This window comes from Mercenaria mercenaria, chromosome 5 (genome assembly GCF_021730395.1).
Source record: "Mercenaria mercenaria strain notata chromosome 5, MADL_Memer_1, whole genome shotgun sequence".
Taxonomy (NCBI): Eukaryota; Metazoa; Mollusca; class Bivalvia; order Venerida; family Veneridae; genus Mercenaria; species Mercenaria mercenaria.
The window spans coordinates 91,191,637-91,263,725 of NC_069365.1; the positions used below are offsets into that span (position 1 = coordinate 91,191,637).

General features: G+C 34.4%; 2 protein-coding genes across 2 annotated transcripts; both read right to left on the minus strand.

Annotated features, from left to right (window-relative positions):
- Positions 1-1,845: 1,845 nt before the first annotated feature.
- LOC128546068 (heat shock 70 kDa protein 12B-like) lies at positions 1,846-6,443 on the minus strand. The gene is made up of 3 exons (XM_053544280.1): positions 6,294-6,443; positions 4,794-5,096; positions 1,846-3,371 (listed from the first exon to the last, which is right to left on the minus strand). The coding sequence occupies exons 1-3, from the start codon at positions 6,294-6,296 to the stop codon at positions 2,643-2,645; spliced, it is 1,035 nt and encodes a 344-aa protein (XP_053400255.1). The 5' UTR covers positions 6,297-6,443; the 3' UTR covers positions 1,846-2,642.
- A 4,158-nt stretch (positions 6,444-10,601) lies between these two features.
- Positions 10,602-28,491, minus strand: LOC123557921 (heat shock 70 kDa protein 12A-like). Its single transcript, XM_053544281.1, has 8 exons — positions 28,294-28,491; positions 27,571-27,678; positions 21,962-22,054; positions 21,411-21,629; positions 20,833-20,993; positions 18,163-18,752; positions 17,519-17,581; positions 10,602-12,204 (listed from the first exon to the last, which is right to left on the minus strand). The coding sequence occupies exons 1-8, from the start codon at positions 28,399-28,401 to the stop codon at positions 11,801-11,803; spliced, it is 1,746 nt and encodes a 581-aa protein (XP_053400256.1). The 5' UTR covers positions 28,402-28,491; the 3' UTR covers positions 10,602-11,800.
- Between the last annotated feature and the right edge of the window lie 43,598 nt (positions 28,492-72,089).

Below are 72,089 nucleotides of genomic sequence, written 5' to 3' on the forward strand. Positions count from 1 at the left end.
AACATTCTGCTTAAGTCGATGCTAATGTGATGCATATTTTGTTACCTCCTTTGACCAGACTTCAAGTAGACTGTCTCTGCTATTGCTTTTGCTTTATTGCATTTTATGCTTCAAAATGATGTTCTTATAGATTTTATTACTAATGTTGTTATATTTTCTGGTCTTTCGGGATCATTGATTTCAACTCATTTAGATTTGAAGATTGAATACTGTTTAAGCCGGTGATAGGGGCAGTGAGCAGTGTTGCATTTTCCATTAACTCAATCAAACCGAGTCTGCATTTTTCACTGTTTGCCTTGTTCTCAGTGCTTCCGGTGGATCTACTTTTCAGATTTTTTTTATGAAACTCTTGACTCCTAATTGTCAGGTACAAAAAGTACATTGGATTGCGCTCTAGTGTACCACTGAAGGTTGCATGTACACCGCCGAACGAACACATCTGCGGATGTCTCTAAAAATGTGCAAATGTTGAGTTCAGCTCAATTCGAAGCTGTTGTGCTTGGAAGGCAGTATGCAATTCCACAACCATAAATAAACAAACTCAATCCATCCCAGGCTGCAACATTGACATTTTTCTCGTGTGTGGTGACCTGTGTAGTTTCCGCTTTTTGGATATCATAGAAAATAGAAGAACCATGTACTTCCTGAAATTTCCTCTGATTCGCGTATAAATTCCATATAAACAAGAGTGGAAAAGAAAAGATTATATTTTATAAACAAAGACTTTTTACTATCATAGGGCAGAAAATTAAAAACTTGACAGCATTGCTGCGGTTGTTGTTCTCAGTGGTAGAAGTATTGTCTTTTTTTTTCTTTTTTATGTTTTACTTGTCTATATATTATTGTATAAATGTTACAGATTAAATACGTCCAGACATAAAATGCTGTAGGGCTCCATTTTGAACATTAGGTATTTTTGAACGTGGATATTCCTATTAGATATTTTTCCTTGATTTCTTTGCATAGTTCAATATTTTATTTACTTTCTAAAAATATGTTTCATCTAGAACAAATATAATTTAAATTTTAATAAAATATTTGAGTGTAGTTTTGCCAAAGTATAAGTGAATTTAAAAGAATGTTGAAATAAAAACACAGCTTAATTCCTACTTCAATGTATAGTAAATCAATTGAATTTCATCAGTAATGTTTCTGAGAGTTGTACTAATTTACAGGTTACAAGCGTTTTAATACATTTGGAACTCGCTTACTTTTTAATTAATATACCATTTCCATTTGGCGTGCTTGTTTAACATTTAAAATGTAAGGAAGCCTAGAACTCTTCTGTGCATAAACATTCAGTATGCAGAATAGCTGTCTCGTGCACAAGATATAATTTTCTCATGTGCAGGAAATGATAAAATGATAGACCAGTCATAAATTACGCAAACACACTTTCAACGAAACAGCAGCTCATTTACTTTTGTTATTGATGCATAAGATAAAAGCCATGCGCATAAGTTCGTTTGTGCTAAGCTAAAGACAATTATGCATATTCATTATGCGAATATGCATGTTTATACACTTAAATTTATCATCAAATGACGACGCTATAAATATGTATATGTAGAGATGCAATCTTGGCAAACACAGTCATTTTATGTATCTGCATATATATGTTGTTTTGTATTGTAATTACATTTGTTGCATTACATTTTACGGTATAAAATAAAATTTTAAATACATTTTTTCAAAGGAATTTTATTGTTTGCACTTTTTTTTTTTTAGAACTGAGCATTTAAGACAATAACTTTGACTGTACTGAGGGGAATTTAGTGTAACTTGATCCAATGATAGATAGCAATGAGGCGCAGTGAATCGCCCAAGAACCACAACGCTGATCTGAATATTTTTTAAATTTTCTCTTTTGATGTTCTTGATTTTTAACATCCAGTGTATATATGGCAGTAAAACTGAATACAATTCGTCTATTATCTGTCGTGTCCTATAGGCATGCCTCAGTAATTTTCGTGGATCAGCAAATTACGACACGATGCCTTCACACAGTCAGAATGTGAAGGAATAGAACTTGCAGAGCGCAGTTACTTTAAATAAATTCTAACCAACAGCAACGCTTATTTGTAAATATCGACAATATTGACTTGAGCTCACGTATAAACAGTGATGATATAAACAAAATTACATATTATGTATGGATAATATGTCTACCATATCTGCATAATAATATATTTAAGAATATTAAATATTTATCTGTGTCTGAACCTGTTTCTAACAGTAGAAAGCTTTAGCCCAAGCAATCCAATGTTGCTACAGTTTTATTTCCCGTTTTTTTTTTTTTTTGTTTTGTTTTTGTTTTTTGGTTTTTTTTTTTGGTTTTTTTAGTCTTCTGCCTCAACTACAATTTCAGTCCCTCCAATGCCATCAAAACTTTGACTTTTCGTCCTACGTTCTCATCTGGCTCTTCAAACCTTATTTTCAAATTTCCAATGTAAGTACATTCTTCTTCAACTACTAATACGGATTCACTTTTTCGGATATAAAAAAGTCAAAATCTACTCATATCTATTTTTTGTAAACCGTTGAGTAACATTTTTTTCACCTGAAATTCCCCTACCTTTACTTTTTGACGCTTTTATACATATGTTTTGAACATGTCTTTACATTTTATTCCAGAATCCGTGTTAATTTTTTTCAACTGCATGCAGCCATGCTTTGAAAGGAGTCGTAGTTTTATCTCCATTTGTGTATTTCAAAGTTCGTACAGTTATGCATTCAGGGTTATGACCAAATATCAACGCACCTCTCAGTACAGTTGATGATACATTTGAAGGTATAAGTACCTGTTCTTCTGGAAACGCCTCTTTGACAGCATGCTGCAACAGTGGCGACTCACAAAACCCACCAACCATCAGAATAGCCTTTATATCTTTTGTTTCATTATAGTTCAATATTTTTTTCACGTACATTACGGTTTTCTTTGTGGGATCTCCAAACAAATAAAATAATACAATCTTAGATATGTTGATATTGTCTCGTTTTATTTCCACTAATTCTGCATATCTGGTTGATGCAATTACATCAATGAAACAGAGTTTTCTTTCTTTCTCACACAATTCGACAGTCGATGCTGGGAGATGCATAAGTACCCGTCTTGCAGAATTTCTTATTTCTCTCTTCTTCACTTCAAACTCTCGCTGCATACACAACCAGTCTTCTATCTCATGCACTTTGAATTGTTCGAAAACATCTTTACCAGCAAGCTCCTTCAAGAAATCTTCAAATGCTTTATTAACCATTATTCCACCCCATCCGACAACGTTAGAAGCTACCACCTCCCGTAGAGTGTTCTGATCTTGTACACCATGGACTGGTTCAAGGGCTATTGTCAGTTGCTCCTTTTTCGTGCCTGCCTGCCAATAAGAATGTATTTGAATGTATCATTACAGGTTGAATATATATGTATATGTCTAATATTCACCAATAAAACTTTTTTTAAAATTACGGTGTATATTTCACTAATAAACAGCGATAATATAACTCAAAATCCTTGCACTAGATTTAAATCAATTCCAATTCATGTAATAATTTTTGGTTAAGATAAAAACAACGCTTGATTACACCCGGTATTTGCGTGCCTGCAGTGGTCCATGCCTAATAAAGTTCTCTCAAGCACAATACACAATCCCAAATCAATCTTCTGTTATCATAATAGTAACCATATCATATTTGAATTGTAATTTCAAGTGTATGCCACATGTGTAAATAATCAAAATAGTTTTACTTTCTTGTAAACATATTTGAGACTCTTAAAAAGAGTTCTTTCAAGTCTGTAAATGCTATTTGAACAACAGGAACACTTCTACCTTACATTATGTACATTCCATTCCTAAATTATTTGATTTTTTCAAAAACCTATCTCATCAACAGCCTTCCAGTAAACATTAGAATAAATATGATTGGAAATGTTAAATATCACACATTTCGAATTTTATTAGGTCAGTAGTTATTAATAGCACGAGCTTTCTTCTAGCCAGTTGCTAAATATATTGTCATGAAGACTGGATGACCGTGGCTTTTACAAATATTTGGAATAAAATCCAAACAATTTTCTTTAAATGGATCGAAAACGAAATGCTAAACGTACGGGACGAGCGGTCTAACTGACATAAATATACGCATCCTATCAAAAGGTGGCACAAAATTTTATAACAGTTTATTTAATGATTAACAATCTTGTTCTTCTGTTGACTAAAGTCTATAAGAGGAAAACGATAGACCTTTGAAGCCGCCTCTTTCAATGTTGTAATAATTTATTTATTGATTAACAATCTTGTTTGTACTTCTGTTGATTAAAGTATATAAGAGGAAAATGATAAACTTTGAAGCCGCCTCTTTCATAAACTGCTTTGCGGGGTCAGACCAGCTTGCTGGTACTGTTATAACCCAGTGAATTTCTTCAGGTCTCAACTGTCCAGTGACTCGTTGTTCCACAATAAGCATCATATCATTGACCAAATATTCGATGGACATAGAAAATACGTCAATAGCGGGAAATGGTTTCCCCATTTCGTCTACTAGTGTCATCTCCCTGTTTAATCCCTGTGAAAAAATCTTAATATAGCAATTTTCGAGACCCGATTCTTATAGTACACATTAATGTATAATACATATAAATGAACCAGCACAGCGCTTAATCAGATGTACATTGCATTTTCTTTCTTCTGTACACTGAGTATGTAAATTCATTTAATAACTGAATCCAGCGAAATTTAGGACGTAGTAGCACACTTACAGACTTTAACGATTATTGACTCAAAGGAAAATGATATTACCCTTCCTAACTGTTTAAAGAGAGACATTTTGAAATGTCTGAAGAAATAGTAATGCATGTGGTCATTGTTGTCTGCAAGTTCTCTGTATCTACTTTCTGCATCGTAGCCAAATGCGTCAAAAGTACCATCTGGTTTCAATAATAAACAGGTTGGGGTCTTTTCGGTTGTGAGCGTTCCTGAATTCCACATTTTTACTGTTGCTTTCGTATGGTCTCTTTCATAATCATGTTTGAAAGAGAAAGCCCAACTAGAAAATGTCGTTCCAAAGACTATTGCTCCAACTAGCAACCGCGGTGCAGATGCCTTCAAATTAAAACAACCTTATATGACTTTCAAAAATAAGCCCAGAAATAAGATATCTTATATTTTTAGGTATGATTGGTATTTGTTTTTTCATGAAATGAACTACTGGCTATAATTATAGTTAACGACTTGAACTCCTTAACGTCTTACGTTTTTCATAATAATTACTGATGTTTTGTTACATAATTTAACGTAAAACAGGAATCTTTTTGTAATTTCCAATGAAACTGCCACATTTTATTAAAGTTATATTATTTGATAATTTGCAGGTTGATTGCACAATCATTCTTCAAATTTCATTTGTAGTTTGTGTTAAGGTGTCCCACAATCTTGAGTTTGCGAGTCAGTACACGAGCGAAGTAAAAGAACAGTGATAAACTACTAAAATAATTTCGTTTTTTCTATTATTATTTTAGTGGTATGCACTCTTTATTTGTTTATATATGTATCACAAGTAATAGTCTGTGACACGTTCAAAAGAATAATAAAGTAAAGCTCATGCCCTGCTATTTCTATGTCTATCAGTTGATACCTGGAATACGTTAATAAATTAAGATAAAAGTCATTCAACAGTTTACTGAACGTGTAATGGTATTCAATAAAAGTGTTATAGTATTTTAAATTCAATGACACATTGTCAGTAATGAAACCAGTTGAGTTATGTAATAACCAGGAGCAATATAGTTTTATCGATTTTGATAAAATAGATACAATTAGTTGCCTTAATTAACTCAAACAAATATAGTCATGTAACAAAAACACATTTCTAAAGTCGAGCCTTATATGCCGATTAACAAGAAGATTAAACTATTGAGAAGTTAAAAGCATACCAAAATACCTTTCGCAAGGACCCTATACATGCAAACTGCAACACAATTGTATTATTTATACACAACTTTTAATTATTAAAAACAACTAGCGTTTATGTTATCAAACCCACCATATTACTAATATATTCCACTTGCTTGGATTCCTTCAGTGATCTAGTATTGGGACAATATAACTTACCGTTGATCGTCTAATTTATCGATATGCAAATGAGGTTCTTTCCATTTAACAATGAAACCGAAAGTTGGAATTTAATTTAACTTTCTTCTTTTTCAGTCTCGTCTACTCAAATTATTGATATACTATGCAATCAAAATTGAACGCAATTAATACGGCATATTTTCACGCATACAAAGCATATTTACTTACCATTTTGAATAGTTTTCTTTACTACAAAATCCTTGAACACCTTTAAGCAGGAAGTGATAAAGAAAAAGAGAAAACTTCACTGTTGTGAATGGGTTACACCAAAAGAAGCCCCCATGTTAACATTTTAAAGGAACTTGATATACGTTAATTGAACAACACCGACTGGAGGGGGAAATATTCAAGGAAATGTTAAAAAACAAAACATCCCACTGAGTTTGATGTTTCACTTGTATTAGCATTATACTCGCAAATACTTATACTCGCTAGTGATTACCGGTATCAAGTAATTGTAGGAGGCGTTTTATAGTTTTTATGTCTCTCAAATACTCATTTTGAAACTTATATTATCAAAATATCAGTCGAATTTAAAATTACTTTAACTGAACGGAAAGTGTAATAGGGTATCTTTGCTGACATTCTATTTGAAATTAACCTGTACATTATTATTATGTTTACTTCGCCCGCCATATGATTCCGGGGGTTCATACTAATACTTCTGTGTTGTCTATGCCAGGTAGCACTTAGCGTTGTCCTACCTATCTACCAGTTTATCATAAGGGTATTCCGATCCAGTAGACTGTATCGACTAGTTGTCAAATGTCCGTTGCTCTGCCTCTAATACCCAGGTCACAAGAACGTTACGAGCTCCGTACGAGTAGATTTTAAGTCGAATTTTGGCAAACTCGTACGGCGTCCGTACGGACATTCTTGACTCGTGCGAGTTTCGTACGGATTTTCTGAACTCGAAGAGGATTCGGGAACTCGTTGAAAATGTTTCACCGAGCTCCCGAGTTCTTTACGAGTTCGTAGAGATTTTCGAAATCGGGGGCAGCTCGCAAGAGCCCCGTTTGGGAACTGCAACGGCCCCAGTAGAGCTCGTATGGGCATCGCACTGTCCGTGTGGATTTGGAAAACTGCTAGGCTTGCCGATGCTTGCACGACTATCACAAGGGTCTCGCACGGTCAACGTACGATGTCCGTGCAATGTTAAGGACACAGTGTGAAGAACGTGCGATGTCCGCAAGGGGCTGGTTGGGCATTACGGTCGCCGTACGGGCTCCGCACGACTTCCTTGGTAATTCAAGGTGATATAAAAACAGGAATGTGCAGACACCGTACGAGTGCCGTGCGAGCGCCGTACCGATCCACGAGGTACGGCCGGGCTCCTGTCGAGCTCCGCACCACTTGTCTGCGATGTCTGTGCGCATATCTTACGATTGCATCCTCTAAAGATCGTACGGGGTCCGTAGGTACTGTGACCAGACACTACGATTGTAAAGAGACCGTAAGGATTCTAAAATTGGTGGACTCGTACGAATTTTTAAAACCGTACGGACATCTTACGGTTTTGTGACCGAGGCCTTAGACCGCGTTATATTGACATGTGAAACCTGGGACAAACAGACATCATAGTAGTGGACACGATAATAATAAAAGATTTCTCTAATGATTGTGAGAAGTATCGTGAGAAGTATCTCTTTCCGTTTAAAACTTGATAAAGATTGATGAATTAACTATAATGTCGGACACGAAATATTTTCTGGGCGGAATCAACGCTATTGAAGTTAAAGATTCACGTGTTCAAGTGGGGATTGCAGACATCCTACTGAAGTTGGTGATTTGAAAATTTAAAAAAATCCTTTAGGGAAAAGACTTTGTATCTTGTTTGGAAATCCCATGCTAGTATCCTTTTCACTCGTATGTTTCCACTTAATTGTTAGCAATTTCTGTATTTCAGTGATTTTAGTTGTTAACAATAACTAGTTCGAACGGGTTAGAAGGTCCAGGCAAAAGATTTTACTAGAAAAAAAGTGGCTGACCTGAACAATGTTTCGGCTGAGTTCAAAATTAATTTATGAATTAACACAAAACGTATACTTTTCAATATTTAATTGGCAATATGTGATCTTTTGTAAATTAATTGTTCATTCCGGTCATACTAGAATTGAATGCATATACACACAAACGTTTTTAAACAGGAAGACGTGATTTTTATTTCATGAATAAAATAGAAAAAAGTGGAAACTTCACAGGTCGCCCAACACGACAAAAACGAAAATGTTGCAGGCTCGGTTTGATTGAGCCTGTTCATGGACGCTAGTGGAAATGCATGCTACAGTCCACGCCCTCTAGCCCCGGGTTGAGCAGAACTCAACATTTACACATGTTAAAAGTACAAAAAAGCAATTTAGAGACATCCGCAGATGTATTCAAACGGCGGTGAACATGGAACCTTCAATGATACACGTGTTGAGGCGTGTAATTCCACGAAGAGCGGCGTTTGGTCCCCAGATAAAGTAAAGGGTTTGCCCTAAACGAGAAAACAATGGGCAGAACTAAACAAACTGGAATTTAGAAAGGGGATCTGAGGTTATGGAGCCTGCGTATCACAGGAACTGTCAAAAGACAAAATTAAAAAACAGACACCATATCCAAGGGGTGATTATACAATACCCAAGGCTATGAAAGCGGGAGTATTGGAACCACCCAGGCCGAAATTGTAATGTTGCGAAACTAAACGTACCAATAACACGACATAAAAGTCGTGCTGAACGATCTGAGAAGATCAAAATATAACAGCCCTGATTGAATGTACGGGGAGACATTTTACGGCCGCCGCCACAACGCTGCTGTGATAATAAAATAGAAAAAAAGTGGAAACTTCACAGGTCACCCAACACGACAAAAACGAAAATGTTGCAGGCTCGGTTTGATTGAGCCTGTTCATGGACGGTAGTGGAAATGCATGCTACCGTCCACGCCCTCTGGCCCCGGGTTGAGCAGAACTCAACATTTACACATGTTAAATCCTTTTTCCATAGTTCACATAGTAGAATCTGCACATTTTCTTGTCCGCTGCTATGATGGCTGATTTCTGCCATTTCGTTATTTCGTTCTGTCGCATCGACAAAACGACATACGTTATTATGGCTTCTCGCTGAATATCGCCATGCTGAACGCCTCCCGCCGGAGTCGCCCCGCAAAATGTCGCTCTGCTAAACGTAATTATAGCGCCAGGCCGAACGTCGCACCGACAAAGTCGCCCCGCCAAAAGTTACTCCGCCAAACGTTGGCCCGCCGAACGTCGCACCGCTAAATATCACCCCGCTAAAAGTAGTTCGGCGCCCCGCCGAATGTTGCAGCGCCAAACGTCGTCCCACAGACTGTCGACCCGCCAAATGTCGCCCCGCAAAACGTCGCCATGCAAAACGCCCCTGCCCCCTGAAAATCGTCGCCCGCCTTACTAAAGGGCATAATTTGCATGATACTACCTGCATCGCTGGGAAAATGAAAAAAAAATCTCTACAAGTGTTAAATTTACTGCTCAGATATGATCTGACGACCCTAGCCTGACCCCCTCATCCAAGTGTGACATTGACCTTTCAAATAGATATCTGGTGTTTTCTTGCGACAATCCATCTCAGTGAGGCAAACTTTAAAATCCCGCTACAGAGTGAACTAATGGATCCACATCACGATAAAGAGTTGATGAAAATTTTTGAAGCAGTACAGATTCATGTATTTAGACAATAAAAAATGCTCTTTGATCAGAGCTCTCCATAGATGAAGTAATACCAGAATAACTAAAAGAGCATAAAATGCAATCTATAGTTTTGATTTTTGAAATTGTTGAGCTCTACTATGTTATAATAGATGTCAAATGTATTCAGTTGTTTAAAACCCAACATTTGTCTACAGTATTCGCAATGGTTTATATATGTCGACTCAAGTTTATTCTAGTGAAGTTGGTTCGATTAAGTCTGTTCATGAAAAGTAATGAAATGTACACAACAACCCTCATGGCACTTAGCACCGACTTCAGTGAAGTTCTATTAAATTCCAGTTGAACGCACCCCACGATCCTAATTTCAAAGGACCAGAAGAGATGACAATACTGCGTCCAAGTATGGGGAGACGCTTTGCAGGCGCCACATGGCACTTTAAGACTGTTGTTAATACTTGCCCTATACCTTAGTTAAATGTTTTATCCTTTCGTATTCTTCACTAATATTTCAAGTCAAATGAACGATTCTGAGTTCGTCTTAACTCTGTGGCGGCGAAGTGGTTACATTCAACACTTCCAACTGATCGTCTTTGGTTTTATTATCAAAGGATCTACACTCTAACAGCCTTTAAGAGTGGCAGTCGTATAAATTTGGTCATACCTGGACTCAGTGATTTTATTATTTGTAGTATTTTGTAGACATCAAGTCATTTCAAAGTTTCTGTGTAAATAATCTATACTTAGGTAGGTATTAGAGGCATGTTTCGTTATCTCTCTTTTAAACAGAATCAAAACAATCCCGCTATTACTTTGTATGTTTATTTTCTAGGCTTTGAAAGGGTTTTCGTACGAATACTATTTCGATCGTTTACTCGACATTTTTTACCCTACAGAAATGTATGTATTTCTGCGTAAATATTCATTTTTATTTTTTAAATTACTACAGAATTTATACTTATCTACTTTTGAAATGATTTAAGACAGACAAAGTTCAGTCATTAGTTTCATTCTGTAAAAATGTTTCGTTATAGCAATGGTCTTGCCTATTGAACAAGTATCAAGAAAATAAAAAATATATACTACAATGATGATCATGCCTGTACAAATCAATTTAATGAATCGGCTTGTTGTGCAGCTTATTTTTTCAAATATATATGCGCCATTCAAGTGATTAACATTTAAACAAAATATTGAATGTTTTGGCATTAAATATAAATGCTTTTCCGAAACCACACCTGCAAATAGTAAGTCATGTGCGTATAATGTATATACATATAAACGAAAACAAAGAAAACAAATGACCATCTTATTTACATTTTGGTGAAATGTGAAATTAAAGCAAAAATGAATTACGTGTCAGGAAAAAAATGTTAGAAGTATAAATAATGTACAATGTATGTTATCGTGTTATGTAGGATAACAATATATAATTATAAAATATAGCAAATCAACAGTTACTCCCTAATACTGAACAAATTTTATAAATACAGTATGATCTTATTCATATTTATTGTTTTTATTTTTTGTTGTTGTTTTGTTGTTTGTTGTTTTTAGTTTTTTGTACGAGGCGTTCAGAATGAGGTATAAGCGTTATTTTTTCAATTAATCATGAGACAGTACAACACTCCATCAATAACAACAATACAAGTTGTAACAGCAACAGACGGACTAACATTGTACATTAGTTACTTATTTGAAACACCAGGGTCAAATATCTTAACAATCTGTTGTCTTCATTTACCGCATATTCCATAACATCATTGACATGAAAATAAAATACTGCTCTTACTTATCAATAAGTGATTAATAAAACAGCGTTTCTAATAGAGAAAAATACATAGTTATCGCTCAGACATATTTTTTCACTTTAAGTGGCTTTTCTGTTCTGCAGTATATGCCATTTAGTATATGAATGTCTTTGTTCATGGTTGTTGGGAAAATAATACACTCTGGATACAGAGGTTCCAGTCGAGGTACGATAAATGTGCACAAATAAATTTGTTTACGTAAGAAAATCAAACTTTGCAATCACTTTATTCTGCGTCCCGTGTTCTTTAGCTTCCACCTCTAACTCAATACCACCAAAAGACATTGTAACATCAATTTGTTGTCTTCCATCTTTCTTTGGAACAAGACTTAGTTCTCCGATTCTCTCAAATTCCGGCCAAAATGTGTAACTGGTATCTGGCAATTTGTCTGCCGGTGTCTGATAAATTTCAACAGAAGCAGTATCATCATTTGATGTCATAAAAGAATGTCGAATCTTCGTTTCACCCTGAATCACCGTTTGTCCTTTTCTGACGAACTCGTGAAAAACATCCTCAGCTCTTTCGAAACCGAAGCCATTCATACGTTTCATATATGCCGGATGTTTTCTCGGGTCAAATGGAACCGCTGAAGAAATACCTGAAAAAGTAATAATAAATACCTTATAATGTGATAGACTAAAACTAAAAAAGATATTTTTTTAATTATAACAATTCATATGAGGCGACTATGACAAACCATGAATTGAATGTATTGTAAAAATAGATTGGTAGTAACACATGTTTAAGCCAAAACATATATTTTATCAGGTCACTAAGAATGCTAATTATGTTTAACAGACATAAATGTAATCTTTTCATATACGAGCCTTGAACAATCACACAAGTACAATAAAAAAAGTATCAAGTGTACATAGCTATTTCTTTTATTTGTTTTAAAAGTCCTTCAAAAATCCATTTGTTAAGATTCACATCATTACCTTGGAAGTTTGATTTTGATATGACAAATAAACGAAGAAAATTATTTTAAAGACTCCTTCATAAGTAAACTTTCAAACTTTGAAATACTCAAATTATGACTATGCCAGCAGATGATGCCGGTGTATCATAGTGTTTTTGTGACTTTAATCTGTTAAATTTAAGAAAAACGTCCTGCTATTGACTTAACACGTTTTGTGGAAATTTGTGGCGTCATTAATTTTGTCATTAGTTATGCAATTAAAGTCAGGTAACTATTCAGAATATTGGGAATTCCCAGAATAATGAATATGGTACCACTTTCTTAGTTTTGATTAAACTGTGACGTAGCTCCCTTCTTGCACTAAGCCCTTCAAATAGTTATAACATCTGTCTGCGTATCGGAATTAAGTCTCAACATAAAGTCTCTTTAATCAAAGGCCTGAAGGGCCTGAGTCGGCTAATGATTGATGTACTGACAGTATAGTCTACCAGTTTCAGTTTGTTTTTAGTTTTTTTCTTAAAATTTCATAACACATCTCGATATTTACCCAAAATATTATATCCAGATACGATTACACTTTTCTCCAGTTTCAACAATATATTTTACAAATTGTGATGATATGAAGACATTTAGCAGCAATTGGCAGTATCTTACATTGAAGTTTACGGTTAAATTACCTCTTATTTAAATCTTTTCATAAAAAGTTGTTTCGTTTCGTGAAAGCAGCCAAACATAGACGATCTACTTTCGGTTTCAAAAACTACAAGAAAATACAATTTAATGTTTCGCCGATTTGTTTATTTCTCGAAAAATAAGAATTAAAATCATTTTTAATATCTGTAGTAACTAAACAAACCAGTAAGAGCTTCTTCTTCCGATAATTTATCCGTGTACTGACTGCAAAATTCAACCCACGCAAAGTTTATAGAAATCATACGATGCGTGTATACGTTCAATGTGGGAGAATTAAGGCTGTTCGGCTATGTTACCTAACGCATCCAGACGATTCAGATTTTGTTTTTAAAAAAGCATTGTGTGCATTTCTGTAATTTTATATACGTTTTTATACGCTTTTAAATTATTAGACATGCGTATTTGCATTATTTCTACACGTAATTTACGCTAATACGCATCTTATCTGGAGCCCTGTGGAACTATTTTTTGTCTTTCGCTGGATGTTACGCAAGCTTTGTAAGCCTGCGCAATTCATAAAATGCACATTTATGCTTAATGAGTTACATTCGAGTATTGCACAATTACAAGTCATAAATATGACAGATTAAATCGTATATTGGTCATAGCAAAGGGAATTGACACAACTTACTTCATTCATGCAGTGAACTGTTTGAAGTTTGAGAAATCAAATGGAACTACATCCCTTCACTGTGTTATTTGGTCCATTTAAAGAATCGCTGAACAGCAAGGACTCGTCAAAACGCTTTCAGCGTTTAGCCGACTCAATAATAATACGGAATCAGATCTGCGGCAAGAGATAGCTGCATTCCCAAATCGGACATGAATGTTGTTCGATAAAAAGGCAAAAGTTTTACAAACTTCTTCAGCAGTCCACATGGTACAATGTTTAACAATGCTGGTAGTGAAAAAAAAGTTGAAACTTATTGAAATTACATGAACAAATGTAGCATTCTCCCTTGCAAAAATATCTTTCAGTGAAAGCAGTTGTTCGCCATTTATTAGAGCATATGACAAAGTAGTAGATTCCGTATACAGAAATCGTATGTATTGACTGATGACGCCTTGTTATTATTAAATTCAAATTTATCTAGAATTTCGCCGAAGTACTTCACATGTCAAACAAGGTGCTTGCAAGAGTTTTTATAAACTTAGTCACACGATTTTACCTGAGCTTTTATAGCAGTAAGATATGATACTGATGTAATTTATATATACAGTACGATGGCCAAAAAGCCTCTCGATGTTTTTCAAAAAAGTATTTTGTGACGTTCATGGTAAATAGTTTTACTCCAAACTAGGTATACTTAGCTAATTTGCATAAAATGGACCAGTGCCACAAACAACGAATAAAAAATTGAGACCACTAAAACTGAATAAAATGATATAATTAATTGTTATCAATGAAATAACAATTTTATTTGATCTACATTGTTCGCAGACATAAAGTAAACACTTAATTGAAGGAAGAATAATAATGTAACATACTTTACACACGTTACTTTGCAATTTCAACAACCTTGTTTTATTGCATCAATTACTTAGGGAAAAATTAATATTAATTATTTTGTACTATAAAATACAATGTGTTTATTTACTTGTTATACAGTGAGATTTTTTCCTCCGTACCACACTTTAAAATACGTTACCACTACCTTTGTTTTTTTTAAGATATATAAGATGAAAATGAAACCATAATTATCAGATACTGATTTATTTAAACTGTTAGGTGTACATTTTAAGATATATTTCTTCTTTTACTTCAGAAATTGCCTAAAATTTATATTACACTATCCCTGTAACTATTATTTTAGATGAAATTTCAATAAAACAAAAGCAATCTGTGCATTCGTATGATCATAAAGCCGATATGTGCAGTCATTCCTGTGAGTTAAAATCAAGTTTTGTAAAAGATATTTTTTTGAATTTTAGAAATAGTATTGTTGTAAGGAAATATAAAAAAAACAAGCAAGTTAGCTAAGTAGGAGGAATCATAGGGTCATGAGTCAGATATTTGCATGAGTCCTTTGTTCTCCATGACGATTAATAAAGACATCATATTCAGTTTTAGTGGTATCTTGTTTCCTGAAACGTTGGTTGTGACAGTGGTTCATTTTATGCAAATTAGCTAAACACCTATTTTGAAGTAACAAATACCATCAAAGTTACAAAATACCATTTAAGAAAACGCTGACAGACTTTAAGATCAGGCCAGAACTGTTTGGTACGTTCAAATTGATTTAAAACTTTTCTTAATTTTCTAATAAATTTTTGTCATTTTGTAACATTCTCATTTATAATTATAAATTAGGTTATTTTAAAAAATAAATATTATTACTAAAAGGCCAATGTCTCCGCTCCATTTTAATACCATTTTTATTGATTTATCATAAAAACTGACCAAGATATGACTTATTATCTTCTACATGTTTGTCCTTCTCAGACGGTTGAACGGTTGCCATGGAAATAGTGAAATCAGATATAGTTCAACACGGTTTTATCATTTTTATTTTGTGCATAGTTTTGTCTTTGATGTTCTAATCTCAGATAAGGTATGGAGAATAATATTATACTGATACCTATGACCTATACATTTTTACGTATTATACTAGCAAAACTTTGCACCAAATAATAAATTTAATTGTGATACAATGTCAGAATAATTTGGATGTTTGATATATTGATAATGTTACAAATAAGCACAGATAGTGTTTGACTCCCTTTTCATGCTATCATTGCTATAATTATTGTTGAATTGATGTTAATAATAGGATTTGGGTCATTTGTGGCTTATTTGGGTTCATTATTTCGATAGCTGGATCCCAGCATCACACATTATGTCATATACAATAGTTAAAGGGAACCAGATATTTGATAGAGCAAGTACTCCTTGTAAAATGCTATTTATAAATTTGGACCAATCAGAACACGTTCTATAAATAGCACCAATCAAAGCTCACGTCTGCTAAAGTATAAATAGGTAGATGGATGACAGAGAGTTCATTATGTATCCAGCGATTTAAGAAAACACATCAAGGATTTAACTAATAATTTATCCCAGTACCTTGATAAGGAAGTTATTGCAACTACCCTGATACGGCGGATAAAATATTAAAAAGAAGACGTTTGAAGTTCATAGACTAAAGAAGAGTTGCAGAATTGCAAGAAGGTTTCGAGCTACATGTATAGAGTCAGCGCATAGAAGTTTTACCTTAACGGTATTTGAATGCTATTGACGATAGCAACTATAGGCTGAGCATCGGAAAGCTGAGACAGAGACCCAGAGTTTGATAATCTACTGAGATAGTAGGAGTGTTCCAGCTTATAGACGGTTCAGCAGTATTGGCGAAATACAGCCAAGGTATCGGGGGATATACCTATATGGTACTTGAATGCTACATATGATAGCATATAGGCGCTCAGCCATCCAGGAGTCAGGGCAATCCTATAGAGTTGCAACTTCAATTAAGAGGACAGATGCCGAGCATCTGTTCGATAGGACTCGTATGTTGTTGATTTAAAGACATCGTCTGACGGGAACTTCAACAAAAAGACCAGTCAAGCATAGAGTCTCCAGCCTATAGTAGTTTGAGCTAATAATTATTAATAGAAGATTGTTAGTTTGAAACATTTAGTGATTTGCCTGATCCCTGAAATTATTTAGCTCCTAACAGAAATCATTTACGAATCATTGGTTCACGAATCATTTAGGCAAGTTAGCCAGAGGAAAATTCTATATATGAGATATTTGGTATCACCAATTATACGTTTTAACAAAGTACATTCTACATCGTTTGTCAGCTAGTCTAAGACATAGTGACCTTAGCGATTGGACCCAATTCATTGTTCAAGATACTAAAGGCGTAGGCACTTTCCTGAGTCATATATTAACTCGTATCCTAACATACAAGTATTGTTGTTACAAGTTATGATAGGCCTTTACTAAATTTTAAGCACATATCTAATCGTTACAATACAAACCTTAAAGCGCGTCTGAAACTATGTTTGAACATATCGAATACTTATTTGTTTAATGTACCTTGTTTACGAATAAAAAGCACTCCGTCTGATACATCTTTCCTCTCCAGTGTCTATTCGTGGATGGCACGGTTTACAAGACAAGTTTGATATGACTTTGGATTCCATGGATTCTAACAAGTCAAACTTGCTCTTGAGACCATGTTTTTACAGACTACATTTTCATTACCCATTTGGGTGTTCTTTTGTACTTTATATCTACTCAAATGAGGTCAAGCAAACATAGAGATGTGAATATTTATTTATATTTAGTCATACTTACCATACGAAAATGGTATTTTTCTCGAATGAATTATTTCTTTCTTGAAACCATATATAACTGCCCCTATAATAAAAATAAAAGAAGTTTGGATAGTCTAAAATCATTTATCTAAATCAAAATAATTGCAACATCCTGTGATGTACTTTAACATCAGTCTGATACGAAATTTTGTTAAAAGCAGCAATCTGTCGCATTGTTAAATAATAGTCGATAATTCATTTTAATTGGAGTGTTAAAGGTATCTTTTTATTTTCAGTAATATGTCGCACACTAATCAACGTCAGTGAAACAACGGTAATTCAAATTCATAACAAAGTGAATATAATGTATATGTGTAAGCTGTTCACTTAAAAGCAAAGCGGTTATATTAATATTTTCAATTGTGACCTCCCCTGTACTGTAAACTATAAAACAGAATCGTTTTTATATCGGACACGTAGCCCATAAGCGCCTTCACGAACCAAGTGTTGCCATTCTTTACAATCAAAAATATAACAGTAATTTCATCAATTCATTCATAGAAACTAAACTATATACGATACAAGTTTGTAAAATAACTTTCGGCAAGTTTGAACACTTTCGCAGTTGTTTGACATGTTATTCTAACCTGACTTCTACATGGAAGTAAGAACTCTACAGCTTACCTCTCATTACTATGGTTCCTGCTTCCTGCGGTATGATCACATGCTTGTTTGGAAAAGCTTCCATAACTGCCTTATGCATGATCGGCGACTCTGAAAATCCACCGACCATCATCAACGTAGATACATTTTTCAGTTCTGGTTTATCACAAAGTTCTTCCAAATGTTCAAGCAACAAGAGTTTGGCATTTTCAAACAGTTCTTTAAATTTGTCATTCCCAACACGGAGTTTATCATTTCTCATTCTAACCGTCTTGACAAACTGACCTATTCCCAAATCGCTTTGTAGATCCTTGCCTTTGATTTTGTGATACAAAGTATATAAGGAATTTGGCAGAGATATTGTAATTTCTTCTGATGACTTCGCCTTACATTGCCTCTTTTTCATTTCTAACGTTGCAGCAAGTTCAAGGGCATCTAGCTTCTTTGTGGATTTGAACATTTCCCAGACATCGCTCCCAAGAACGGCTTCAAAGAAGTCGTATACTTCTCGATCTACCAAAGTTCCACCCCATGGTCCGCCGCTTGGAGGGTACAGTTCCTTCAACGCACCATCTGCCTGAACTTCACTCGATGTTATATCGACAGTGCCACCTAAAGATAAGATATATTAAATTAACAGTCTGACAAAATGTCTACATTATGATAGTAAAACTCTATTTTAAAATAAGATCATTTGTTCCTTTGTTCAGTTAATGTTAATGGGAAGCTCGAAATTATTAAACGAAAATTGTTATAAATAAAAGTGCATCTAACCATATATGTTTAAATGGAAAAGTAAATTTAGTTGTATTGTGTTCTTCACGATGTCTAAGTATGGCAAATATTCGTGCAAAGTTGTCTAAATTTAAAAGATACTTTATATAAGGGCTTAATTAGATATCAATTGAACATGAACACTGTTTACCTCACCTTTTAGTTCATCAAATGACTTTTACATTGAGCCAACATTACTGGAAATTGTTGAATTGTAACCAATTATGACAAGTTATTTTAAAGTCCTTTTATAGATTTAGAATATACAAAGCGTACAACAGATTGTGAAAGTCTAACCCTTGATTTTTGCAACTTTGACCGAAATTCAACAGTAATGAATATTGCGTTCTGCTCATTGACCAATTATTGCTGTGCCTACTTATTTGAAATTCCTATAATGGGTTTTAACTTTGATCCCTATGTATGACCTTAACCTTGAACTGATATGAGCAAAAATTGCACGCAGCACGTTGTCTCATTACGACACATATTCGCGCCAAATTATTTAAAAATCTTTTCGGGGATTTAAAAGATATGACTCGGACGTAAATTACTTCATACTGACGTGTAATCTCGCTGTACGACCTTGCCCTTGAACGGATATGACTAAACGTTGCGTTCTCCCAGTTGTGGGGCATGTTGTTTGATAATACTTTAAAGGGGTAACAGGATGCAGAGCGGACACAACTGCTGTCTACTTGACATTTGATCTCACCATATGACCTTCACTTTGAACCGACATGATTGAATTTTACGTTCGGCATGTTTTCTCATTATGATAAACACTTGTACCAAGTTCTTTGAAAACCTCCAATGAAGTACAGGTTCTTTACTGTTGTACATATGTAATAATTGCAGAAGTCTTTGTCACCCTTCTGATGTATTTATATTAGAATATCACATAACCATTTGTTCCGAATTAAAAGAAAACTTTCAAATATTACAGTTGACCAATTAATTATTTATCTTGCATTACATTTAATAGAAATCATTTCTCTAATCTACCATTATTTCATTTTGTATTACATGTAGAAATCACCGATGTTCATCAGAATATTCCAGTACAATTTAAACGAGCTTCTCCTGCTAAGTTTGCATTTCACATGTCATTCACACAACTAATTTCCTAGAAGTTGCAAATATGCATCTTAGGCTTACTTATGTAAACCGCAGATGAAGAATGAACTGTAGTTACTGTACCAAAACTACCACAATCTACGGTATTTTCGTAATTGCTGTATCAGTTATCACTGCAAGAGGCTAGTATAAGATATCATTAAGAGGGCTCAATATGATCTTATATAAAATCACGAGAGAAAATCATCCCCTAACATAGAGCAAATTGTGTGCTTGAGGAAACTATGGTGAAAATGAGGATAATGTTACAGGCGTTTTTCCATTAAATGTGCCTGAATTTTAAAATTTTGATTGATGTGATTAATGATGATTGCTCTAATTGTGAAAAATATCCCTGATGTATGATGACAGGATATACAATTAGCATGCAAAGTTTTGAATATATTTTACAATTTATGAAATAATTAATAAATGTAGTTTTTATGTCCCTAACATTGTCATTATATGTTTAGCCTCTTTGTCATTAAGTACTAATTCAATGATTTTTGTATATTTTTTTATTGTGTTCCTGTAGAATTAGGTACGGGTTCGTTTAGATGGTGGCAAAGGCAATACATGTATAGGTAATGAAACGCACTTGTGAACACGATTTTGTCACAGACGGAGAGACGACTAGACTAAACCATATATTTCCCGCCAAATAATTGTGAAGAGGGAAATGATATAATTCTATGTAATGTTTGATATAATAGTTCAATGATACAATCACGTGTAAAGCAAAGCTAATGATTATGTCCAGCGGAAAGAACAGAGATAATAATTAAAAAAAGAAAAGTCATTCCTCCAAGATCCAGAACCATGAACTGTGAGCCAGGCGCAAAAGATTTAATGGTTGTTGTTCCATCTTCGTCCACACATTTAGACGCTTCGTATTGCTTGCAATAAATCGCCGCTGCTTCTGGTTCGAGTGCGAATGTAAACTGATCAGCTGGTATACCAGCCTGAAATTTAAAACTTACTGGCACTTCAAAAAGCTTTAGTAGTTTGTTGTTGGTGGTGGTTTTTATTCTTTTTATTCTTTAACTAAAAATGATATCACTCAGCTGCTACAAATTTTGCTATAAACTATTTTGATTGTTTACTGAAATTAAGTGATAACCAAGACGCCAATAAACCAATTTTGTTTCTAAAATTAACATCACGAAACACATTGGCATATATTACCTAACTTCTGTAGTAAGTATTTCTGATTATTCTTGTTTTATATCAACATTTTACTGTAATTTTGAAATACTGTTTAAAATGTAAGGACAAATTTCCAAATATTCTAATTGCTAAACAAACAATTTTTAAAAGTGTCCAAATGTCAAAAGAATAATGTATGCACAAATTAGTAGATAGATCATTTGAAAACTTACTTTTAGAGATGCCTCCTTCATGAACTGTTTTGCACTGTATTGCCAAATTGCTGGAACAGTTATAACCCAGTAAATATCAGTTTCTTCCATATCTTTCACCTTTAACGTTAACTGTTCAAAAAGCTGTTCTTTAAGGAACTTGATTGCTGCAGCGAAAACATCTATAGCCAACATCTTTTTCCCCTGATCATCTCTCAGTTTTAAGTTGCGTTTCAGACGCTACAATTTACGCAAACTCGACATACATATACATTATACCACAATATCAGCTATACACTACTAAGAGATAATTAAGTTAATGTTTAAAATACATAGAACGGTAAAGGTGTAAAGAGCAAAATGTAAACTTGATACTATTATTATAGTTTACCAAGATGTATTAGAATTGCTTTCTATTTTAAACAAATATGCACTGACAATATATTATTCGCATCTCTGTATCTAAAACAATGGAATACGAGTAGGATATTTCAATCTTATTACAAGTTCATGTATCAAACAAAAACCACAAATTAAATCATTCGACAGAGATTAAAATTTTTGTTTCTTACTGTTTGTCCATGCAAGTTCATCTTGAAATGTTTGAAGTACTTCCATCCATGATGTTCGTCGTCATCAGCTAAGTCGGCATACTTTTTTTCCGCCTTTAAGTTCAATAACAAGAAGAAATATATTTTAACAATATTCTGTTATTTTATAACCGGATAACCGTTTTACCTCCGTCTGATAAGCTTGTGAACTTTATAACATGTGATGCATAAATAGTTCTATGCATTGTCACATATATTTTGTTCTTCATGTTTTATTATTACTTAGGATGATCACTGATATTATAAACATGATGTACAAAATATATCTTACATATTGATGCCTCCATACAGTTCATTTGTTCTAACAGTAAAGGCTTTTTCAACGTACATACTTTAATACTTTTTGACATTCTTGTTTTCTGTATTCATTAATTCAATGAATGTATGCATATTTGGTCTCCTTCAATGATAATTTGGCATGTACTTATTTCTTTAAATCATTATATAAAACTCGTTCTAAAAAGTGAAACTCGTCGTCTAACATGATACATACGTTACATATACTTTCATTTAGTAGCCTACAAACAGGTCTGGTCCATCGACCAGTTTCAATAACAATTCTGCATGAAGATAAACGTAAGTGTGATACGGATTTTTTTAATATTAACAATATCTAACATATAAGAAAAAGACATTGTAGATTTAGCAGACACCCTGTCATGTTTGAGAACAAACTGGCTGATCATGACTGTGTATGAGTCATACGTTACCCCCGTTTAAGTTAAAGGATCGTGTAAGCGCATTTAAACTGTTTTCTAATTAGCCGTGATATGTAGTTTTCTAATAGTTGTAATATGGGAAAGCTGCCTTAAATTACTCGTTTTAATTATATAAGGTACTGTTTGTTTTGGCAAGATTTAGTTACGATGCAGGCCCGGATCCAGAAATATTTGATGGGGGCACCAGTTTAGAACGAAGACGTCACCGGCGAGGAATGTTTGAAATACAGATATGATATGTTGGCCTCTAATGCATTTTTGTCTAATTTTAGGTACGGGAGGAGGTACCCACATCATTTTAGGGGTCAGGGGGGTCCTCCTGGAAGTTTTCGAAATATAGGTATGAAATGGTGGCCTCTGGTGCATTTTTTTGGGTCTAATTTTAAGATACGGGAGGGGATATTCCCATCACTTTAGGGGTTTAGGGGGTCTCTGCTTTTCTGGCCTAATTTCGAGGTACGGGAGGGGGTACACCCATTGTTTTATCGGGGTCTCCCCTGGAATATTTTGAAAAATAGGTATGAAATGGTGGCCTCCTGTTGTAAATATTTGTTCACAAATATGTATCTTTCCTTTTAGATAACAATCTTTTATTTGACAATGTGAATTAAAATTTTTAATGTCAAGGTGAATCAGTCCGGATGACCTTACGACACATTAAGAAGACGTTTCCCGTTTGCCAGTTTGCAGTCGTTTACTTGTGAATCACTCAAACACCTGTTTGCCCTCCGTAACCTCGGTACATGTCTTTGAAGCTTACCCGACATCTCGTCTGGAGTTGCGCGTGTACATTTCAGTATGGACGGAGTTTATCGATAGGCATGATGCAAAAACTCGGTTAGGCCCAAATCAAAATTTTGTATGTTTTCCGCTTTATTTGTTTTTATTTCTGTCCATTGAAACATTTCGGTATCAGCCTGTCGAATTTGTAGTCTTGCTATTGCTTTAACATGTCATGCACTAATGTAATAGTCGACTTAGTCCGTTTATTTGACTTGGACATGCCCACTCGTGTACAGTAAATGTGCGTATGCCATGTATAAGAGAGCACAATGCCGTGTTCTTCAAATTGCTGAGAAGTAAAAGTCAATAAAAAAGTTTCTTCTTTAATTTGTTATTAAAAGCCAATGTGCAATATCCCGTATGATATATATCAAAACCAAATTTCTATCTACGTTCACGAGGTCACGTAACCTATTTTGCCAGACTAACAGAAATCTGTTTGCTAAAAATCGTTTTACACCATGTTTTTAAATTGCTGACGCGTTTTCATTATTTAAGATTATTTTATTCTGCTTTTTGTACTTTCTGGTGAAAAGTCTGAATCTTATGCCAATAGTATGTATCATTTATTTACTTTTAGAAAGAAATAAGTAATCAAGATCGCGTTGTTAGATGTTTTACAAATAATTATATAAAAATTTGTCGTTTTTATAGAAGTTTGCCTACATTTCTGTAGATATCTAAATAAAATCATTATAGAATTCAAACTGTCTCAAACGGTGTTAAAAAATCATGCGATATTAAAAAATGAATGCACTATGCGAGTTTTTTGTGTGTGTGTGTGTGTGTGTGCGCGCGCGCGCGCGCGCGCTGTAGATTACATATTACAACAGGTCGCACGTGCTCATGGAATGGAAAATTACCGTCATGACGTTTTGATATCTTTACGATTCGCGGGTAAATTCCAGTCAATCCATGTAATCTACTGGACCATCTCAAAGTTTGTTGACGTATTTCGATGTAATTTCTGAATTTTGGTAAAGTTACGAAGAAAAAAAAAACAAAAAAAAACACTCGCCCGCTCCACTCGTCATGCATATGAATGATAATTATATGTTCAAAATCATGATCGTATGGTAATCGTATGATCAAAACTATTTTCGACCATAAATGCGACAAAACGCCGACACAACACTATGCGACATGTCAATCTTTCGTCGCATTGATCAATTGTCTGGTCGACGTTTTGTCGTGTCAATGTTTTGTCATAGACCCGAAATAACATCTGCTTTTATTATTTTTGGTGATTTTATTTATTTTTATCCAGCAACAGAAACAAAAACTAAATTCGAACAAATGTAAGTATGTCATTTTGCGCTGTGTTAAAAGGTCAACGTTAGTGGTCATGCCGGTAATGAAGTATTTCGACCCCCATAGAATAATGACCCCCCGGTCATTATTCTATAGAAAAAGTGACCCCCCGGTCATAGTATTATGACCTCCAGATCATAGTACTATGACTCCCACACGTGAAGTAAACTGAACCTCACGAAGAATTTTGACTCCCATAAAAAAACGACCCCCGGTCATTTGGTCAAATTTAGTGATAACTCATGTATTTAAGGCTTAACTGCTGCATTTTATGCTCCCACTCGGGGGAGGGGGGGGGGGGCATATAGATTTGCCCTTGTCCGTCCGTCCGTCCTTCAGTTTGACCATTAGCCCCAGATACCATCACTTGACACAGAAACCAGAGCATTCCGCAACGGGAAAAGGGATTCTATTTCTAGACGCTGTATCTTGGTGTATACATTTTTTTCAGGAAAATAACAATTCACAATACGTTCACAAAACACACCAGTGTCAATAATCCCTGCAAACTTCGGTATGAAGTAATTCTTCAGAAGAAAACTGCACAAGAAACTGCTAGCATAGAACTTAGTATTAATAGAAGTTGCAATACTTAGCAGTGGCAGTAAAGTACGGTAGTGGCAACAATAGAAAGTAGTAGTAGTAGTGGCAGTTGCAGTAGCAGCAGCAGCAGCAGCAGCAGCAGAGGAATAAGTGACAGCAACAACAGCAGCAGGAGAAGAAGAGGTAGATGTACAAGGCGTATTAGTGGAAGCAGGTATAGTAGTATCAGTAGTAGCAGTTGTAGTAGTAGTAGTAGAAGTAGTAGTAGTAGTAGTAGTAGTAGAAGAAGAAGTACATGTAGTAATAGCAATAGAAGTAGCGGCACCAGTAGTAGTAGTACAATCAAAATGTTAACTATTGGCAATGGAGGGTATTAGAGTTGTAGATCTAGTAAAATTGTCCGTTAGGTTTGGTGGGGATCACGTTTTAATATATATTATCGTCGAAAGTCTTTTTAGGAGCCGGTGTTTTACACGGAAAGAGTAGCTTTTTTAAATAGAATAATGTCCGGGAATCGATATTGTATGAGAGTTCGAATGTAGTAATTTCGGCAGTGAGTATTTTACATGGAAGGAGTCACTTTTTCTATAGAATAATAACCGCGGTCGTTATTCTATGAGATTCGAAGGTAGTCGTCTTTTTAGGGAGTCAGTATTTTACATGGAGGGGTCAGTTTTTCTATAGAATAATGACCGGGGATCGTTATTCTATAGAGTTTTCAAAGGGAGTCAGTTTTTTTAAAAGGGGAGTCAATATTTTACAGGAAAGGAGTCACATTTTCTATAGAATAATGACCGGGGGGTCGTTATTCTATGGGGGTCGAAATACTTCATTACACGGCAGCGAAATGGAGGGGAAAAAAACAAAACAAAACAAAACAAACACTGTCGGAAATATTGCCAATTTTAATCTGTGAAACTTTTATAACAGACCGTTGAAAAATCAGGGGTGGCGCATTCTATAGTAAACGAGGAAATCATATTATGCATGCTTTTAAACATATATTTGTTATCGGTAATATGTCATTTGTTACGACATTGACAGAAAGGTATCAGTGTCTGATTCATGGAAGTGTCACATACATAGCGAAACATGTTTTGAGGACTGTGTTCACAATTATGTGATTCAAAGACGTTACGAACAAATTGGATGTAACTGTTGTGCATTGGGAATTGTACCTTTTTTTCAGTCGGATCTTCCCATCGCCAAAGCCAGTTTGCATCTCAAACAACTTTTTAGGTTGTTAAACATGTCATGATGTTGGGCTAATTTAAAGCTTACAGTGGGTAAATGGTTGCAGAGATATCCCATTTTCCGCATTCGAAATACTTTTGACAAAATCAGTGTGCGACTTTTGTCAAAACATCGATATATACTTTAATCAAAACACAAGTAAGACTTTTTTAAATGTGGAAAGTAAATATTTCATGTTGTTGTTGTTTTTTTTTTTTTTTTTTTTGTTTTTTTTTTTTTCTGAACAGTTTCTGTCTTATTATTCATAACACTCGTCAGTATTGAAAATCGTATGTCCGACATATATCACAAAGTGGTAATTTACGCGTTATACCCATATTTAGCAAGTGTTTTTAAAACCTGTTTTGCCGAGACATGCACCGCACATCCTTATCCTTAGTGTTATGGAACTGCTTGAAATTAAAAAAATGAATCGGGACTATTGTTCGCGGAATCGCCAGTCTTTTCGGCGTCATGACATACATGTACTTTTAAAGTCAAGATGCCCTTGACGGGAAATAATTCTTTCAAAATTGTATTTTGTTGAAACAGTGTCTTATACATTATCTACCATGACGCCTTTCTGCTTTTTATTATTAAGAACGACACACTTTCTGAATGCCTTGTATAACAAGAGCTAGTTTATACGTGTTTGGTGGGAAAGTTGAACGTGCCTTTCATGATATGCATATGTTGACGTTACATTTTCGTGTTAATAGAAATGTTGAACTTTCATACTGCATTTGAACAGTTATCTTAAATTAGAAACCAATAGGTAAAACAAACAACTAATTTTTTATTGGCCTACATGCTCGTCATTGTAAAGGTAAATCGCAGCTGGCGACTGTGACGTATAAACTGCGGCGATATCAAACTATCGGTTTTTTGTTTGAAGTTGTTCAAAGTGAAACGCGGGCAAATTGTCAAACGGGAAAGATCTTCTTAACGGGTAGTACATTGATAAATAGAAGTGTAGTTTACCTCATATCCAAACGAGTGGAATTCCCCATTTGGTTCAAAAAGGACAGTAGTAGGCGCTTTAGATGTCTGTAACTTGCCATTATCGTCTGTCCAAATGTTTTCGTATGTCTAAAGCGAAGACATGATAAAATAAAGTAAAATAATCAAATACATAACATCTTTTTTTAAGTTTGAGATTTTTTTAAGTTATTTATTATCTATGGCAATATATACATCTGAAATATATTTTTAGCGTTTGACCTATGTCTTTGTATCATATGATTGATATAAATACATGTTTGCAATACACCCCCGTAAGGCTATTATATATTAAACTTTCGGCTGAAACATTTGTATATACGTGTGGACTTTTCCAAAATTGACCATTTTATGTTTCAAATATCTCCTTTTGTAAGTTTGCTACAACTAAATATTCGTTCAGTATAAATGCTTCTTACACATATTTTATTGGATATTTACTGATTCACGACATATTTAATTTCATTCACGACATATTTAATTTCATTCACAACATAATTTATTTTATTCACGATATATTTTTTTTCAACTTCAGCTCATTAATTCGAGAAAAATAATATAGAACCATTCTTTTTAGCACGAATGCTTAGCTGCTACATAGTTATTTCTACAAAGGGCTGTTATCGAAACATCAAACTTAAAAATGGAATATTGGATTTAATTTTCTCTCAAACTTTTTGTTTCGAAATAGAAAACGAAACTAACCTTTAATGGATCCTTTTTTAAGATATGTCGAAAGGAATATGCATATCCGGAGTAAGTTGTTCCGAAATCTATAGCAGCAATTACCAGCTTTGTCTTGTAGTCGCCCATATTGGGTCTCTTTTCAATATTACCAAGTATTTGCAATCGATAATTTTATAATTTACTTCCCTTTCCTAAAAACTCTAGTTTGCTTAAAATAGCACGCCACGCTTTCGGTGTATGTAGAGCGGTTAATGGTTATATTTAGAAAGGTTTATTTAAAGAAACAATATCATGTTAGTGATATTCGTGTACCCACCGAATAATAAAGACCGGTGGTGATTTCACACTTCATACTTCACAGTTCAAACTTCACACTTCACACTTCAAATATATAATGCCTAATACACATACAAATAATAGGAAAGTCTGAAGTGTGAAATTTGAAGTCCGAAATGTGAAGTCTGAAGTTTGAAGTGTGAAGTTTGAAGTGTGAAGTCTGAAGTTTTAAGTGTGAAGTCTGAAGTGTGAAGTCTGAAGTTTGAAGTGTGAAGTCACTACCGGTCTTTCGTAATTGACACATTCATGTTGCACTCATTTTTTGATGCATTTTTATCTTTGATTTCAATGACAGATTTTGCTTGGTTATACATTTTAAGCAGTTCAATTATTGGCTGTGATCTAACTTTAACATGATTTGATTATAAGGATCTTACATGCCTGCTGTGTAAGACGGGTTTTTCCCTTCCCGAGGGACAGTGTGGAATGGAAAACTGAGCGTATTTAGACAAGGTTTTTCCTAAGGAAATACAGGAATATATATCTCCGGCGCGTGCTGGATAAATGAAACTATCCCCGCTAGGTAGGCAAGAATAAATGATTAGTCAAAAATAATCTCACAGCTCTGAAACATCTCTATTCCAAAAATAATGGTAGCTACATATGAACATGCTACCTGAAAGCATAACGATAGTCCTTTTTTAAAAAAAGATTTTTCATGCCTGCTTTCTTTATTTTTTTAAATCTTTATGTTAATTGCATATTCAATACTTGTACTTTGTTTCCAAACGCGTCTTAGGTGTCAAAATTCACAGCGCTTCATTTTAAGAACTTTATTTATACACGTCCACAAGCTGAGGAATGAGATATTTTATTCATATATTTTAGCAGATTTTCAGCTGTTCCTTTGTGTAAGGACGTCTCATATTATTAAAGTTTGTACTGACCCTATGTATATTCTTTCTTATATTTTTGCTTTCCTCCAACACTTGGCTATTATACGAAGCCATAAATGTCTTATGACGAATGATAGACAATAGGCAAACCAGATGAGGGTTAAGCTATTATTATGAATGATATATAGTCCAACGTTACAATAGGCAAACAATACGACCCTGGATTAAATATTCTTATTAATTAGGAAATAATAAGTTCCCAAACGTGGTTTATCGTAGAATAACCCGAGTTTTTCGTTTTTATGCGTAAAAATATATCACGAAGGCCGTAGGCCTGAGTAATATATTGTTTCGCATAAAAACGGAAAACTGGAAATAATAAGTTCCCAAACGTGGTTTATCGTAGAATAACCCGAGTTACGGCCTTCGTGATATATTTTTACGCATAAAAACGAAAAACTCGGGTTATTCTACGATAAATCACACTTGGGAAAACACGACAGACTAGTATCAACTGTGTTTGCCCCGGGACCTCCCAGTTTACATTTTTAGGTTTGTTTGTCTGTCAAAATCGCACCAATTGAAAGGGAAGTAACTGCTACATCTTTATTTACAGTTAGGCAGTTTTGGGTTGTTCCCCTTGAGTTATCATGTTATATAGTTATGTAATGAGGTACTATATGTACAAATTACTGAATAAACTTTTTTTCTGTTCTGTTCTGTTCTGTGTTAGAAAAAATGGTAACTATTTTTTACGACCGTGCTACGCACCTGGATCGGATGACGTCATTGCACGCAAGTGGTTTATTGCAGAATAACCCGAGATAGCTTTTGCTCTACATGTATGTAGGTTATTTGCTGGTCGTGTTAGAATGATAGACAGGTCTTCTATGATTCAAAATCTCCTAAGTAGTATACTTAATCATGATTATATTTTGAAATTTTGCTACAACGAAATATTTGTTTAGTATAAATGCTTTGAAACTCATAACATTATTGGAAAGTTACTGAATCATGACATTCTAATATCATTCACAACATATTTGATTTTATTCATGTTATATAGAAGTCCCGTTACATTAGGATCTCGGATACAAACCATAAGAGAAGCCTCAAATATGCAGTCTGCATTGTATGAAAGTTACAGTAGGCAGAAAAAGTTTCTTAACCTGATTACAAACAAATCATTTATTATACATAGACTGAATATTTCTTGTAACTAGTATTCATTATTTTATCTTTCGTTTGACAAGATATAATGGCTGAAACTGGTATGAATCTTGTTGTTGTTGTTGTTTTTGTTTTCTGTTGTTTTTTTTTTCATGCAGATCCTCGAATATTCTAGTATGACGATTATAGCCTGAAATGCATTTGGTACATGCACTTTCATATTGTAGTATGTTTTCAAAACTCCCTAGGGAAAATGTGCAAATATTGCTTAAATTACAGAACAAACAGATTATAACAGAGGACCCGTAATGACACCCGGAAGATATTACGTATTCTTTGAATGCTATTTAAGCATTCTACGTTTTTATGCTATGAGCTATGCTACGTGAGAAGAATACCAATTTGCTATACAAATTTACGTGAGATAATTTTCCCTACGACATAATATCAAAACGAGGTTCAATAATTACTCCGCAATCTTTGCTACCGAATATGCAATCTGTAGGAAGATCCTTTGGAAGCCAATCACGCAACCAGGCAAAACTATAGCAGATCCGGTTTTACCCATTTTGACATAATAAAGGTGTAACAGAAACCATAACTGTAAGTAAGTCAAACGGGTAGATTTGTCTAGTCGCTGCACGATCTGCTAATAATTTAGGAAAATATGGCAAATGAACACGTTTAGGCCATACCAAACTGATTTGTCGTTCGTCGGAACTACCGCATCAGTGATTTCATTCCCGAGAAAAAGAAAAAAAAATCACCCGCCCGCACGTACATAAAAATCGCCGAAAAAAAAATTTTTTTCTGATTACGCGGTCCGGAATGATAACGGTAAACAGGTTTTATCGCTGTTTTAATGCGTCAAAGTGATATTGATCGGTATCCATGCGTTCTATACATGTAGCTGATGACAAAAACTCAAAAAGTCAGGATTGTGGTGTTGTTCAATCATTTGTTTTAAAATTGGAGTGTCTGTGCTAGTGCCACACATGGCCTTCGGTGTGCCGGTAGGTGATGAAGTAGGCACGTTCTACGATTGTTCAAATTATACAGTGAAAATAACAAAGATAACGTTTTCAAACCATTTGTTATCAGTTGTTTAGTTCAATATTTTAGATCTAGAGCCAAAGCCTGTGCTTTCTTAAAAAAAGTTTGTTCACAACCTGACTGAACCCATCACTTAATTTTTCTAGGGCCCAAATCGTTTTGAACGTAACTTCTTTAGTACCGCAATCAGATATTCAAAATGCATACAGCATATTCATTAAAAAAACATTTCAAAAAAAAGTTTAGAGCTCTTTTCAAATAAGTAGTGTAGATACAAAATATAATTTCTGTCGTATTGTAACCCTAATTTTCCCTGTTTGATATTAATTGGCTGTGAATTGATTGAAAAGGAAAATCTGAAAACAGACCTTTCCCCCAACTAAAAATTTCTTGGTCAATCAAAGCACAACAAATAACACTTTAAGAGTGACCATATTGGGATCATTTTGTCCGTCTGTTATCTTTTGATGAACTGAACCTCTACCACAAAAACTTAAGCTAATTATAACCTTATCAGTTAAGGAATTATTCCAATGGATTCGAGCAATGTCGGAGCATTTGTGTGCCCAACTCCGTTTGGTCTCATTGGTCAAGTGATTTATTACTTTCCCCTCACCTCTACCGTTTGGAGTTTCACTAGGGGCAAAAAGTTGCTCTGTGACGAAGCCATTAACTGGGTTTGAGAAGATATGTTTTTCCACTTGGGTGGCCGTTTTGTCTTAAATATTCCTCATCCTCTGCCGTTAAATGGGCACGCCTTCAGATTGATGTAGAACAATCAAAATTAAAAATAAGACACTCATCCCTCAGTAATTATAAATACAAAATAAAAACAAAGTGATTCAGTGAGTTTTAGCAAGAATTTATTTGCAAAACCATTCATGTAGTCTTTAAAACATACAGAAAAGCAATCTACTGTGTTAGTCACACTGTAAATGTTTAACTTCATGTATAATCATTACTGCAAAAAAAAAAAATACCCGCTCGCTCCATGTAAAAGCTACCCGCCTCTGAAAAAATCGAAATTGAGAAAAAAAAAAAAAAAAATTTCGCTCGCTCGCTCCCATTTTTTTTGAAAAATTTCCGAAGAACTATTAATCAATTTGGTATGGCCTTATAATTCAATATGTCTTTTTTTATAAATCAGTTACTTCTCAAGAAATTATTAACATTTTACTTACTGAAATTTTATGAACAAGAGATTTGTTTTATATTTATCATTACAAATTATAAATAATTTATCTGATCAACTGCAATGATTTATAGTTCATATCGATCGTGTACTGTGCGAAAACATTCTTTTAACCTCTTTTATAAATATTTTGTATTTATTTTTCCTTGTTATTGTCCGTACATATTGAAATGACACTCATTAATCTTCAGGCGTTTTCAGTATTCTACGCGATATTTGTATCCTGAAAATATCTAAACGTTATAGTTAACCATTGACAAAGTGGCGCAGTTGTAAGCTCTCCGAATTCTACGCAGTTTACATCAATTTTGTTCAATGCAATGTAATGATATCGGTATTACTTTTATTTTTAAAATGTTTTATGAAACATTTATTTTCATGTACTGGCGGTAGTTCCATGAATTGTCTGTTGAATGAATGAATACTTGCCCGGTCCTGCAGATTTTAGTTGACATATTTTAGAACAGTTTATTGAAATGCAGGTAGAAAAATGCTGAATATAGTAGAATATTTTTCCGTCTGTTAAGTTTACAGATGAAAGAAAGCGAATGAAATGGTCAGATAGAGGACTTCAACCCACAACCACGAGATTGTTAGATAATCTGTATCTATATCTGTACATGCGACATGAAGATGTTAAAATTAAGAAAATGTATATTCTTGGGTGTTTCATTGTTATGTCGTCATTTAGTTCCAACACCGAATTTAATTTACGGAAACATACGGAATATGCATGAGCGCTAGGTCATTACTTACGGACAATACTAAGAAAACACACTTTAAGGCAGCACTGTTTACTCACTATGCACTCAAAGACATTTATAATCACCTATGGTTTCCATATATTTCGTTAAGACTACGCTGAAAATAAAACAATAAAGTATACCACCACGCAAGATTGATTTAAGCTATTTAAATGGAAAATTACCCTCACGTATAAATAGCATAAGGGAACAAAGGTGATCTAGAAAAATTCAGTCATGTATATTAAATATTATCAAAGTTATCGCAATTACAACAGTGACCGATTATAAGAGTCTATGAGTATATACATATATACAATAGGGTTATTATAACAGTAGCTTGATCTGGGATGCAGTATTTGGCTCGATTGGATTTTGCTAGATCGGACCTCACGAGGCGCGCAAGCGCCGAGTGTGATCCGACCTTGCAAAATCCACGAGAGCCGAATACAAAGTCCCAGATCCAGCTACTGTTATAATGACCCTTTTATTATATACCTTTACCATTTGATTCTTGTTTTGTTCTTGAACAAAATCTTCAATGCTTATCGATATTAAATTGAGTTTTTTATGTGCGCTATTTATGGAACTGAATCAGGTCATGCATATTAATAAAAATAGTCCGACAGCATACAATACGGAAGGTACAATACGGAATTTAAAAGGTACAATACGGAATTTTTGTCTGTCTGTTCATATTTAAGTGTGAAATACAAGCCGATTTATTACAGAATTTACATAGGTATATAATAAATATAAATACAGCAACACTACTGTAAGGCAATGTAGTCATCAATGACGACTGAGTTATATATTGGACAAAAAAGACAATGACAAGGATCAAATAGGGATAACCGTATTCCCAGACCTGAATTAAACAGAATAAGTTATTGTTCTGCTTGGTTGCATTCTATGCTATTTTTAAAGAATCTTCTCATCAATGTTTTTAAATTGTTCTAAGAAAGATATTTAAATCATGCCTGAAATATTTGACGATTTCATCACAATTCTACTTCTCCTTATCGGTACAGCGAACACAGCCACCACGTATGACTTGGGCTTAATAAGCATTTTGTTGTACAATAGTAGTTGAATATTGTATATTTTACTTGTAATATAAGGGAAATTATTAAAAGAAATACAGTAATATTTAATTTTATGACGCGCACCTGTTAACATGTAAACTATATATATGTAACTAATATATATGAGTCCACATTTATCACGGTTTATAGTCGTCTGAAACTTAGACTTTTAGATACTAGATCTTTATGTTGTTCTGGATTTTTCAAATATCAATATGTTGCTGGGAAACATTGCAAGAATTTCTAATTTGCAGCTACTCATGGTTCAGCAAAATTTCAGCAGTATGAATTTGCTGGAGACAAAATTATGACGAACGGGATATTTAGTTCCAGCGTAAAATGCAGAAGCAAACCTACCCTGTAATAATCTGAAATTGGCAGATATTCAGGTTGGAAACAATCAATTTGAAAATGACACCGGAAAGTTGAAAAGAAAGAGATCATGCAAAGAGGGCATTTAGAAAACACTAAAGAAAAACCCCCCAAAAGATGGACTTAAACTTAAACGATTTCTTAGCCCTAGTGAAAAGTCTTTAAACAAAAACCCCGTCTGCTATGATGTAGCTATGTAGTGGTTTTTTATGCTTTTATGGGTCATATTTCTTACAATGTCAGGAGAAACTGTTATCATAAACTGCCAGAAATAGTTTTTTAAGTAAAGATGGAAATATGGAATGTAACATATAGTATTTGATCTTAGACTTTTTGGGAAAATGAATATCTGAGTAAACTCAAATCGATAAGAAGTTTGAGTCCTTCAAGACCAAGTAAATAAGGTCTCTGGCTTTGAATCATTACCGTTCACCTCTGCGCGCCCGAGCCCTTCTTGAGTCATTATGTATAGGAATCATTCAGCTGGTTTGCTGAAAGTCGGTGGTTCAACCTTTATGGCCACCCGTGCTTGAAATAATACCTGTATGTGCATCTAGGGTCAAAGTTACAGTACAAGCTGCAAATTCGCCATATGACCTTTACTCTGCTGATGAAATTTAAACAGGAGAAAACATTAATACATTTTGACATTCGAACAACACATTATATATGTAGATAATCACCTATACTACTAGATTTCGCATTTGTTTCAAGTTTATGTAGGTTGATTTGTACTAAGATGAGAAAAGATGTGAGAACCTTGAGATATGCTGTATGCTTTGTGATATTGCTGATGCTCGCTCATTGAGTCGGGTTTATCTACAGTTAAATCTCACTGTCTCCAGTTAATTCTAAGTAACTCCGCCCGTTTAGCTCAATAGGAAGAGCACAGACCTACGGATCGCCAGGCGTTTGTTCTCCGATTGAGACAGGACACCGTGTCTGGAACCATTCGTCATCAATCCCTGATTTGTATGGGGAAGTCATTTGCAGAAACCAGGTTAGTTCTGGTACACTGGTTAGGTTAACTTTCCGCCGTGACATTACCTGAAATAAATATAACTAAGAGTACTTCCACATGCAAGGATTTACAAAATTGTTCATCTTATATGTTGTCGAGCATAAGCAGCATGAAGTCTTATTCAACTTCGTTTCTGTGGTAATCAAGGCAACCGGTGAATTTCAGAGTGGGTCCCGACTGGTTCATTTCTCTCTCAATGATAGTATTTTCTGTTTCGCGTATTTCTTTTTTTTTTTTCATTACCCAAGTACCTTAAATAGTGGTCCTGATTTCGAGATTGTAAAGATATGTTAGGGGATTGCATGAAAGTAGTCACGCGCAGCAGTAGCATGGATCAAGTTTACATCAATTTTGCACCGTTTCGAACTCTAGCAAATCGTTTTTCCATCTATGAAACAGCCCAGCACATCGTATAATAAAGCTTACAAAAAATTATGGTGGCAATGGACAGTACATTTGAAAGTTCCACAAATCTGCGTTGATACCAGTGTGAAAAAAATCATTAAAAAATCCAATTTTGAGAAATGCTAGAGAAGTGTAGAGCGGATGTATTGATGTATAGCAACATAGCATTGCTATCATATATCATACGAGACTGCAAGAGTGATAACAGTGACTTTTTAATTTTCTACATATCTTGTTAGTTTTGAATTTATCGCCAAAAACATTTTTTCTCATTGTAAAATAACTCTAAATGTCTTTTAATTCGTGTTATTGATTGTTATAAAACTTTCAGGATATATTAGTTAGAATAAACACAACATTTTGTAAACCGTATTTAGAGAATGGTTTTCGGAATTGTATTTTGCCCGATCTTTTACATGGGAATAAATTATACTTGGGCCCTGAAATTGACGCATTAAAAAAAGATATTTTGAAAATTCAAAAAGATCATTCTAAACCCCTCTTTGGGGACCTAAATGATGCGTTTAAGATTACCTTAACGCACAATATATGTTTTGTTTTTCTTGTGACACAGGAAAATAAATTTTTAGAAGCTGGTTATATAAATTCAGTAGAATGTTACCGTACAATGTGACTAATCGTCTCTGTCGTTCTTTTGTAACTAATAAAAATGAAATACAAAGGGAATACTGATATTCAATAGTGGGAAAAGGGAATTGAACATTTTTAAATCTAAAAGTGTTAATGTTCATTTACACGCGTATGAGGTACGTTACTCTGTCTAGAACTAAACCGAGGATTATTGCGTTATATGTTATTAGACCTGCATCAAACGTACTGATAAATAAAAATCTTAGGTTATACGCTTGCTTGTGTTTTGCTCATTAGCAATATATATTACCAAACAAGGAAGAATGCGCAAGAGTGCAATCAGTTAAACCTAGTTTTCTAATACATCGAATATTGTTTTCTGCCGTATTATATAAAAATAGTATTTTACATCCTAAAACGTCGAAACGCTTTTCCGTAGTCCTTCTTAAATGCACACAAAATGACCCCAATTTACAAATCGAATTCTAAGGTTCCTGTGGTCAAAGTACTGTAGATGTAAGTTTAGTTGAAACATAATGAATTGTGTGATTGCCTTGCCACTTCATCCTAAATACACATGTACCTCAAATTAGGTCACTTTTGTATGCGATATGATAAGACAACAGTTGTATTCGCGTTGTTAAGAATTCAAAATTGATTTTTATTATACGAGGGGTGTTTCAAAAATAATGCAACTGATTATCGTGCCGCCTTGCATTGCACGGAATTCACATTAAAAGCATACCGATATAACGGGACATCCATTCTCTACACAAAATACCAAATTTATATGTGTACATTTATGTATTATCGCTAATACCAAAAGCAACAGATAGTCTTTGACACTATAGTAAAAATGGGTCGGCAAGAAAAGTGTAAAGGCAGCTGAAGTTCGAGGTTATTATATAAATATCATATGGCAGCGTGTGTGACATTGATATTGTCAACCCGAGGGCAGAATGTCACCCGAGGCGAAAGCCGAGTGGTGACATTCTGTTTCGAGGGTTGACAATATCAATGTCACACACGCTGCCAATGAATTTATTTTATTATACCGAACAAAATTTAGTACATAAAAATGTTTAAAAATGTTTTTAATTCATTTCATTTAACAATTTCATCTTTAGCGCGGTAATCGCCTGTGTACACATTGAATAGTGACGTCACTACTATATGTGTACAAGGGAGGCAATCATTTGGCTAAAAAAATGAAGCAGTTAATTGCCCTTATATGACATTAAAAATATCAGCGCGGTCACATGACCTGACAGTCACTTTCGCTTAGTCACGTGTCAAAAAGGTTGAAAATGGTTTTGATAGTCAAAATATCTCTTTCTCGGGTAATGGGATTTTATCATTGTAGACAAAAGAGAGGTATAATAAATAAAGTTGCAAGCTTGGCGTATCTGCGAAGGAGATTTTTGAGGAAGTGTGCGATGTTCACGGACAGAATTAAAGTCACGAGTTGGGTTAAGAAGTTTAAAAGCGGCTTTGACTCAATCAATGATGCACCAAAGTCTGGACGACCTTGTAGTGCCACTTCTAACAATATGGTCGAAAAAGTATGCAATGTGGTTAAGTCTGACGCAAGACTAACTGTTCTACAGATAGCTAGTATAGTTGGTATATCAGCCTTTAGTGTATTCCGCATTTGAAAATGAGACGCATTACAGCTTGATGGACCCCTCATTTATTGTTGGACAAGCAAAAACGTCTCCGATTTGAAACAGTCAGAAATCTGCTTAAAATGTTTCTAAAATACCATAGAAAGCAGTTTTTCGACATTATTACTGGAGATGAGACATTAGTACACTTTTTTGAGTCTGCTAGGAAAATTAACAACAAAATACGGGCTATCAAAAACTGCCGCCGCCTCTCAATTGCCAAAAGATTGATGAGTGCTAAGAAAGCAATGTTTGTTATTTTCTTTCATATCCGCGGTCCGATTATGCACTTGGTTGTACCAAACAGAATATGTGACTGGATTATTTTATTAAGAGAAAGTGTTGAAGAAACTTAATTCTAACACGATCCACAGCAATTGCTATATAAACATATAGCAAAATCGCCTATACATGAATCTACGATAAAATATGGCTGGTTATTGCATGACTGTGGCATTTTCCTTTGAAGTTTTGTGTTTTCTAAATTCTGGTATCGCCACGGTTAGCCGTGCTCTAAATTCCGCTGCACACAGGTATCGCTCACAGTTTTCTCTTTCTGGGATGTAAACAATACACACAAATTAGCAAGTGTTGCTGTGATAAGTTATTGAAAATGATAAGCTATTTGAAATAATTTATTACTGTATTTCTGTAGTTAAGTTCTCTGCATCTTGATTTAAAACTTGATTTTTTAAGTAATATAAAAATATAACGGCAAAAATGATTATGATATTCTATTCTGTTTAAAAATTCAAATTTTGTTTCTGGCAAAGGTTTACAATATGCCCTAGGTGTTAATTCCATTGATACATAACCTTTGTTGATAAAATTATATAATTAGCCACATGGGAAGTGTTTACCTTCTCTATTTCTCCAGGGTTCATGACCTCATTAGGGCCTCCCGGCAAATTCAAAATTTTAGCACTTAGTTTAAATTATATTTGAAACTCTATTTCCCAACTTTTTGTTTTAAAAAATAATTACACTGATTAATAAGGAATGTTTCTATGTGTATTTATGCACTTTTATAACATTTTTTTTTTCAGTAGTTTATTTAAAATTTTGAAAAAGGGATCTCTGATGTGAAGCATGCATAATTTATATAAAAACCTGCCCGTCGCCACCTTCTTGCTTTTATGTGGCAGTTGGGGGTTTATCATGTCATTGAAATGTTTCTAAGGGAGGCTCAAAAGGGGAAATATTTTTAAATATTTTAAATTAAAATATTTAAAAAATGTATTCAGTTTACTGTTTTCAGTCATGCAATAAATCAGTTAGACAATACATACGCGTGTGTTACCGGCGAGTATCATCATGCTTGGGAGATTCTCAGGGAACGTAATTTGATAGCAAACTCGCCTCTACGAGGCTCGTTTGCTACCCAAATTACGTTCCCTGAGATTCCCCCACGCATGATGATACCAGCTGGTAACACACTTTTATGATTATCTAACTTATACCTGTTACATTTCACCCCCTATGATTGTGACATTAGAGATTCTACTTCAGTTCCATTACATACGAATTATTTCAGGGCCAAACGGTTGAAAACAGCATTTCAAAAAGATAAATATGATAAAAAGTCATACTGACTTATGTTTAGGACCGCAAAACACGTTCTGATCTCTACGAACCAATTTAATTAGCTCAATTATGATTCAGCGATGACGTCATAAATGTATGACATAAAGTATGACATAATGATGTGACGTCATATAACAATTAAGTTCGTCACTCGTAACACAGGGTCAAATCGCCTAATTTGATGATTCTATTCATAATTAGTTTGCGAGCTGTTAGATTATTTACATATTTATAATACTTCTCAAAATTCTGATAAAAAAGAAAAACATATCTATACGTTCCATTGGCTGTGCAACACTTTCTAAACATAGAGGGTAAATTGTAACAGCATATGACCCGAATGACGTATTACAGTCGTTTGGATGCGAATAATTAAATCACTCGTGCTACGCACTCGTGATTTAATTATTACGCATCCAAACTCCTGCCCATATTTTATTAACTGATAAAAAAGTATTATTATTTCTTAAACAACAAAGTTTTAAACGAAGCCCACATACTGGGTTTAAGCACCTATCCCTGCTGCACGACAACGCTCCTGCGCATAAGTTGTTGTGACCTCGTTTTTGAATAAGGAAATGGTTCGAGTTCTTCCACATGCAGCATATTTCCTAGACCTAGCCCCGTTTGACTATTTCTTGTTCCCTAGACTGAAAAAAACATTTAGCTGGTAGACATTATAGGTCCCGACATGCTCTCGGATCCTCTGTTAATCGGTGTATGCTGTGTATACCTAAACATGAGTATAAAAATGCCATTAAAATTGGAGTTAACGTTTGAAACTTTGTGTACATAGCAAGGGTGATTACTTTGATGGTATGACGCGTAAATAAATCAAAATCTATCAGACGCCCGATTTTTATTTTCCAAGTTGCATTACTTTTGAAATGCCCGCTCGTATACCTACATAAATTCTGTTAAAATACGACTTGTATTTCACAAATAAATATGAACAGTCAGAAAAAACCCGTATTGTATGTTGCCGGACTACTTTCATTTAATATCACACACAAAAACTTCACTCATTTCTGTATGATTTTGCAAGGACGGATCAAAGTCTCGTGAGATCCGATCTGGTAAAATCCACTCAAGCCGAACACAGCATCCCAGATTGCGCTACTATTATAATAACCCTATTAATATAACCTCTGGTTATATTGTTGGAGATGTATTGAAGAGACCGTCGAGAAATTCAGAGAAGCAATCAATTTCATCATGTTTCCGTAACAATGCTTTTTTCTTTATTCCACTTTAAATTTAAGACAATTTCATTGATATGATACCTGAAGAACTTTGAGTGGATTGATAGGAACATTTTAATTTTTCAAAATATCTTGATTTGCTTTGAATGTATGTTCCAAAAATGACAATTTTAATTATTCTGACCCCCCAAAAAAACAATTTTGATTTTGTTTATATATGTACTAAAATAAAACTTTCAAGATGCCTTAGTTAGCGTAAACTCAATATTTCTACGTATAAAATTTGTCAAAACAGTTGTTTTGTCCTTTTTCAGCATACGGAAAATACATTTTTGGTTATAGAACTGATGTTATCATAGTTATCTTAAAACTACTAGTAACATTGGAGGTTTGTTTTCAGAATGATGTATTATTTTATCTGGATCAAGCGAAATGGATCCACAATTCGCGAAAATATCCTTTCACGGATGATGTAGATCAAACTGTAGGCGCTTTGTTGCTGTACACTTCTTTTAAATACATGAACGCATCTCGTAATTGTAAAAAACGTCGGAAAACGGTCTAAACTGTTTACATTGTCTTGTAGACATGTTTAATCTTTTTAAATATTGCTTAGTCTTTAAAATATCAAAGCGGTGAGACAGGAACTCACCTAATACAGAATGGCAGCATAACAATCTTACACGTGTGTTTAATTGCCTTTCAGTGCGTTCCAGATATGAAGAAACTCAACCAAATTTATTCTGATTTTATTTTGCTTGATTACATTTGATTATTCCAACGGATCTTCTAACATATATATTTAAGTTATTATATGCTTTTTTTCTATAACTGAGGATTACTTCATTGATCAAAAGACTGCATTAAATGAAAGTGTTTCGGTTAAGCTGCAATTTTATTTCCGACATTACGCATATCGTACAAAAATTATTTTTAAAAAAATGTCCGACGACCCTTTCCGTGTCTTTATTGATAGATAAATCAAATGTAATATGATTGTAAACTAATATCACAGGAATCTGAAATTCTGTCAATAATTAAGCCAAAACAAGTCTATATAAAATACCCCTCTATATAAAAAACACCAGAAATGCAAAGCATTCACACCCCTTCCACTACATGAAAACAAGAAGATTTAAAAAAAATAATAGATGTGTGAAAGGGTGGTTTCATTATCTAAAGGCAACAATAATATACTCGGACCTGTGCTTACTTGTCGCTGTCACCGTATTGACTAACATAAAATCAATAGTTTTAAAAAGATTTCGTTTGTCGTCGATGCCATTGTGTGACGTCACAGGTTAATGTATATTTCTGCCGTGGAGTTAATAAAGTTCTTGTGTAAATGCCTGTACCCGGTAATACGGTAAGGAACACATACGCGATAAAGTACAATATCATGAACGCGTAATCATGCATTTTGTCATAGCAGGATTGTCATTTTCAACACAAATAACATTTAATATCACAAAACTCATACCGTAACTCTAGACATAGCTGACTGGCCATTATAAAATAACTTGAAATATCAGTTACTCACTGCTTGCGTCAGTGGTCGAGTTACTTCCCTGCTTTTGGGAATGCTCGAGTTTGTTCCAATATTTGGGTTTTTCCAACATGATTTGTCTAAATATTTTTTTTATTTAATTGGTAAATAAATTCATAGCTGTAATATTATTTAAAAGAAATATTAATACAAAAAATAATAACGTATATAGATGCTTTTTATCTGACTCTTAAAAAAAGTTTATTATCTCCGAGGCAAAACATGTGACGTCACGCAATGGCTTCGACGACAAACGAAATGTTGTTAAAACGGTTGATTTTGTGTTAGTCAATAATCGACAGCGATAAATAAGCATAGTTTTTGGTATATTTTTGTTGCCTTTAGATAGCAACACCGCCGAATCACACTCGCACTTCTGGTTTTTGAAATTTTCTTGTTTTCATGTAATAGTTTGGTTGTGGACGCGTTGCATTCCTGGTATTTTTATACAGAAAGGGAGGTCTTTTTTAAATAGACTTATGTTGGTTAAATTATTAATAGGATCAGGTTCCTGTGCTAATATAGCGTATTTCCTCCTTTACGTTTACAATACTAGCGTATCGAATCTTCAATAATACATCGACGCACATTTAAGTTAAATGTAATATCGATGCAGATGCTGCGTAACCATATAAACATCATAACTGTAATGTCATTGGTCAGAATGTTCATGCCGGCGAATATCCAGTGAAACTTCCGGTTTCCCTCTGAGAGACCTAAACCGCCATTGGAAATCGGCGTATCGACAAATGAGCTCCGAGAACTACTGCTAGCTTGTCAATCACCCATGCAGGCCGCCGGTGTATAACAATCTCGCATATCGGAGGCCTACCATGGTTCCCTAGTTGAATATTCGTCTCGTAATTTTGTCGAACCTCTGCTGGATAAGAATGGTGTTAACAAGTGTATGCAATTAATGTTGATGTTATGAATTTAAAATGACACACATTTCAGCTTTTGTCGGTTCCATTACCGTTTTCATTCCCTTGCAAGTTTTAGTTCCAGCAGACAAGGCGGCCAACAATATTATCATCATTTGACGCCTACATTATATTAATGTTTTACAAAACGAACTAAATAGCACTAACACTTATACATTGAGTCCTTCTGTTGAAAATAAGTTGATTACTGATCACATCACTGAAGTTTCTAATTTAAAAGTTCGTATAGACGATCAACAAATTAAACTACCGATCATGTATTGGATTCCTAAATTGCATAAACAGCCATATGAAGCTCGCTTCATCGCTAATTCAAGCTCTTGTACAACTACAAATATTTCAAAACTATTAACATCATGTCTAACTGCTGTGAAAGCCCACGTGGAAAGATACTGCGATAACGTATACGAAAACTCTGGTAAACACCTATTTTGGTCGATTAAAAATTCTGGTGAAATCCTGGATAAGTTGAAAATTAATAATTACAAGGTATCTACAGTCAGTACATACGATTTTTCTACTTTGTATACCACTTTACCACATAACTTAATAAATGACAAATTAACTGCCCTAATTCAAAAGACTTTTGCCAGAGAGAATGTTACATTTATTGCTTGCAATTTTGATAAAGCTTTTTTTACTAACAATATTATTAAACATTATACAATGTGGACCTGTGACGAAGTTTGTAAAGCCCTTTCCTTTTTATTGAACAACATTTACATCAGGTTTGGGAATGCAGTTTTTAGACAAGTTGTTGGTATTCCCATGGGAACAAATTGTGCACCCCTTGTCGCAGATTTGTTTTTATATTGTTATGAAAGAGACTTTATGTTGAGCCTCTCTCCAGATACGCAGGCAGATATTATAACGGCATTTAATAATACATCACGCTATCTAGATGATATTATTAATATGGATAATCCGTTTTTGGTCAATTGGTGGGTACTATTTATCCTAGGAGGCTTCAGTTAATTAAAACTAACAATTCGGATACTGATGCTTCATTTTTAGATTTACATCTCTCTATTTATGACAATTTTATACATACCAAAAATTTATGACAAGAGGGATGATTTTAATTTTAGTATTGTAAATTTTCCCCATTTGGATGGGGATGTACCTCAGGCTACATCTTATGGGGTATATATTTCTCAATTAATTCGGTTTGCCAGAGCGTGTAGTCATGTCAAGCATTTCAATGAACGTAATCAATATATTACAGGTAAACTTCTTCAGCAAGGCTACCGTTATTACAAATTGCGTAAATATTTTGCTAAATTTTATTATCGTAATTCTGATTTAGTTTTAAAATTCAATAGTAATTTAAAGACACTTCTGCGAGATGGTATTTCTAAACCCGTTTTTTATGGGGATGTGGTTTACAAACTTCGTAAGATCTTGGGTCACGGTAATTTTCCAAATGTATTTGGAAAGATTATCAAACGTTTTATTAAAAGAGGTTACGATCCAACTGTTTTAAGACATACCGCATGTTTAGTGTTCAACCCGTTTACAGTTGGACACTACGCTTCCCTCTTTGATTGCGTCTGACGGAAGAGGGGGAGGACTCTATGATAAGCAGTTTTTAAATCCTACCAGGACTGAACTGTTTTGATATTTGTCTTCTGGCCTGTTTCGTTGGGCCCTTAAGGGTGTTTCTCTTGCTGCTTTGTCTTCTGAAAAGGCATTGAGTACATACGTTTTTGTTTCTTAAGGTTTGTTTTTTATATATTTATACACGTGCATTTTTGTGTTTTACATGCCATGCCTTTTTGTTTCCATTACGTGTGTAAGAGATTCAACTGGAGGGGATTACTTTTATTTACACTGTCCCATGTCTCTGGAACATGGTGGGGGTAAGAGTGAGGTTAGGTGCACCATAAACCGGTTTAAGCTCCCCAGTGGTGTTTTTGCCACTGACCGTTCCAAGGCGGTGCCCCACTGTGTTCCTTTGTTTGTTCGTTTCGTCTTATGTGTTGGCTTTATGTGCGTGTGTGTTGTTCGTTTTGTCCTTATGTGTTGGCTTTGTGTGTGTTGTGTGTGTGTGTGTGTGTGTGTGTGTGTGTGTGGTGCACGCGTCTGCGTGCTGGGGGTTTCGTTTTGAGGAGGCTACGTTTTTGGTGCGTGGCATTCCCTGTTTGATATTTTTCTTTGTTTTTTAATAACAAAAATTAAGATAAAACATAAAAACTACGGCTAACAATCCGACAAAAGCACCTAAAATTACTCCGGTAATCATACTTATTGAACTTTCCTTGCCCTGGGTGTCAACTGAAATGTCTTCTGTTTTACCTGAAAGAAAATATACCTGTTCTGTAGAACTGTTAAATAATTCAAACAAACAGTTGAATTTTATACGTTTTATCATTAACTAGACCTTTTAGCAGGGTTTTCTACCAAACATTTACATTTAACATAAAGTATTTTTGTTAAAGTTTTTACTCGTCAGATTTTATGATACATGTGTATGTCTGATGGTTGGTTTTTCCTATTATTTAGGGGTTATATTCTTTTTCAACTTTTTTTCATTTTCTTACAATGACTTCTACTGGTCAGCTTTGCTATTTGCGTGTCATGTAGATAGTCAAATATCCTAATTTGAATATTCATAAAGGCGATATATGAAGACAAATTAAATATGTTATTAGCTCATCTGATTTTTTATCATCACTTGATCGGCTTCGGCGTCTGTGTCGGCGTCGGCGTTGCGTGGTTAAGTTTTATGTTTAGGTCAGCTATTCTCCTAAACTATCAAAGCTATTGCTTTAAAACTCGCAACACTTGTTTATCATCAATAACTGATTCAGTACAGCAAGAAACATAACTCCATCCTGCTTTTTTCAAGAATTATGGCCCCTTTTGGACTTAGAAAATGTCTGATTTCTTCGTTAAGTTAAATGTTTAGATCATTTTTCTCCTAAACTATTAAAATTATTGCTTTGAAACTTGCAACACTTGTTTAGTATCAAAAATTAACTTTGGACAGCAAGAAACATAACTCTATCCTGCTTTTTGCAAGAATTATGGCCCTTTTTAAACTTAGAAAATATCAGATTTCTTGGTTAAGTTTTATGTTTACGTCAACTTTTCAACTATCAGAAATTGACCGATGGTATACCAGTATATGTACTTCGCAAAATTTCAGTCTCAATTACGTTTAACATCAGCATAGTAGACCTTTCTAACGTAAACGTAAATCGGAAACGGAATACTGAATTCGTAAATATTATTTTCAAATAATGGTCTAAGGGAGATACTATTGCATTACTGTTGGATGAAATTGTCTCCCCTAGACCACAAATTAGCCTAAAATGTTACGAATTCAGTATTCCGTTTCGTAATTACGTTTACGTTATAAAGGTCTAATAAACGGGAAACTGACATTTTTTTTTATTTTAAGCCTACCTTGTCATTGTTGTTACGGAACAAACACATACTTTAGGACCGTTGATAACACAAACAATTGTCCGTTTTTCTGTAAATTCTCACTTTGTCAAATTATCGAAATATATGTATATCGCAGGCTCAAGTAAAGAAGTCTGAAAGGTTCTTATTACTACTAACAAAAGACTATATGACTATATGTAACTAATAATCAGGGCAAACTAATGTAGTAATCTCTTTAATATTTATATGATACTACTATATTATCTTTTCTATTTAATTTTGCTTTGCATGATCTACATACTGTGCCCAGCTTTGATTCGCTTGTCATTTCAACATCGTTCAAAATATATCATGATGGCTTGTGGAATGTCGATTGTTCGACTCCGGTATCTGCATATACTTCAAGTAACGCGTGTAAGGGCATGTTGGGTCTGCCAGCCAATCTATAAGCTGATAAAGCACAACACCATATTAACAAAACGAAAACAAAAACAAAAACAAACAAAAAATAAAACGAAAAAAAAAAAGAAATAACCTAAAGACAGGAAAGTCACCAACCATTCCAAGTTAAGTCATAGTAACTAAGAACTAATATGAAACCAATCACTCATAAATGACAATTCTTTTTACCGGCCCGAACACCTGTATCAAGGCCAATTTCAAGTCAGGGAACATTTCTGAAAATATGTTAGAATAAAACCCTACAGGGACCTGCAAACAGTATATTATTAAGCTGAAGGAATTCGGCATGCATCAAAACATCCACTCACTCATTAGGTGGCTGAATGAAAAAAAAATTGAATTAAACAAGCCCTTCTGACTTTCCACGTGAAAATGCGTCACTGAAACACACAAATAGATGCTGAACAAAAGGAAAGGCTTGGCACAATACTTCAAAGCAATAGACGCGTTAGTGACTTCAAAATTAGACAGTATAACGTATTCTAGGCAGCTTTAATGCCAGGATGTTAAGCTGCTAACTTCACACTGCTAGGACGCCAGGCTGCTAAGTTCACGTTGCAATGTCACAAGGCTGCTAGCTAAAAGCTGCTAACTTTACACTGCTAGGTCTCGTGACTAATGGGCTGCTAACTTCACGCTGATACGTCGCTTGGCTGCTAGGTTGATAACTTCGCGCTGCTAGGATGCTATACTACTAGGCTGTTAACTTCACACTGCTAAGTCGCTAGGTTACTAGGCTGCTAACTTCACGCTGCTAGCTCGCTTGACTACTAGGCTGCTAACTTCACGCTGCTAGATCGCTTGACTACTAGGCTGCTAACTTCACGCTGCTAGATCGCTTGACTACTAGGCTGCTAACTTCACGCTGCTAGATCGCTTGACTACTAGGCTGCTAACTTCACGCTGCTAGCTCGCTTGACTACTAGGCTGCTAACTTCACGCTGCTAGCTCGCTTGACTACTAGGCTGCTAACTTCACGCTGCTAGATCGCTTGACTACTAGGCTGCTAACTTCACGCTGCTAGCTCGCTTGACTACTAGGCTGCTAACTTCACGCTGATAGGTCTCTAGGCTGCTAACTTCACGCTGATCCTTTGTTTATTTTTTGTTATGTTAACTTCTTTTACTTCGAAAACGTTTGTAAATATTTCCTGAAAACTTTACAGTCATGCGGTAAAGGTCTGTTGGAATAAAGCACCGTATATTTGGTAATAAATTCAAACCACAGAAGTAGAAAACCTGAAACCTGACAATTAGTAATACATATAGCAAAGAAATGCAATATAATAGGGTTATTATAATAGTAGCTTGATCTGGAATGCAGTATTCGGCTCGAGTGGATTTTGCCAGATCGGATCTCACGAGGCGCGCAAGCGCCGAGTGTGATCCGACCTTGCAAAATCCACGAGAGCCGAATACAAAGTCCCAGATCTAGCTACTGTTATAATGACCCTATTATTATATAAATTTACCACTTTGATTCTTGTATAGTTCTTAAACGAAATCTTCAATGTTTATCAATACTATATGGAGCATTGTGAAGTTTTTATGTGCGCTATTTATAGAGATGTGTCGGGCCATGCATATTAATGAAAATAGTCCGGCAGCATACAATACGGAAGTACAATACGGAATTTAAAAGGTACAATACGGAATTTATGTCTGTCTGTTCATATTTAATTGTAAAATACAGGCCGAAATTTTTTTACAGAATTTATATAGGTATATAATAAAATGACTTTCATGGAAAATGTATTGCCGTAATATGATAATATGTGGACGTAGACTTGATTCTATCACTGTCACACTTATGATCATGTCATTAAGTATGGAATTAACTATAATGACTGCCATAATATGATGTGAAAACCTCTGTCAATTATTCCCGTGACTACTCCGAACATTTCGAACATACATACAGTCAATAGAAAGAAAATGAGTAGTTTTCCAGAATATCTGGAACGTGCATGAATTGTTCGAAATAAAACCCGGTTGCCATGGCAGTCACTTAGTCAATATTTACGACAATAGAAATCAGGTCTTGGTTCCTATCAACTTCGGATAATCTCAGTAGTGCTGGGTATCAGAGCAGAATAGGGTACTATCCTTTTCCCTTTAACAACAATTAAAACATTCCTGTAGAATGTTTAGAACAACATTCCGGATAGTCAAAACAATATGGGCTTAGTCTCTATTTCAGGGTTTCTTGGAAAAACTGGCTGTTTCTCATTATTTTGAGATTTGAACATCAACATTTCATTACTAGCTTGTGCAAACGAAGACATTATGGAAACAACTACAAATTTCTGAACTTTAATCCTAAAAAGGCTGTTTATTTGGGATCGTGGACAACAATCTTTTAAACTATGATAGAATTCCACTTAAGCCGGTGATAATGGGCATCAGAGATGTTGCACAAGTCATAATATCTCATGAACAGACTAAAAACAAATCCAGGCTGCTATTATTCAGATTGGTTGCATTTTATGCTTCCAAAGGGTTCTTTTTACATATTTTATAAAACATCACAATAACATATGAGCCGCGCCATGAAAAAACAACAAAGTGGTTTTACGACCAGCATAGATCCAGACCAGCCTGCACATCCGCGTAGTCTGGTCAGGATCCATGCTGTTCGCTTTCAAAGCCTATTGCAATTAGAGAAACCGTTAGCGAACAGCATCGATCCTGACCAGACTGTGCGGATGCGCAGGCTGGTCTGGATCCTTGCTGGTCGCAAATGCACTTTGTTGGTTTTCCCATTGCGCAGCTCATATTTTAACTATCGCGTGGTGGTTGTAAAAGTCTGCCCGTACTTGGTGTTGATCTTTTTCTGGTCCTTTAACATCATAGACAACATTCATTTAACAATAATAGAACTCCGCTTAACTCGGCGTTAGGGTGTGTTCGTGGTGTTGCACATTTCAATATCTCTCATGAAAAGACTAATTTAAACAGAATCTGCTATTATGTTGCTTAGTTGCGGTCTATTATTCTTAGATATCCTTTCACAGACCAAATACCTATCACAGCAGCAGGCTTCAAGTGCCGTGTAGCGCTTGTAAAGTCTCTCCTTAGTTCGACCCAGTGTTGCATTTTATGGTTCTTTGTGATAATGGACAAATTCACTTTTACTACAATAGAATTCCGCTTTACCCGGTGCTAGGGGTTGTGAGTGGTGTTGCACATTTTATACCTCTCATGAAAAAACTTAGTCAGACCGATGCTTGGTTGCATTCTGTGCTTCTAAAGGATATTTTCACAGGTTTTACTGAATTTCGAACAGCTGCAATTAAACTTTCCCGCTCTCGATATGATCAATTTATTGTTGAATTGTAAAACATAAATGCACTCAGCTGTTTTGATTGAACAATGTAGATCAAGCGTAAAGAACAGCGTTGACCTACGTAATTCATTTTATAATATGCTTGAAAGCCAGAATTCATTTTCCCCAACAACTTAATTTGCAGTGGAAACATTTCCGGAGTTTGACATTGATTTTTGATTGGAATGCTACAGTGCAGAAAATAGATGCACAGGAATAAAGTAATCGACGATCTGTGATGTCAGACGCTTGATTGTAATAAATTTAAGTGAATACGCGAAATTAGAATTGATTTGATTAAACAATATGTCAAAAAGGCATTAACTTTATTCTAAACTGCTGAAATTCATAATGCAGCTTATAAATCGAATAGGCAGGTAAATGAACAAGCATTCTCACGATATTAAAATACTTGATCTATGTTATAATACTATTGCTTCTAGCCAGTCTTTTATTTTCAAGTTTTACTTTAAATGCTCAGGATGCTTTTGTTTAAAATTTCGCAGCTGCATTTTTCGTTATGAACATACAATATATTAATTTCTTGTTAAATCCTTTCTCAGATATTTGTTTTCCTTAATATCTGTCAAAGGTATGAATACTGACGAACCTCGGAAAATGTTTTATTGAATCCATTGTTTTCGATTACTTCCCTTCCTGTCTCTTACTGTAATGTTTTAGATCGCAGATCGCCCATCTAAATTACATTCAAAACTGGTTGACCTGGATTGTAAAACGTAGATCAACCATCTGAAATGCGTTCATAATTGGTTGACCAGGGTCGTAGATTGTTGATCAACCATTTACATTACATTGAAATTGGTCAACCATCTCATCTGAAATGCGTCTTGGTCAACTACTTCTGAACGCATTTGAGATGATTGGTCTACGGTCTACGAGCCAGGTCAACCAATGTTCAATGCAATTTATATGGTTGATCTACGATCTACGACCCAAGTCAGCCAATTGTGAACGCGTTTCAGATAGTTGAAATACGATCTACGAGCCAGGTCAACCAATTTTCATTGTAATTTTGATGGCTGATCTACGATCTAAGACCCAGGTCAGCAAAGTAGAATTTTTGTCGATCTACGATCTACGAGCTACGTGCCAACTTCATAGACCTCATACGTTGGTAAGCGATAAAGAATGACTGCAAATATTTCAAATTGAAATTGTTATTTTCCAGTGAATCACTTAGGTCAAAGGAGCAGTGAGAACACCGCGCATTATGAAGCTAGCGTATTGTAAGAATTATATACTGCCTCTAAGTAGTGCTTAAAATCATGTTCTGATTGAGTTAACGGGAGTACCTTTGAGATTATACATCATTCCTATTTAGGAGTCATCACTGTTGAAGAGAAGACTGAAAACGCTTTGTTGTTGTAGAGTAGGCTGAAAGCATTTCTAGTGTAGGCTGAAAGCTTTTGATTATTGTAGAGAAGGCTGAAAGCATGTTTTCTGATGTAGAGTATGTAAGAAGCGTGTTATTGTTGTAGAGTAAGCTGAAAACGATTCATTGTTGTAGAGTAGGCTGAAAACGATTCATTGTTGTAGAGTAGGCTGAAAGCGATTCATTGTTGTAGAGTAGGCTAAAAGCATTTCTAGTGTAAGCTGAAAGCTTTTGATTGTTGTAGAGAAGGCTGAGAGGATTTCTAGTGTAGGTTGAAAGTTTTTGATTGTTTTAGAGTAGTAAAAGCATTTCTAGTGTAGGCGGAAAGCTTTTGATTATTGTAGGAAGGCTGAAAGCATGTTTTCTGTTGTAGAGTAGGTTAGAAGCGTGTTATTGTTGTAGAGTAAGCTGAAAGCAATTTATTGCTGTAGAGTAGGCTGAAAGCGATTCATTGTTGTAGAGTAGGCTGAAAGCGATTCATTGTTGTAGAGTAGGCTGAAAGCGTTTCATTGCTTATGAGTAGGCTGAAAAATGTTTCATTGTTCTACGGCATGTATCTCTGAAATACTTTACACAGTCAGTATATATCTCTGAAATACCTCGCACAGTCAATATGTATCTCTGTAATACATTATACAGTCAGTATATATCTCTTTAATACTTCACACAGTCAGCATGTATCTCTGAAATGCCTCACACAGTCAGTATGTACCTCTGTAATACTCCACACAGTCATCATGTATCTCTGAAATACCTCACACAGTCAGTATGTATCTCTGTAATACTTCGCACAGTCATTATGTATCTCTTAAATACCTCACACATACAGCATATAATTATGCCTCTGAGGTACTTCACACTGACAGCATGTATCTATGAAATACTTCACACAGTCAGTATGCATCTCTTTAATACTTCACACAGTCAGCATGTATCTCTGAAATACCTCACAAAGTCAGTATGTATCTCTATCATACTTTACATAGTCAGCATGTATCTCTGGAACACCTCACAAAGGCAGTATGTATCACTGTAATACCTCACACAGTCCGTATGTATCTCTGTAATACTTCACATAGTCAGCATGTATCTCTGACATACCTCACAAAGTCAGTATGTATGTCTGTAATACTTCACGCAGTCAGCATTTATCTCTGAAATACCTCACACATACAGCATATATGTCTCTGAGGTACTTTACACTCACAGCATGTATCTATGAAATATTTCACACAGTCAGTATGTATCTCTGAAATATCTCACACAGTCAGTATGTATCTCTGTAAAAACTTCACATAGTCAGCATGTATCTCTGGAATACCTCACAAAGTCAGTATGTATCGTTTTAATAGTTCACACAGTCAGCATGTATCTCTGAAATACATCACACGGTCAGCATTTATCTCTGAAATACTCACACACGTCAACATTATATCTCTGAAATACTTCACACAAGACAACATGTATCTCTAAATACTTCGCAAACATGTTCTCTGACAATACTCGACGCCAACATGAATCTTTTAAGTATTCATTCAGACAGCATGTATCTCGAAATGCTTCACACAATTATCATGTATCTCTTACTAGGTACTTCACACAGTCAGCATGTATCTTACTAGGTACTTCACTTAGCCAGCATGTACCCCTGCGGTACTTCACACAGACAGCATGGACCTCTGAAATACTTCAAACTGTCAGAATGTATCTCTGTAGTACTTCGCACGGTCACCATGTTGTATCTCTGAAGTACTTCACACAGTCAGCATGTATCTCTGAATACTTCACACAGTCACATGATCTCTGAAGTACTTCACACAGTCAGCATGTATCTAGTACTCACACGTCACATGTACCTGAGTACTTCACCACAGTGATGTATCTCTGAGTACTTTAGTACCGAATCTCTGTACTTACACGTCAGCAGTTCTCTGAATACTCACACAGTCACCATGTAACTCTGAAATACTTCACACAGTCACATGTATCTCTGAAATACTTCACACGGTCAGCATGTTGTATCTCTGAAATACTTCACACAATCACCATGTTGTATCTCTGAAATTCTTCACACAGTCAGAATGTATCTCTGAAATACCTCACACAGTCACACTTGTATCTCTGAAATACTTCACACGGTCAGCATTGTATCTCTGAATTACTCACACAGATCACATGTTGTATCTCTGAATGTCTTCACACAGTCAGAATGTATCTGCTGAAATACCTCACACAGACACATGTATCTCTGAAATTCTTCATGTATCTCTAATACCTCAACAGACAGATGTATCTGAAACTTACATAGCATGTATCTTAATACCTCACACGACTGTATGTTATCTTAAATGTTTTACACATGAGCATGTATCCTGAATACTTCACAACAGTCACTGATTTCTTACTATGTTTAATCAGTACATGCATGTATCTCTAGGTCTTCAAACAGTCAGTATGTATCTCAACCAAACTAGAATTTACAGTTTGGTTTAGATTGATTCCAGATCTGCCTAGACCAAACTAGAATTCTAGTTTGGCTAGACCGATTCCAGATCTGCCTAGGCTAAACTGGAATTTTCTTGTAGATAGATAATTATCCATAAGTTCACTGATTTTTCATTTTGTTTTGACATTTTGTAGCCAACAAGACTCTCAAACTTTATTACATCTTAAACTGAAAGTATACATGGGCAATATATATGTGGTTACATCTTTGTTTGTTTTTAAAGCCTTGATTGGTATTTTGTTTTTGTTTTACTAAGGCATTTATATTGATCTTTTGTTCTTATAATAACTATGTCTTTAACATTCACGCTTAAATTAGATAATCTTCAAAAGGAATTGATAACAGTTTTTAGGGGTAAATATTTGGTTTTATTATATTACTTTGGGATATGTTTTAAAAACACTATTAAGTATCCCTTGTAAATAGTTTTTTCCTTAACGTATTTCAATGCTTTAATGCAAGAAATATAATCCAGAATATCAATTTTCATCTATTACAAATATTTTTTAAGTTCATAACAAATATTCCAGTTTGGCTTAGGCAGATCCGGAATCAGCCTAGACCAAACTACAATTCTAGTTTGGTCTAGGCAGATTCCAGATCTGCCTAGATTCCAGTTTGGACTACGACATATATATGAAGTACTTCACTTAGGAGGAATGCATCTCTGAAAGGTACTTCACGCAGTCAGCATGTATCTTTGAAATACTTCTCACGGTCAGCATGTATCTCTGTAATACTTCACACAGTAGGCATGTATTTCTGCAATACTTCACACAGTCAGAATGTACCTCTGAAGTACTTCACACAGTCAGAATGTACCTCTGAAGTACTTCACACAGTCAACATGTATCTCTGTTACACTTCACATAGTTTGCATGTATTTCTGCAATACTTCACACAGACAGCATGTATCTCTGAAATGCTTCAAACAGTCAGCATGTATATCTGAAGTACTTCATACAGTCAGCATGTACCTCTGAAATGCTTCAAACAGTGAGTATGTTTCTTTTTTTCTTTTTTTTTTTTTTTTTGGTTGGATTTAATGTCGCACCGACACATGATAGGTCTTATGGCGACTTTCCAGCTTTAATGGTGGAGGAAGACCCCAGGTGCCCCTCCGTGCATTATTTCATCACGAGCGGGCACCTGGGTAAAACCACCGACCTTCCGTAAGCCAGCTGGATGGCTTCCTGACATGAAAAATTCAACGCCCCGAGTGAGAGTATGTTTCTTTGAAGTACTTCACACATTCAGCACGAATCTCTGACATACTCCGCACGGTCAGCATGTATCTCTGCAATACTTTTCACACAGTCAGCACGAATTTCTGAAATACTTCACACGGTCAGCATGTATCTCTGTAATACTTCACATAGACAGCATGTATCTCTGTAATACTTCACATAGACAGCATGTATCCCTGTAATACTTCACACAGTCAGAATGTATCTCTGAAATGCTTCAAACAGTGAGAGTATGTTTCTTTGAAGTACTTCACACAGTCAGCACGAATCTCTGAAATACTTCACACGGTCAGCATGTATCTCTGCAATACTTCACACAGTCAGAATGTATCTCTGAAATGCTTCAAACAGTGAGAGTATGTTTCTTTGAAGTACTTCACACATTCAGCACTTATCTCTGACATACTTCGCACGGTCTTATGGCGACTTTCCAGCTTTAATGGTGGAGCATGAAAAATTCAACGCCCCGAGTGAGAGTATGTTTCCTTGAAGTACTTCACACATTCAGCACGAACCTCTGACATACTTCGCACGGTCAGCATGTATCTCTGCAATACTTTTCACACAGTCAGCACGAATCTCTGAAATACTTCACACGGTCAGCATGTATCTCTGTAATACTTCACATAGACAGCATGTTATTCCTCGTTATGTGATACAGATACAGTCAAGCTACACGATATCTCATAAGGCAAAACATAAAACATAAACACGTTCATGTAGAATATAGAAATCAATAAAAATCCTAAAAAGGGCTGAATTATTATATTACTCAGTGATTGTGCAAAAGGCGTGCTTATCGCTGTCGTGCTATCGTCTTTCTGTCTGACATGAGCAAACAAAAGTAAACAATGGAAGAAAGCTTGGTTTCTAGTATAAGGCGTTATTTTGTCTAGGTACACATACATGAAAATACAGATGCTGCTGAGAGCTCAGAAAGGTGAAAAGATACAAGGTACATAATAACTTAATGCGCGTTTAGAAGATATTGACTTTTATCTTGGCATACATGACCATTGCGATGTGACAATGTGCAGAGCACTTCAACCGGCTCTGTAGGTCAAATGTCAAGATCACAAATTGAGCTAAAAGGTCAATATTGTCCATAATATTTTATGTTTTGCAGCATAACTAAAAACCATGTAAGTGAAACACAAGATCTGCATGTATGTAATTATGTTGTGAAATTCTATGCAGTGTCTCATGAAATAATAACTTGTTAGTAATGGTCATTTTAAACAATCCCTACCATCATTAATGTGATTCTATCTAAAATGAGTTAATTGAAAATTGGTTATTAATTAGTTATCTCTTTTTATTATTTATAATACCCTTATTGTTTTGTTAAGCACCGTCCACTAGTGTTAATTAACGGTTCACCCCTTCGGCAAACCACAAAAGTATTTAACAATATCTATTCTAATTATTTTGTAACCCTTAAGGGTTCCGTGGTTAATTCATCAGTTCAAAAATCTTTAACTACTTATCTTTGAAGGTATGAATATGTCTCTAGGGCCATCCTACGACATTCTGTAATTACGTTATTAATAACTGTTGTATTGTTTCATAAATTTTAAAGTGTATCCGACCTCAAAGGCCACGTTAAGGAATCTTTTAGTTCTAACTTAAGGTAAATGAGAAAACTGGTCACGTGATATGTTAAAGGGTTTTGATTGAACAGGATATCTAAGTACCTATCAATCTCGACCAAGACAAGAGGCTTTGGTACCGTTGATAAAAAATGAAGAAAAAGAAAACCTGGATGTTTCACCTCCCAAAACCCTAGCTTTCTGCCGGTATGAATATAAATACATGTAGTATTGATTGGTTAAATTGCAGTTTAAGATTAATGCAGTTATGATACGTATTTTAGTTGATTTATGGTGAATAAGCCTTTGTAGATAAATATGACAGATTGCCATTTTAAGGAAAATGCATAAAAACGGCAATAGCTATTCTGTTAAATGGTAAATTCAAACTGTTTATCAATTTCAGTTTTCAAAACAATAATAATAAATTTAAGAACACACAAATATAATTAGTTTAATGACATATTTTATTCATAAAAATATATATTTAATTGATGAGGACATGTTTGAATATACTATTTATCACACCTCATTACAAATAAGAATGTTAAGTTACATGTGTACATAATCAAAGGAATAATTTAATCCAATTATCACACATCATGATTAAAGGGTCAGTTTGCCGCAAACTGTTTGATGTGTAGTACCAACAAATAAAAATATGAAAAGAATAAATAATGTCATTTATAGCATAAGTAATTAATTACATTAATTACATTAACTCCACTTTAAATTATGACATGTTCATTTTTTTATTCAAATAATAACTTTTGTTAACTTCATTGAAATAACATCATACTCAGATAAAACTAGATATTTAATTTTTAAATTAATATTTCAATTAATATTTTATAATGCCGCGGGCTCGTTCTCCGCAGTGAATTTTCTGTCTCAGTCCTGTGTATGCCCGGCATCTTGCTGTATCATGTGACATCTGTGAACACTGGCAGCACCTCAAGTGTGGAACCACTGGTAATTATATTAATTATCGTTGTATTATTTTTTAAAAAATCACTGTAAATTTTGTTGAGTTTATTTATTATTAAAATGAATAGTCAAAATTTCGAATTCCTCTATGTTTTAACTATATGTATTTGTTGCTATAGGTAGAGGTGATGGGTGCTGAGGTTGAATCAGTAAGAGAAAACGTCAAACGTCAAAGACCAGCTCTACCAATCCTTTAATGTACCAGATGCTGAGAGTCTAATGTTTCAGCAGACGTTGATATTGACGCTGATCAGAGTATTGAGATTGAAACACCCATTGAACACGGACCAGAGATTCAAGAAAAGTAAATGAATAATCATAACAAATGATCATTAAGTAATTGAAATATGATGATGATTGATAATGATAAAAATGATAAAAAAATGTTGATCATGACTGATCCCTAAACTGACGATACAAACATCGATTTAGTCCGAACAAACAAATATTTGATTGTGACAAGAATGGCCGTACCGGCGACAGTAACCATCAGAACAAATCAACACCCTTTACAATATTTACAAATTTATTTACATAAGATGATTATTAACAATGAATAGATGATATGAAAAAAAAAACTGATTATAAGAAAGAAAGAAAAAAATCAAAGTTCAGTATCTCTAGATACAAAGTTCCGACACTTCCATTTGAATGTGACCTGGCACAGTTCTTTCATTTAATTGCGAACTTTAAGTAGCACAAAAAATATATAACATATCTTCAAATCAAGTCCCTTTAAACAGTGAATACATTGATTCTGTTTTGGCTCCCTATGGTGGTAACTGACTTCAGAGGATAACAAAAATCAGCGTCTTTGCGGTTTACGGCACAACCATGGGACGAAAGTTCTGCGCTGGGAAAATCACATCCAGGCGAGTGAAGACAAGTGAACCTCGGGCATTGTACTTCCGGGTTATGACATCACCAGGTAAAATCGTCTGGCGGAAGAAGCTAAAATATATAACATATGGTAAGCACCATAGCAAAACAAATAAGTCAGGGCATAAAACTGCTCCTTTGGGTACACCATACCTCCGTAGGCTCCCATAAATAATACATGCTAATTATACAAAATATATGTGCTACTAAGTTCATACGTCACGTGATTAAAATACGACACTAATTATTTCCATTATTACAAAAAATACTTACTTAAAAGACTAAAGTTAAAGTATGAAAAAGATATGAAAAGTTTATGATGAAAACATATAGTAATGGAAATGATCACCTGCAGCCAATATTTACAACATTCTATGCAAATCATACGTTATTAAATAGTTGGTATCGATATAACATCAAATGCCATACAACAAAACGGACATTGTATGTATATGCTATAGACTGGCACAATATTTCATATTACAATAATATATAACATACATGGTACTAGACTTGCCATATAGATTTATACATTACAGTGCAATACAATATCGGCGTTCCATAAGAACGAAATGTTTGACATATGTTTTTGAAACAGAGTACTATAAAAATATCATGTTACAAATTTCAGTACAGATTTTACATCTTGTATAAACGAAACATTTTAGACTCCTCTTTGAAAATAACTTACAAAAGTCTGAAAAATTTAATAAATTATCCTGACATACGGAAACTAGCTAAATCACCTGCCGAAAAGTAAATGTTACAGAATTCTGTAGAATGCACAAAAATTTACCAAATAAAAATCGTAATTCAAAAATCATACAAAAATCTAACAAATAAACTTCTTACCTCGATCGAGCATAAATTATTCTGACATAGATTCGTCTAATGTCGGAATGTGGGGTGCGCAAGGCATATCTAGTCCAGTCTATTTGTAGGGTAATGCCCCGCCAAATACTAAATTTCATGGGACTCACGGCTAAGCCGTGTACTCCGACTATTTTTATTTCCACGGGATTCACGATTCACGATATAGCCGGGAAATCCGACTATTTTGGTGCGGATTGAAATTAACAATTTGAGGCCCATTATAGTGGTTTTAGGGATAAAAACATGAACTACCGAAGTTTATAAAATTTCAACTTTCTTATTACTGAACCGAATTTAATGAAATTTACATGGAATTTTAAGTTATGAAATACAGAAAAACATGAGAGGTATTTTATACGTAAAATCTGACATTTACCTCAATAACTAAAAAAATTACAAAAAGATAATGCAATACCTGCATTTACACTACAGATAGAATAAGGCCCGTATATCAATTTGTGACATTGATGTTGAAGGTAAGCCATTGTGATAATGATAATAAGTTGTAATTTTCTTGAGAAGTCTGATGATGATTATGATGATGATGATGATAAATAACATGAAAGTTATTGTCTAATAATTTGTTATCTTCTGTTCGATACTTTGATATAATATAGACTATCACTGCGAAGTCTGACGATAATGATGATGATGATGATGATGATGATGATGGCTAACGTATCAGTTGTTGCCGAATAACAATTAAAAATATAAAAAACCTTTGACTGCGTATTGTGATAATAATATTGATGATGACTGACATGTTATTGCCTTTGAATGAGTAGTCTGATGATGATGAACATCATCATCTCATGATGATTATAATGATGATGATTGTATCTTAAAAATGTTTATGACAACTTACATGTAATGGTGTTTTCTTAAATGATTCATTTGATATCTTTCAGGCTGGCACAATCGTCTCAACGGCGACTGCGGACAACAGGCCTTGTCATTTTACAACTGCAAGCTTGTTCCAGCCCTGAGGAAACAAACACAGAATGCAGAGTTGGACATACAGGAGTTGGATGACCACGGTGTGGGACGGCAACACCGGCGTGAAACGAGAAGGTCAGAAGACGCAAAAATATTCTAGTACTGAGGTGATTACACAGCAAAGAAGTAAAATAAAATTATGATTTCAAATGTTTTTTTTATATTTTATAACTTATTAATGTAATGAAATGTATGAAAAATATTTGTGTTTCTTTCTACTTTTATTGAATTCAACTATGTCTTGTCAATTAGTGACACACTGGAAATACACAGGATTTCAAAGGAATTTAAAAAAAATGGAATCTACATAGAATCTCACAGGCATTTCATAGGAATTGTTTTAAAGTAGGAATAATTTAATTTAATTTAATTTTGTGAATTTTGTGAAATTAAAAAATAAATACTTAAATTATTTTAATTCAATCAGGAACAGTATTAAAAGACACATTTAATTCAATAGATCTATAGTCATCAACAACATTTTAAGAATACAGAAAAACAAACACTTTTTTACGAGTGTAAACAACGACGCATGAAAAAAAAAACATAAGGCCCTGACACAGCATTGAAAAATAAAAATGTACACACAATTTTTTTGCCGTTAATACATGGACGGATCCAGTGAAAAAAATAGTTGTATGCAAAAATACCTATAGAACACCCGTGTTCAGCTAATACACACTTCGCCACAACTGACACGACTTATTATCTACTGCTTACCTCGGACACAGTTGGGGGCCTCGGCCATGTAGTTATTTCTTTTTTCATCATCTAGTTATTGGAATATTGGGGTGAATGAATTCCGAAGCAATTGTTGTATTACATTTTCGTTTATTTAAACAAATATGAAACTCTTACAGCCTCATCTGACTTTTATACGGAAAATGCTTATTTTCACGAACCATTTTGAAATAAAGAAAAACAAAGAAACTGTGCTCTTAAAGAGGGAGGACAGTACCAAATCCTTCTTACTTTAAAGTTAGATATATGGGACCCGTCCTTCGTCTTCATAGTATCAGAATTTTTTATCTACATTTCACATTTTTCTACCAAAATGTGGATAGGTTTAGCACAGTTATTGGTACATAAATAACAATTTATCAATTTGGAATAAGTAAAAATTAGGTATTAAAATTCATAATTTATTGGAAAATGATTGTGATAAGTAGGCTTGAACCCGCTTATCTTCCAAATAGAATGGGTCAACAGCGTTTATCTTACATTTCGCATGACATTTCAATACAATTAGTAAACGCTGCAGAATATAGATTATTATTCAGAACGGATTATATTAAAACAAAATTGTTCACATGATATTGAGGAATTAAATACATGTAATAACGATTTTTGCGTTATTTCAATCTTATTCAATTTTGTATGCTTTGGTTCATGTGTTAGATTAGTATATCCTCTAAAAATAAGGAAAGAATATAATATGTCATTTTCTTTTGAGAAGCGGAGCTGGATAATGAAATTGTTAAAATGAAGTTTCTTAGTTCGGCGTCCTACGACATGATATCTTAGTCCGTTCTGCTGAGATCATGACTGACAATATTTTTATTGGTGGTCTTTTATAAAAGATCGAAAACGTTAAGATTTAAATTTTTATATTTTTGTTCATCGAAACATTGTATTTAAATTATCTTTGTTTGTAGGGGAGATGTTGTTGAATTTCAGTTCTGAGAAATATACGCTAAAACTTAGTGTTACCTTATAAATGAAGTTCTTCTTTGCAAAGATATATAACATTTCGTATAAAAAAAAATGAAATTTAGAGGAAAGAGGAATTTCAAAGTAACGTGCACATACGCTGCACGTGCGTTCGTTATTCATGTATAATACCGTTGCCATTATTTTGTTTAACGTAACAATTAAATTGGCATTTAAAATGAATATTATGGATTCACGTTTTGACTAGCAATGCTAAAATCATCATTAGAATAGGAATAATTTGTAGCCAAACCGTGTTTGAACACTATTTATAAACCGGTCGGTTTCGCTATAAATTGTTTCTTAATTCTTGCTTTCTTATTACAGTGTAGGTCAAGGGAAGTAACTGCAACAGTCTTGCTGTAGTCTTTTACTTGTAGATTACTCTAGTATATAATAAAACATGCAAGTTTACTTCTCCTTAGATTCAGCCGCGTAGATAAATCTGACACTTATAACGAGTTTATATCCGTGGGGTACATTTGTATGCAAGCAGACGTATGTTTTGACATCCCCAACACACATATTTAAGAGATATTTTAGTTTGAAAATAAACATAGAAATCGGAATCCCTTTGAATATGTCGAAATTGTTATTCTACAAGTTAAATGTATATCAAAATCGAATAACATAAAGTCTGTCCGGAGATAGTGCAGTTGAAACATTCAATTCCAGTATGAACAAAAAGCTCTCAATGCAGCCAGTTCTGGAGCTTTGGCTAGACTATGAACAGTAGACATCAAAAAGGTACAGGATGGTTTAGAGCTGCATTTATTAAATTCTTTTATGTAATTACTATTTATCAGTTCAAATGAAACTTGGTACATCAGCATGAAGTGGACATGCACATATTGTCAGGACTATCAAATTTGATTATTTGTTTCTTCAGTTATTATGTCATTCTCTTTTTCAAATTGTCATATCATAGCTTCCTTCATACCTTGTGCATTAAAACTCTCTTTCTGCAGATTCCATCATATTCAAATGGATCATGGTATACTTCATGGCCAAGCAGCAGAATTATACACATACAATAGGGAATTTTACATCTGATGACAGTTTTCTAAAGTTATGGTCCTTTTATAATTTTGAATTAAATGTTAGTTTCTTTTCTTTTGTTCTTTATGTACTCAGCTACTCCCCCACTTTCTATCCAATACCCTTGAAACTTGTAATACACTTTTACCTTAAATGTAAAGGCCTTTATCTATTTTAGCCTAAAATCTAAATTTGGAGTGTTATGCCCCTTTTTAAATTATAAGAATTATATTTCATCTCCTCCTACAGTTTTCATACTGTGTCACAATGCAAAAGTTAGTTGATATGAAATTATCAACATGAAGTAGGCATGCACATATTGCTAGACTTCCATTTCAGGTTACTTTTTATTGAGTGATGTCCTTTAAAATATCACAAATACACTTGTACATTGTGTATGCCTACTCACAGTTACAAACAATTCATAAGAAATTTAGTATACATTATGGACATGAAGTGATCATGTGCCTATATATAGTGTTAATTGAAAATGGAGATGCATGAAGACATACAGACAAATATATATCATCTGTTAGAATTCATAGCTATATTTCTTAGTCTTTATTACTTGTGTAAGGTACTGTTTTTCCACTTTCTAATGACATTTTCTTGATAATGTCTGTCAGACTGATAATATTATAATTGTAAGATTTTACATTCTAAACTTTTGTGTTTTTATGAACATATAAAACATGTAAGGTTTATACTAGTGTAAAAATGGCTAGATTTTCCCATTTCAGATGATCATCTGAAGGGCCACAATTGTTTGAAGTATTGGTCAACAAAAACTGAACTATTTGATGGATCATACATGTGCAGAATGTACTACCATATTTCCAGAATCAGAGAAATAGAAATATCAAGTATTTGAGAGAAAGAAAAGTATGCATCATGTATGAAGAACTGCCTAAGAATAATTTGCAAAATACATTGAAATCTCACAATTGCTAATTGCATAATGCATATGGAAGTTAAGAAAGGTGTACTCTTCTGGAAAATATGTGTCCGGTGCAACATTTTTTTTATTTTGTGAGCATAATTCTACATAAAAATTGTAACATGGCTACAGAGATAATACAAAAGGTGTAATCTTATTTCCAAACACATTGGGGGAATCAGAGAAGAAATATCAAGAATTAGGGAAAAAGAAATAATTGTCATGAATAAAGAACTTGCTTTTTATTAATTTACAAAATACCTTGAAGCCTCACATTAATGATATTATGAATATGGAAGTTTAGAAGTGTGCATTTTGATTAATCTTTAACTTCTCTGAGCATAGTTCTACATAAAAATTGTAACTTTATAAAATAGTCTTGTAGAAAAAGTGTAAGACTTTCATACTTGTTTTATAGAAAATGTTTCTGGATGTTTCAATGTAAATTTGCTAGATCCAGACCCCTAGCTCCTAAGTCAAGGTTACACTTAGATGTCAAAGGTTAAAAGGGTCTGTTTCTGTCTGGTCAGTAACTCTGCCATACATAAAGGGATTTTGGTATTACTCGCCATAAATGTTCACCATAAAGAGACAACGTGTTATGCGCAAGACCCAAACCCTTGCTCCAAGGTCAAGGTCACACTTAGAGGTCAAAGGTTAATAGAGTATTTTTCGTGTCCGGTCAATAACTCTGCGATCCATGAAGGGACTTTTAGATAACTTGGCATAAATGTTCACCATAACGAAACGAGGTGTCATGCCCAAGACCAAGACCCCTAGCTCTAAGGTCACACTTAGAGGCCAAAAGTCAGATACAAAAATGACTTTGTCCGAAGCATTTCTTGTTCATGCATGGAGGGATTTTGATGTACAATGGCAAAAATGTTCATCATCATGAGATGGAGTGTCATGAGTAAGAACCAGGCCCCTAATCCTTTGCTGTTACTATAAATAGCTATTACTGTAAAGTTCTATTTTATTAACCCTTATCATGCTGAACATGATTTATTCTGTCTTTGCGACCAGTGTAGATCATGATCAGCCTGCACATCCATGCAGTCTGATGATGATCAGCACTGTTCACCATTCAATCAGTATATTTTTGGTAAGCAACCCTTTTAACAGTTAATGGTACTGTCCAAATTGAAAAATGGACAAGTTCATTATAGAAATTCAGCAGGGTAAGGGTTAATATTAGCCATAGGGGAAAATTGGGACTACTTTTCTGTAGTACAACATGCATGTTGCATCCAATTTATGCTACCTGATAAGTACTTTTGTGTGGACTTATATTTTTTTTTCAGATTAACTTCTCTTTGTTGTCACTATAAACAATATAAATATATATATATATATATATATATATATATATATTATATATATATATATATATATAATAACTTTTTATAATTGACCGTAGGGAAAAATCAAGACCATTTTTCTGTGTTACTTTCAAATTTTAGGTGTATTTTAAGGTACCTCTTCCTGGTAAGGAGTTTTTTGTGGACTTAAAAAATCAAAACTTACTTCCCTTTGTTGCTACTATAAAACGATTATTCTTGAAACTTTTTATCCTGGTTGTTAGAATTTGATATGTCATTGTTTTGGCTTACTGTCTACCAAACTTATAGTTTTGTACAGAAAATGTTTTATTATATCATCTACCTGACGAGCATATATTTAACATCCTGACACTCTTGTTTTATTTTGTTCATGCCAAGATGCTGTATTGGCATACAGTATGTATGATGAAAATGTCCTTAGGTAAGGGACGTTGCTAACTCTGTTACATATTCTTGTTGTGTTTTTTCTGGAGTTGTTGTCCTATTTGATCTTGAACTAATTCATCACATCGTGAACTCGTGAACTTAAGTGGAACAGATCCATCCAACTGAATTGAAACTAGGTATACATCAGCAGCATGAAATGAATATGTACATGTTGCCCTGACTTTTATGATCGATCATTTTGTCTGGAGTTGTGGCCCTTCTTTAACGACGAATGGCAACTTCATTGTAGTTTCCTTCTCTTCATTTCAAATAAAACTTGTTAAGCATCATAAACATTATGTAGACATGCGCATTTGTTTTGTGTTCAGTTGTTTAACTTATATATATTTTTTCCTTAATATCATTATTGACCCGTCGTTAATATAAATTATTGAATGAAACATTTTTGTCGGCACCATTCTAGTTCGCTTTGCAACCTCCGTGAAGGAATATTGTCAAACTATACCGCTAAGGGGAAGAGTTTGCTTCCTTTTGTAGCACAACTTTCTATGCATAATTGTGTCTTGCTCATATATATAACACTTTTATTTGTGTGAACATGCATGAATTTGTTATACTGCAAAATAAAACAGTCATCATTGATTACTTTACTTGTCGTCACTTTCATCCTTTTTACCGTAAATAGCACAGTCATACACAGAAGATGCTGTATACTAAACATATTTTCTCAAAATTCAGACCAAAAAATCTATCAGATGCCACCATTATATAACTTTTGCAGGGGGAGAACACCCTGACTCCTACTCACGCTGGGAGCTATGTGTCTCGCTGGTGACACATTCTTTCTAAACTGTTGCCTCGCTGTATCAAATAAAGGTATTTCTGGATCCGGACTAGCCTGGGAAGCCGTTGATAATAATTGTCAGAAGAAATCTTACCTACATTAAAGATCCAACTTAAATTGTGCTAGTTAGTGTTAATTGGCATTCATCCGAGTTTCTGATATTGTCAATTTGCAGGTAGAAAAATGGTTAGAAATTGTCAGACTGGATTCCCAGGCTAGATCCGGACCTGCCCTTAAGTATGATAAAGGCCTTTAAGGTCGATGTCGGACGAGGGATCTAGCAAAGTTTTACAACATTTAAGCTTATCAACGACGTCGGCAGAGATTATGAAGTTGTTCTGTTGTCAGGCTTAAGATGCAGGCATACTTAAACTCCAAAACGACGACCGTTTTTGTACAATAGAACTCCATTAGGTTTGAATAAATAGTTCAAATGGTTATGAATTTTGTACAGTAATCATTTCTGCGTACAGACTGAAGTATTACCATTAGTGGATTCATAGCGGGGGGGGGGGGGGGGGCGCACCGGGGCGCTCCCGCCCCTAAAATTGTCGGAGCATAGGTAATTTGTCTTATGTTCTGGGTAAAATAATTGCAAAATATACATTTTTTTCTCGCTCGCTACGCTTGGGTGCATAATTTGTCGTTTATTCTGACTGAAGAATATGAAATATGCATTTTTTCTCGCTCGCTACGCTCGCACTAATAATTAATCTTTTGTTCCGGCTGAAAAATACAGTCGAATACCGTTACCTCGATATTCAAGGGACTGTAAAAATTGCATCGACGTATCCGAAGTTCGACGTAACGATATCGACTATCCGGGACTACTTTGTACTTGTGTCAGATGTCTATATTGTCATTACATGCAATACTTTTTCAGAGGGTTTGAAATACCTTACAAATAACATGGATATTTTTGATACGCTGTGATATCGACGAAACCAGGTGTAAAAACAGTACAGGTAAGTTGACGGGACTGAAACATCTCATCGAGCTAAACAAAATATCGAGCTAATCATATCGAGGTCATGATAAATAATTACATTAAAATATATGGGGAAAAATCGGGACCGACTAAAACACATCGTGCTAACCGGAATATCGAGCTAACGGATATCGAGGTAACGATATTCAACTGTATGTATATTTTTTCTCGCTTCTACGCTCGAAAACGTAATTTGTCTTCTGTTCTGACATTTTTATCTCTATCACACAGGTAATTTGTCTTACTTGTTTTGTTTTGTTTTTGTTGTTTTTTTTTATGAAAAACATGCATTTTTTCTCGCTCGCTATGCTTGCACATTTAAAATCTGACAAAGTTTGCATGAGCTCCGAAAAAAACTCTTTTTATTTTAGTCCTAGGTAAACCCTCCCCATAAAATTCTCAAAAAACGGGCTAAGAAATTCCGAGATACTCGCGCAAGAATAAGTCTGACAATTCATAAGACGTGGCTATAATTAGCATGTTATTTGTCAATAACAAATAAAGTACCCCAGAACGCACAGAATGCACCAGATGGATCCATTATTTTCATAGTTTTCCGGGCAATCATGCCCCCGGACCCCCTATTTGCTCTAGTCTTCAAATATTTTACGCCCCCTCTTAAACCAAATACTGTATCCGCCCCTAAGGTAGTCAGATTATTTAAAAGACGTAATGGATGTAAGAATTTTTTTACAAAGTTTGGAACGATAACGCTTTTATCATATTAAGTAGAACGTTTGAAAAAAAAAAATTGGATAGTTCAATGAAGCAGATAATCTAGATTTCATTTCAGGTGGTAGAATATTTTGAAAAAAAAAATATTGATTATTCTTCGAATACTTTTTGACTGTACTATTAGAATAGTGTTATTGGATCTATAAAATCTGCCGAGAATGATAATCGGGATTAAGAACTCTCCCTTCAGGTAAACGGCGTGAAGAACTATCCTTTATTATATTTGGCGGGAATCGGGCACGTTTTCACCGTGCAATATTAGTATTTATAGTAACAAAAAAGTAGTCCGTCATGTCAACAAAGCACGATGAAAACAATCGTCTGAAGCATTATAAAGTATATTTTCAATCGTAAATTGTCAGCCTTTCAGAAAAAGTTTGGGTAATTTAAAGGGTGGCAGGAACTAGATACATGTCTTGTCTGTCTATTAATACATTTTAATTGGACTCCGCGTGTATTTTGAAGCAACCCTTGATTTTGAAAAAAACATGACCAGTTTTGATATCAAATTCGTCGTCGTACGACTTATGAAAAAGTCGTAGTCGTAGTTTGATTATCTAGTCGTATACTGAGTTCCAAGACGAATCTATTGGTGTATACTTTTTATAACTTTTGTTCAGTAACAAACCCGCCAATCTAAATTATTTAGATCCACTATTTTTCCGATAGAATGAACCTTAAACCTAGGATAAATACATTTGTATGTATATTTTACCTATGTTGAAGGGCATCTGACAGTTATAATAAGAATTCGGCCGAGAATTTACAAAAAAAAAATACATTGACCGGTAATTCCGTATTTTTTCATTAGATATGCCCATTATAATAAGGTTATAGCTTCCTGTAAAATACACGGTATTATATAAGATTATGTTCTTGTTTGTTTCATGGAGTAGTGGAAATATTTTGTTACAATGTAAAAATTATAATTATGGAAAACAGATTTTTTCTGATAAATTGACATTTGCATGGCCAAAAGTAGTATTTTTGAACAATGTTACTGTCTGCACGTTTACCTATAATATACGTTTGTGAGAATTTTGGGGAAATGGGTGATAATGAGATTGTCCAAAAATCAAAAAAAAAAAGCAACAAAAAACCCTGTTAAACTGGATGGGATAAAGGTCTATAGCATACTAAGTGAACTATACTGTCAGAAGTTAGACTTGATCACGTGATCACATTGTGTTTGTTTTCATCTGTAACAGAAATAATTATGTTGTTTCATTCAATAACTACAAAATTAGTGTCGGATTTAGATTCTTTACTTTGCAATTAAATGTGTCTAGTGTTCAAAATTATGACACAGCTGCTTTCAAAGTTTATTTAATATCAATGTCAAATATATATAAAAAGAAAACTGCCCGTAAACCGATTTTGAACATTCTTTCACTTCTTTAAATGATTTGAGACATCGTAGTAGATGAATTTGATATGAGAACAAAATTGCCTTTCTTTTTAAAAATATAATAAAAACTTTTTCACAAATCTTTTTTTTTTCAAAGCAAGATTTAAGATATGAGACGACTCTATGAAAATAGAGAATTATTTGAAAATGTTAGCGACATGAAGGAATGAGACTGTTTTGTTTAAGATTCTACCATTAATTAGGCAGATCAGTCGGTTGATTTTCTTTGTTTTCAAGAAAGACAGATGTTGACGAAGAAACCCTTTCAGGTGTATTAAAATATGTTCTAGAAATATTTGAAAAAGAAACGGAAAAAATAGAGGTTCTGTCATTTCTGAGTTGGCTTTTCGTAGGTAGCGTAACATTACTTACATCTTCTTTAACATCTAATAACCAGTTTTGATGAACACGACGTACACTTCTGACTGGATATTTACATATCTTATGCTTATCTTACACTGAAGTATCAAATTTAAAAATCCTCAGAAAGATACCACATTTTGCTAAATATACACAACAAGATGTAAATATAAAATCATGTAGTAATCTGTTAAACAAACTTCCAGTTATTTGTGGCAGTACAAGTTCATACTGTGGTTTCAAGTTATTTGTGGAAGTACAAGTTCATACTGTGGTTTCAAGTTATACGTTAATGAAGTATTTATACAGACGAACATGTTTTTTAGTATTTACATATATCAAGGGTTGCACTGGTGTTATTTTTTTCCAAATATGAACTTAAGAATAGGCATTATCTGTGAAGTGTTATCCATAGATTTACATGTATTGCAAGTACGATATTGTTTTAAATTACCCATGTTTTGCATTTAATTATTTTAATTATTATTTAGTTATTTAAAACGCAGAATGGATACGTATCATTGCTTTTTATTTTTTATAAATATCTATTGTATATGTTTGCCATTTTTTGTTAAGCACCTTTGAACGTATATTCATTTTACATGAAGAGTGTTATACAAATATGGTATAATAATAATAATAAAGATAATAATAATAAAGATAATAATAATAATATA

Bases quoted from the DNA above. Each gene is read 5' to 3' on its own strand.
- LOC123557921 (XM_053544281.1), bottom strand. From the start codon at position 28,401: ATGGGCGACTACAAGACAAAGCTGGTAATTGCTGCTATAGATTTCGGA. The intron at 22,055-27,570 runs GTAAACTACACT...TTGAACTTAAAG, and splicing joins TCCACTCGTTTGGATATGAG to GCGGAAAAAAAGTATGCCGA. The intron at 20,994-21,410 runs GTAAGTTTTCAA...TTTAAATTTCAG, and splicing joins TGAAGGAGGCATCTCTAAAA to GCTGGTATACCAGCTGATCA.
- LOC128546068 (XM_053544280.1), bottom strand. The intron at 3,372-4,793 runs GTAATATCATTT...TCTTATTGGCAG, and splicing joins TCTTTAAACAGTTAGGAAGG to GCAGGCACGAAAAAGGAGCA.